Source organism: Triticum urartu, chromosome 5 (assembly GCF_003073215.2).
Source record: "Triticum urartu cultivar G1812 chromosome 5, Tu2.1, whole genome shotgun sequence".
NCBI lineage: Eukaryota > Viridiplantae > Streptophyta > Magnoliopsida > Poales > Poaceae > Triticum > Triticum urartu.
In genome coordinates, this window is record NC_053026.1 from 593,166,778 (window position 1) to 593,238,866 (window position 72,089).

The window sequence follows — 72,089 nt, forward strand, 5'->3', positions numbered from 1 at the left end:
CTTTATAATCACCCAGTTACGTTGTGACGTTTGGTAGCACCCAAAGTGTTCCTCCGGTAAACGGGAGTTGCATAATCTCATAGTCATAGGAACATGTATAAGTCATGAAGAAAGCAATAGCAACATACTAAACGATCGGGTGCTAAGTTAATGGAATGGGTCATGTCAATCAGATCATTCAACTAATGACGTGACCTCGTTAATCAAATAACAACTCATTGTTCATGGTCAGGAAACATAACCATCTTTGATTAACGAACTAGTCAAGTAGAGGCATACTAGTGACACTTTGTTTGTCTATGTATTCACACATGTATTATGTTTCCGGTTAATACAATTCTAGCATGAATAATAAACATTTATCATGATTACAAGGAAATAAATAATAACTTTATTATTGCCTCTAGGGCATATTTCCTTCAGTCTCCCACTTGCACTAGAGTCAATAATCTAGATTACACAGTAATGATTCTAACACCCATGGAGCCTTGGTGCTGATCATGTTTTGCTCATGGAAGAGGCTTAGTAAACGGGTCTACAACATTCATATCCGTATGTATCTTGCAAACTCTATGTCTCCCACCTGGACTAGATCCCGGATGGAATTGAAGCGTCTCTTGATGTGCTTGGTCCTCTTGTGAAATCTGGATTCCTTTGCCAAGGCAATTGCACCAGTATTGTCACAAAAGATTTTCATTGGACCCGATGCACTAGGTATGACACCTACATCGGATATGAACTCCTTCATCCAGACTCCTTCGTTCGCTGCTTCCGAAGCAGCTATGTACTCCGCTTCACATGTAGATCCCGCTACGACGCTTTGTTTAGAACTGCACCAACTGACAGCTCAACCGTTTAATGTAAACACGTATCCGGTTTGCGATTTAGAATCGTCCGGATCAGTGTCAAAGCTTGCATCAACGTAACCTTTTACGGTGAGCTCTTTGTCACCTCCATATACGAGAAACATATCCTTAGTCCTTTTCAGGTATTTCAGGATGTTCTTGACCGCTGTCCAGTGATCCACTCCTGGATTACTTTGGTACCTCCCTGCTAAACTATAGCAAGGCACACATCAGGTCTGGTACACAGCATTGCATACATGATAGATCCTATGGCTGATGCATAGGAACATCTTTCATATTCTCTCTATCTTCTGCAGTGGTCGGGCATTGAGTCTTACTCAACTTCACACCTTGTAACACAGGCAAGAACCCTTTCTTTGCTTGATCCATTTTGAACTTCTTCAAACTTTGTCAAGGTATGTGCTTTGTGAAAGTCCAATTAAGCGTTTGATCTATCTCTATAGATCTTAATGCCTAATATGTAAGCAGCTTCACCGAGGTCTTTCATTGAAAAACTCTTATTCAAGTATCCCTTTATGCTATCCAGAAATTCTATATCATTTCCAATTAGTATGTCATCCACATATAATATCAGAAATGCTACAGAGCTCCCACTCACTTTCTTGTAAATACAGGCTTCTCCAAAAGTCTGTATAAAACCAAATGCTTTGATCACACTATCAAAACGTTTATTCCAACTCCGAGAGGCTTGCACCAGTCCATAAATGGATCGCTGGAGCTTGCACACTTTGTTAGCTCCCTTTGGATCGACAAAACCTTCCGGTTGCATCATATACAACTCTTCTTCCAGAAATCCATTCAGGAATGCAATTTTGACATCCATCTGCCAAATTTCATAATCATAAAATGCGGCAATTGCTAACATGATTCGGACGGACTTAAGCATCGCTACGGGTGAGAAGGTCTCATCGTAGTCAATCCCTTGAACTTGCCGAAAACCTTTTGCGACAAGTCGAGCTTTGTAGATAGTAACATTACCATCAGCGTCAGTCTTCTTCTTGAAGATCCATTTATTCTCAATTGCTTGCCGATCATCGGGCAAGTCAACCAAAGTCCATACTTTGTTCTCATACATGGATCCCATCTCAGATTTCATGGCTTCAAGCCATTTTGCGGAATCTGGGCTCACCATCGCTTCTTCATAGTTCGTAGGTTCATCATGATCTAGTATCATGACTTCCAGAACAGGATTACCATACCACTCCGGTGCGGATCTTACTCTGGTTGATCTACGAGGTTCAGTAGTATGTTGATCTGAAGTTTCATGATCATTATCATTGGCTTCCTCATTAACGGGTGTAGGTGTCACTAAAACAGTTTTCTGTGATGAACTACTTTCCAGTAAGGGAGCAGGTACAGTTACCTCGTCAAGTTCTACTTTCCTCCCACTCACTTCTTTTGAGAGAAACTCCTTCTCTAGAAAGGATCCATTCTTGGCAACGAATGTCTTGCCTTCGGATCTGTGATAGAAGGTGTACCCAACAGTTTCCTTTGGGTATCCTATGAAGACACATTTCTCCTATTTGGGTTCGAGCTTATCAGGTTGAAGCTTTTTCACATAAGCATCGCAGCCCCAAACTTTAAGAAACGACAACTTTGGTTTCTTGCCAAACCACAGTTCATAAGGCGTCGTCTCAACGGATTTTGATGGTGCCCTATTTAACGTGAATGCGGCCGTCTCTAAAGCATAACCCCAAAACGATAGCGGTAAATCAGTAAGAGACATCATAGATCGCACCATATCTAGTAAAGTACGATTACCACGTTCGGACACACCATTACGCTGTGGTGTTCCGGGTGGCGTGAGTTGCGAAACTATTCCACAGTTTTTCAAATGAACACCAAACTCGTAACTCAAATATTCTCCTCCACGATCAGATCGTAGAAACTTTATTTTCTTGTTACGATGATTTTCCACTTCACTCTGAAATTCTTTGAACTTTTCAAATGTTTCAGACTTATGTTTCATTAAGTAGATATATCCATATCTGCTTAAGTCATCTGTGAAGGTGAGAAAATAACGATATCCGCCACGAGCCTCAATATTCATCGGACCACATACATCGGTATGTATGATTTCCAACAAATCTGTTGCTCTCTCCATAGTACCGGGGAACGGTGTTTTAGTCATCTTGCCCATGAGGCACGGTTCGCAAGTACCAAGTGATTCATAATCAAGTGGTTCCAAAAGTCCATCAGTATGGAGTTTCTTCATGCGCTTTACACCGATATGACCTAAAGGACAGTGCCACAAATAAGTTGCACTTTCATTATCAACTCTGCATCTTTTGGCTTCAACATTATGAATATGTGTATCACTACTTTCGAGATTCATCAAAAATAGACCACTCTTCAAAGGTGCATGACCATAAAAGATACTACTCATATAAATAGAACAACCATTATTCTCTGATTTAAATGAATAACCGTCTCGCATCAAACAAGATCCAGATATAATGTTCATGCTCAACGCTGGCACCAAATAACAATTATTTAGGTCTAATATTAATCCCGAAGGTAGATGTAGAGGTAGCGTGCCGACCGCGATCACATCGACTTTGGAACCGTTTCCCACGCGCATCGTCACCTCATCCTTTGCTAGTGTCCGCTTATTCTGTAGTCCCTGTTTCGAGTTGCAAATATTAGCAACAGAACCAGTATCAAATACCCAGGTGCTACTGTGAGCTCTAGTAAGGTACACATCAATAACATGTATATCACATATACCTTTGTTCACCTTGCCATCCTTCTTATCCGCCAAATACTTGGGGCAGTTCCGCTTCCAGTGACCAGTCTGCTTGCAGTAGAAGCACTCTGTTTCAGGCTTAGGTCCAGACTTGGGTTTCTTCTCCTGAGCAGCAACTTGTTTGTTGTTCTTCTTGAAGTTCCCTTTCTTCTTCCCTTTGCCCTTTTTCTTGAAACTAGTGGTCTTGTTAACCATCAACACTTGATGCTCCTTCTTGATTTCTACCTCCGCAGCTTTCAGCATCGCGAAGAGCTCGGGAATAGTTTTGTTCATCCCTTGCATATTATAGTTCATCACGAAGCTCTTGTAGCTTGGTGGCAGTGATTGGAGAATTATGTCAATGACGCAATCATCTGGAAGATTAACTCCCATCTAAATCAAGTGATTATTATACCCAGACATTTTGAGTATATGCTCACTGACAGAACTGTTCTCCTCCATCTTGCAGCTATAGAACTTATTGGAGACTTCATATCTCTCAATCCGGGCATTTGCTTGAAATATTAACTTCAACTCCTGGAACATCTCATATGCTCCATGACGTTCAAAACGTCGTTGAAGTCCCGATTCTAAGCCGTAAAGTATGGCACACTGAACTATCGAGTAGTCATCAGCTTTGCTCTGCCAGACGTTCATAACATCTGGTGTTGCTCCAGCAGCAGGCCTGGCACCCAGCGGTGCTTCCAGGACGTAATTCTTCTGAGCAGCAATGAGGATAATCCTCAAATTACGGACCCAGTCCGTGTAATTGCTACCATCATCTTTCAACTTTGCTTTCTCAAGGAACGCATTAAAATTCAACGGAACAACAGCACGAGCCATCTATCTACAATCAACATAAACAAGCAGGATACTATCAGGTACTAAGTTCATGATAAGTTTAAGTTCAATTAATCAAATTACTTAAGAACTCCCACTTAGATAGACATCCCTCTAATCCTCTAAGTGATCACGTGATCCAAATAAACTAAACCATAACCGATCATCACGTGAGATGGAGTAGTTTTCAATGGTGAACATCGTTATGTTGATCATATCTACTATATGATTCACGTTCGACCTTTCGGTCTCCGTGTTCCGAGGCCATATCTGCATATGCTAGGCTCGTCAAGTTTAATCTGAGTATTTTGCGTGTGTAAAACTGGCTTGCACCCGTTGTAGATGGACGTAGAGCTTATCACACCCGATCATCACGTGGTGTCTGGGCACGACGAACTTTGGCAACGGTGCATACTCAGGGAGAACACTTTCTTGATAATTTAGTGAGAGATCATCTTATAATGCTACCGTCAATCAAAGCAAGATAAGATGCATAAAAGGATAAACATCACATGCAATCAATATAAGTGATATGATATGGCCATCATCATCTTGTGCTTGTGATCTCCATCTTCGAAGCACCGTCATGATCACCATCGTCACCGGCGCGACACCTTGATCTCCATCACAGCATCGTTGTCGTCTCGCCAATCTTATGCTTTCACGACTATCACTACCGCTTAGTAATAAAGTAAAGCATTACATCGCGATTTCATTGCATACAATAAAGCGACATCCATATGGTCCTGCCAGTTGCCGATAACTCGGTTACAAAACATGATCATCTCATACAATAAAATTCAGCATCATGTCTTGACCATATCACATCACAACATGCCCTGCAAAAACAAGTTAGACGTCCTCTACTTTGTTGTTGCAAGTTTTACGTGGCTGCTACGGGCTTAAGTAAGAACCAATCTCACCTACGCATCAAAACCACAATGATAGTTTGTCAAATAGACTCTGTTTTAACCTTCGCAAGGACCGGGCGTAGCCACACTCGGTTCAGCTAAAGTTGGAGAGATAGTCGCCCGCAAGCCACCTGTGTGCAAAGCACGTCGGGGGAACCGGTCTCGCGTAAGCGTACGCGTAATGTTGGTAGGCAGTATGACTTATACCGCCGAACCAAAGTATGACATGCTGGTAGGCAGTATGACTTATATCGCCCACAACTCATTTGTGTTCTACTCGTGCATATAACATCAACATAAATAACCTAGGCTCTGATACCACTATTGGGTTTCGTAGTAATTTCAAAAAAATTCCTACGCACACGCAAGATCATGTGATGCATAGCAACGAGAGGGGAGAGTGTTGTCTACGTACCCACGCAGACCGACTGCGGAAGCGTTGACGCAACATAGAGGAAGTAGTCGTACGTCTTCACGATCCAACCGATCAAGCACCGAAACTACGGCACCTCCGAGTTCGAGCACACGTTCAGCTCGATGACGATCCCCGGACTCCGATCCAGCAAAGTGTCGGGGAAGAGTTCCGTCAGCACGACGGCATGGTGACGATCTTGATGTACTACAGCAGCAGGGCTTCGCCTAAACTCCGCTATAGTATTATCGAGGACTATGGTGGCTGGGGGCACCGCACACGGCTAAGGAATAGATCACGTGGATCAACTTGTGTGTTCTAGGATGCCTCTACCTCAGTATATAAAGGACCAAAGGGGGGAGGCTGGCCGGCCACAAGGGGCGCGCCAGGAGAGTCCTACTCCCTCCGGGAGTAGGATTCCCCCCCCCCCAATCCTAGTTGGAATAGGATTCCTCGGGGGGAGAGAGAGAGGGGGGCCGGCCACCTCTCCTAGTCCTAATAGGACTAGGGGAGGGGGAGGCGCACGGCCACCTTGGGCTGCTCCTTTCTCCTTTCCACTAAAGCCCACTAAGGCACATATAGCTCTCCGGGGGTTCCGGTAACCTCCCGGTACTCCGGTAAAATCCCGATTTCACCCGGAACACTTCCGATATCCAAACATAGGCTTCCAATATATCAATCTTTATGTCTCGACCATTTCGAGACTCCTCGTCATGTCCGTGATCACATCCGGGACTCCGAACTAACTTCGGTATATCAAAATGCATAAACTCATAATATAACTGTCATCGTAACCTTAAGCGTGCGGACCCTACGGGTTCGAGAACAATGTAGACATGACCGAGACATGTCTCCGGTCAATAACCAATAGCGGGACCTGGATGCCCATATTGGCTCCTACATATTCTACGAAGATCTTTATTGGTCAGACCGCATAACAACATACGTTGTTCCCTTTGTCATCGGTATGTTACTTGCCCGAGATTCGATTGTCGGTATCCAATACCTAGTTCAATCTCGTTACCAGCAAGTCTCTTTACTCGTTCCGTAATACATCATCCCGCAACTAACTCATTAGTTGCAATGCTTGCAAGGCTTAAGTGATGTGCATTACCGAGAGGGCCTAGAGATACCTCTCCGACAATTAGAGTGACAAATCCTAATCTCGAAATACGCCAACCCAACATGTACCTTTGGAGACACCTATAGAGCACCTTTATAATCACCCAGTTACGTTGTGACGTTTGGTAGCACACAAAGTGTTCCTCCGGCAAACGGGAGTTGCATAATCTCATAGTCATAGGAACATGTATAAGTCATGAAGAAAAGCAATAGCAACATACTAAACGATCGGGTGCTAAGCTAATGGAATGGGTCATGTCAATCAGATCATTCAACTAATGATGTGACCTCGTTAATCAAATAACAACTCATTGTTCATGGTCTGGAAACATAACCATCTTTGATTAACGAGCTAGTCAAGTAGAGGCATACTAGTGACACTTTGTTTGTCTATGTATTCACACATGTATTATGTTTCCGATTAATACAATTCTAGCATGAATAATAAACATTTATCATGATTATAAGGAAATAAATAATAACTTTATTATTGCCTCTAGGGCATATTTCCTTCAGACAGCCCCGCCGCACGGTCGGCTTAAAAAGGACGAGCGCCGTCGCTGACGCGTGGGTCCGTCGTCATAAATTAAGTTGACCGCGTGAGCAGCGGGTAGTTGGACGGCCGTCATGTGGGGACGCGACGGACAGCGGGAAGACGCGCGAAGCGTCCGTTCGGCGTCCGCGCCAACGAATTTGGTGCGTAAATTTGGGCCGCAAATGCGTCGGCGCGGACACGACGCGGACATGATTTGAGTTTGGGTCGGCGCGTTGGGCCGCCACTTTTGTCCGCCCCGATCCAAACGGACACAGACGAACGAAATGGATCGGCCCTTTGGAGTTGCTCATACCACCTTTTTATTAGCCGATTGATGGTGTAGTAATCCTTAATGATGATGACAAATAGGGAGGCACAGCACGCTGTTTGCTGTAGTAATACAGAAGCCTCTCGCCTGGTCTTGGTCCCGCTTTCGCGTAACCCCGAACCCAAACCGCTGCTAAAAAGCTAACCCCAAACACAAGCCGCGCCGATGGTCGGGCAATCAAGCATCACTAGCTACTGTTACAAAAGTTAACTCTACTACCAGTAGCACCACAAAAGCAAGCAGAGGCTCATCACCGGTTGGGATCCTGACAAAGCGACAAGGCATAGCATGGCAAGAGCAATTAGCAAGCGTTCTGAGCGGCTCTTTAATCTTCCATGCCCCCAAAAGCACGAAGGATAAGTGAGGATCAAGCAAAGCCCCCGGCCCTAGGCCGGTGGCATGGGCGTGCATGCACGCTCCTCCGCCCGCATCCACGGCGCTGTCAGTGTCGCGCACACTGTGCCTGTGCATGACTATCTATCTATCTATCCAGCGTGTGGTAGGAGTATCGATCATGAGCGATGAGTGCAACTTTTGACGCCATGCGCGTGTCGTGTGCGACGGTGTGAGCTGTGATGAGTGCATAGCCGTAGGGACGGACGACAGTGTAGTGTGGAGGTGTCTCCGTGGCCCGCCAACTGGTGTCCCTATCATGGTGAGTGCCCGAGTGGCGCTAGCTGCTTGATGCTGGATTTCTTGGGCGATTTCCAAATGCGCATGTACAATACATGTTTGATTCCAACATATTCAGGGCTATTGTTTTTCGAAACGGAGTATCAAGGGAAGTTTGAATACGACTGCCGATGACCAACCGTCCGACTCACAGCTCAAAGCATGTTGGCGCATACACGCACACAGAAAAACAACTTGAATTCCATATATGCTTTGATGTTATGTTGTGATTCAAATTCAAGCACAAAGATAAAGGCTGACTTCTGACGAGCGGAGGGGCCCGTCCTTGATCATCCCCGAGATATGATCGTGTGGCGACACTTACAGAAGAAGGTGTGATGTGGACTCCTGCACATGTTTACATAGCAGGCAAAGACCACGGTTTGACCACACCCAACGCTCTAGATGCATGGTCTGCCCTCCAAGTGATGTATGGAGCTAAGAATTCCACCCGACATTGTGCGACGTAACTGACAATATGCCACCGAGGAATTCCGCTTGTTAAGCTTTTCTTGTGGTACAATAAAACAGGTTTTATTATGCATCATTGTCTTTTTAATTATTGTAGAATTCAACATGTATGCTTTCCATGTATCTTTCATACAAAAGTCAGTGTGATGGCTCCTCCGGTGTGAATAATGCGCCCCAAGTATCTTTTCACATTCTTTTTTTCTTCTATTCCCACACGTTTGGAATTCTACTAACCAAAAGGCCCGTATCTTTTTCGTGTATGTTTTCATACAAAAGCAAGTGTGAATTATTTTGACATTCTAGCGTAAAAGATGACGGATTTAGAAAGAGACTAGAGTGGATGATGTTCCACTCGGTCAAGAAAACATATGGCATATACATGGAAGTTATCTTTTGGAGAGAATTTTCTAAACAAGCTAGGGTGGAGGCCACTTAACTAACATGATTCTTTTAGTTATCTTGTTTGTTTCTTCAATCCTAAACAATTGTATACTTACCTACATCAAGTATCATTACAGCTAACATCAATGCACCAGTATCACATACAAAAGATCTTATATAATGGTAATGTATGATACTTTTTGTCCCTGATGGTAGGCTTTTGCCCTAATGATGTAAAGACATTATTCATTAGCCACCTTTACCTTTTCCTTGTGATCATTATCACAGAATCAGGGGCATGCAAGAGCTTGTTCTGCCTTTACAACATAAACATGCATTTTTTTGTAATTTTCTCATATATTCAGGCCTCAGAAAATGCGCAATAACCTCCTGGGAACATAACTGCCTACATGGCAAAGGTCAAGATATGTCGAACATTGCCAAAGTGCCATGTCTCAATCAAAACCATTCGACGTCATCATTAAAACCTCTTGGAACGGGATGCTAGATCAAAGATGTACAATTCTACTAGTTAAGAGACTATTTTTCAGCTTTGGGGTTAGAGACCAGATATAGACTTTCAAAACAATCGAGAGATAAAAAACATATACTTTCCTCGGAAATTAAAGGAGGAAATTGAATGGTACATGGCTTTTGCCCTTTTGCTTTGTTGTACTAGCATTGTATTTTTTTCCCTGTAAGACAGTGACTGCCATATTACGACCCGCCATGAATTGTCTCTATTATTCGAAGGACCGACACACCCTTTTTCTTTTAAAGGACAGAGCTACACAATCTTCTTGTCACCCCCCAAATTAGCTCCATCCCACTAACGTTTTCTGGATGCAAAGCATCAGAAAATACCCAGCTGATGGACAAAATAATATATATTTCTCAGAAACACACGATGCTCCATATATTTATAGGGAAAGCAATAAGTAGCTATCTGTGAACATCAAATGCCTTTTTTTTTCCTTTTTGCTTTTCAGCATTGGAAATTCGAAAATTACACTTTCTTGTGAGATAGTGGCGGCCATACTATGATCCCCTCGACCCGCCATGAATTGTCTCTATTATTCGAAAGACCAACATATCTTTTCTTTTAAAGGACACAGCAACACAATCTTCTTGCCACCCCCTAAAATAACTCTATCCCACTAACGTTTTCTGGATGCAGGCATCGGAGATACCCAACCCAGCTCGGCTGTACACAGATTTGCATGCAAAGCAAGGCTGGGCATGCAGGGTGTAGGTGGCATCGTGCCAAATTTGCCAGCGCGTCAGAAAGCAAAGGGACAACCACGGGTCTGCATTATTCTACTACTACTACTAGTACACAGCACATTCCTACCTAGATTACACATGATGATGTACCATGAATCCGGAACTTTGCACGCTTTCTGGTGCTCAGGTAGGTTGACAGCAGAGCACTCTATGGTAGTGCAATTTACATTGCATTCATACTGTGGAAAACTTACAAGAGGGTACTGGATAATTACTTTCTTTTTTACTTCTTTTTATATTTTTTTCTCCTTTTGCAAATATTATTTTTGTATAATGAAAATCACCTTATAACTATTGTCCTACAGGTCAGGTTTCAAAAAAAAAAACTTACATCACCTAAGGGCATCTCCAAAGCGGATTCTCAAAGTCACCACATGCATGGTCCCCACCTACTATTTTTCTCTGTCCGGATACTTTGTGATTAGCATTGGATGACTCCCTCCCGCAATGTCCGCGGACCACGTTCGGACATAAAAATGGACATATACCAGAGACATTTGCGGGTCAACTTTGGAGTGCCCTAATAATGATTTTCTAGCTCCAGGTCTTTGTCTTCTCCATGCAGATTGCAGATCAACAAAAAGTCCCATGAGAAATTTTAGTTTCTATATATATAATTCATTCTAGTAATATAAGTAGGCCTTTTTGGACTTTCAGAATTTCTAAAATATCTTTTCCTTTAAATGCAAGTAATATGTGCATCCACCTCCCCTCCCGTTTCTATCAGACGGCCCTGCATCCTTTCAATTTCACTTGCCAATATGGTCATGCGAAGACATCGTCATGGTCGCATGCCCATTACTTTTTCCTTGTTTTAGACTTGTAAAATTCAAATTGAGCAGTATCAGCTTCACATGACAGATTCAATATTTGTGCATGGTAGTAGCTATCAGAGCTTTAAAGTGAACACCGACTGCATGAGAACGTTGAGAGCAACACATCTGAATGTGCAACCGATTTTTTTTAAAAAAGGAGGAGGACCCCCGGCCTCTGCATCTGGACGATGCATGCGGGAATGTGCAACCGATTGATGGTTGGCTATATCATCAGCAGAATATCACCTAAAAAAAGAGAAGGCATTCACGATTTTGACGGTGTCAAATTTTTTAGCAACCCATCACCACCAATGCCTATCATTTTGTTAGTAGGCTTGCCTGAGTAAATGAGATGCGCACGGAACATTTTTTTTCTTCATGAACAACAGAGTCTGTAGCTGTAGTGCCAAAAAATGAGCACATCCACCCCAACCTGTGCGGTCTGCACATCTAGCAACCTCAAAAAAAAGAGTCTGTAGCTGTAGTGAGGTGCTTAGTGTTCTACTCCACATGTATAGAGATGTTGCTTTAGTTCAAATGGGGTGGGTGCATATATATAAGGAGGGTCATACATATCTGATGAAAAACTATATTTGTAAAATTGCAAAACTAAATTTAATTTGAAGTTCCTACTCATGGAAATTTCTTTTCTAATGAAACCTGGAAAAAAGCTATAATGAAAACAGCCAAGTGATTAATTTTATTGTATATAATGTGAGTGGATCATCTAAACAACAAGAGTTGGTTTAAGAGGAGTAGGTACCTACCGCTGGCGGTTGTTTGTCAATATGTGATGGCTCGCACATTGATCACTGATAGGAACCTACTTTGATACTTTCCACGGAGTTAGAAAACATGATCGAAAAAGGGGTGTATCCCAACCATGGTGCGTTCATCGGTATCATTTTCTTACATATTGGGCTGGCCGGCTCAAGTGGACTGAGATCCAGTGACATGTTGTGGGCATGTCATCGATGAACAGTAGCATAACAAGTCCCTTATTTTCGACCGTGGGATAAAAAATGAATAGGACCCCCACCTACCGTGTATGAACAGTACTTCACTACAATGCCCGAATGAATAGGGACTTCCCACACTGCGTCTCTAAAGTACTTTGTGCTATAGTAGTAACTGATCTGGACTATCTACTTTTGATCCAACGGCCATTTTGTCCTGCTCAAGCAACCTTCAAGATGAGTCCAGTTTATGCAGATTTGGTAGTTTGCAAAAAAAAAAAATCCACTTAGTCATGGTGGAAAATCGAGGTGCAAATGCCGTAATTAGAGACGGCGATTTCAAATAATCTTGATGCAACTTCATGTTTTACAACAGATCTTTGATGTTCATCTTTGTTTCAATTTGCCTCATCAGATGTGATGCACTATTATGTTTAATTTACCAACTAAGTTGGGTCATCATTTACTTACTTATTGAATAAGTAAACAAGTTCAGCCTGATGTATTATGTTTATTAATTTACCTTCAAAAGGAACGCAACACTATTCTTTTCTGAATGTGATAAAAAGCAAGTTGGTTCAGATCATTAAAAAAAAGAGATGTAAAATTTGTGTGTGCCTTTGCGTGGAGAGGAAGCAGAGGGAGAAAGGAAAGAGGAGTGAGTACTTGGATCTCCAGGAGGTGAGTAAATGCGAGCTCGTGGGTGTGCAGTTAACAGGTGAGATGGGCGGGGCCCAGGCCCAGGAAAACCGTTGTCCTTCTCATTGATGTCAGTTACCTCACGTCACTTTTGGGCTCTGGGCCAGCGGTTTTGGTTTGTTGCTCCAAAAGAAAATTAAGCGCCAGTTTGATTTGTTTTTTCAATCCATTTCTTCACCTATTTATTCACTAGTAGAAAAAACCCAATATTATACGCCACATGTGGTATAAAATATTTTGTATGGTGGGACCGGCATCACTGGTTGCTTCACATGATCTAAAGTCAAATTTGGGGAGGCACTATTGTATGCAGTGGAATTCTAAGCTGCGCACACACACCCGATGACCCAATCATGGAGTGCATGTACAGAAAAAATACAATAATGTGATGATGTATAAGCAGTTGATGTGAGGGCAATAATTGAGAAAGCATGTGTCGACATGTAAGTATACACCATCTCTGATTAAAAAAAAAATTGGGTGACAATGGCAGGGCAATTCTCAAGTTGCCTTTGGTTTTTATTTGATTTATTTGGAGGCATCATCACCTACAAACACAAGTACTAGAGCCACCTTGCACCCACTGTACTATAATCAACCAAGTGGCCAAATATTTTTTTACAAAAAAAATTAAAATCTCTCTCTCTCTCTCGCTAGAAGAAGAAATTACAACTAATTAAATTTTGGTCTAGAAAAGAAAAGGAACATCAAGAGATGGGCGCAGGGCAGCCGTGCATGGAGTAAACACTGGCTGCATTCGCTGTAGCAGGGTACAGACTCGAGTCATTTTGCACTGCAGTGCATGTGAACCTGTCCTCCTCCCACAACTCCCAACATTTTTCAAAAAGCTGCTGCTGGTTTTCTCATGGCAAAGGCAGCAGACCTCAAGAGAGAGCAAAAACCCAAGAGGAGAAAGTACTCCACCACACACAAGAGAGGGCCAAAATCTTTTTGGAAGGTTGCAAGCAGCAAATTGGCATGAGAGACAATTGTCTCCACGCACGCACCTCAGGAATCTCCCGCCTCATCCTCCTCATTCAGCCCACCGATCCAGATATCATCCAACGCCAGTAAAAAAAGGATCAGAAACTCCCCCTGCTTTTTCCTTTGTTGCTGTCTCAAGTCTCAACAGCAATGTCCCTCCCAACCTTCGGCCAGTGCCAACTGAAACTGTACTGTAGTGGCACGCACGCAAGCGCGCAAGAAAAGAAAACCATGGGCAATGGCAGCAGTTACTACAATGGCAATGGCAATGGCAATGGCATGGCACCTGCTCCTCCTCCTCCTCCCTCCGTCTTCCGCCGTGAGCGTGAGTTGGCTGGCTGACAGTGAGCGCTGCGTGTCGTGCTGCGTTGTTGTCTGGTAGGGCTGCCCCCATTGATTTGATCCCCCCGGACCTTTTGTCTCCTTCCTTTCCTTTCCCTTCCCTTCCCCCTCACCACTGCCGCTCGCCTACTACTACCACTTGTTCTCACTTCTTGGCCGCTGCTTCTGCTTGCTTCCTCGCTCCTCCCACCTCGTCCCTCCCCTCGCCTCCCTCCTCTGGCCGCTAGCTAGCTAGATACTGCAGTGGTTGCTGCTTGGCTTTGGCTTTGGTTGCTTGCTGGTGCTCTCCCCACTCCAGCTTGCTCCCCTCTCCACACCCCCCTCGGCGGCTTCTGCGGTGAAGGTGCGAGCTCCGGGCATGCCCCCCCGAGCTTGATTGCGGTCGACGGGGGTGAAGGTGGAAGCTTGCTGCCGGATCGATTGGGGCGCTTGCTTTCCGGGCGGTGCCGCTTTCGGCAGTAAAGGCGGGGGGATCTTGCGCCCACCTGCCGCCGGATCGACAAATCCCCCGCGGCAGCAATCCGTGTGGCTGCGGGCAGGAGGGTGCCGCGCGCCGCCGCTCCCCCTGTCCGGCATTGCGGGGAGCTCCGCCGAGCTCTGAGCGGGGGCCGCACGCACGCAAGGTGTTTGGTGAAAAGCGCGGCGCGGGCGAGCCATGAGGGACTTCCCGTCCTGCTTCGGGGAGAGCGGCGTCCAGATCGCGGACGCCGCGTCCTCCTCCAGCAGCGCCGGCAAGGGCGCGGCGCAGAACCTGGTCACCTGCCTCTACCAGACGCAGCTCGCCGGCCGGCCCTGCGTCGTCTCCGTCACCTGGAGCAAGAGCCTCATGGGGCAGGGCCTCAGCGTCGCCGTCGACGGCCTCTCCGGCCAGAGCCTCTGCAAGGCGGACATCAAGCCCTGGCTCTTCTCCAAGAAGAAGGGCTCCAAGAGCCTCGACGTCGACGGCGGCAAGGTCGACATCTTCTGGGACCTCTCCGCCGCCAGGTTCGGCGCCGGGCCGGAGCCGCTGGAGAGCTTCTACGTTGCGCTGGTCTCCGACCTCGAGCTCGCGCTCCTGCTCGGCGACATGAAGAAGGACGCCTACCGCAAGACCGGCGCCAACCGGCCGGCGCTCAACGCCGCCTTCGTCGCCAGGAAGGAGCACATCTACGGCAAGAAGATTTACTCCGCCAAGGCGCAGTTCTGCGACAATGGCCAGTTCCACGACCTGGTGATAGAGTGCGACACCGTCGGCCTCAAGGACCCGTGCCTTGAGATACGCATCGACAAGAAGCCGGTGATGCAGGTGAAGAGGCTGGCATGGAAGTTCAGGGGAAACCAGACGATCCTCGTCGACGGCCTGCCGGTGGAGGTGTTCTGGGACGTCCACAGCTGGCTCTTCGGGCCGACGACGGCGAGCAACGCGGTGTTCATGTTCCAGACATGCCAGGCGCCCGAGAAGTCGATGCCGTGGTCGTACTCGCAGATTTTTAGGGAGTCCCAGCTGCAGGGCCTCGGCTTCTCGCTCATCCTACATGCATGGAAGATTGAGTAGGTGCTTGCAGATCATAAGTTGCTTCTGCGGCCGCCTCCTTTCCAGTGCTAACAAGATGTTCCATTCAGTGTCTGTCTGTTTTTCCGAGTGCTATGGGAAACTCCAATATATGTTCTTTCAATTTATTTTATTCCTTTTCGGTTTCGCCATCTTCATAAACGATGTGTTCGAATTGTCTGGCAAGTTCCAGTGATATTCCAGTCTGTTTTTGTCATCTCTTCCCCTCCCCTGTGTTTTGTTCCTTAAGTGAGATCGGTTCCAATGCTCCAAGTAGTTGAACTATGGCAATGTTCTAAGAAAGAATGCTGTCATGTGTGTATACTGAAAGTTCAGATTTATAATTTTTGTGTATGGTAACAGTATTGTCTGATGATTGTTCCCCAATTTGTTCCCTGATGATCAGTAACAAATATTATCACAATGTAACTTTGGTCCATGTGCAAAAGTGGAGGTTTTAAGGAATCAAGACACATGGATTGCTTGAGCATCAAGTCTGTTACATTGATGACAGTCCTTTTTGTGCTTATCTGTAGATATCTGAATATGCCCATCTTTTGCAGGAGACAGATCATCCTACTGAGGATCATGGAGCTCAGATGATAAAACTTACTGAAGATCACCATATTCTGTGCAATTTGGTTGGTACTACCATTTTTATAGATCTCCCAAAATGATCATCTTGTGACTTCCTTTCTGTGGTTTCTTGGTGCTCTCTTGCAGTACTTTTCTTATTTCTTTTAGTCATCTGCATTGTGTGGCTAGCCAGTAAGGTGGGTGCAGCTCTACTTTTTATTTTCCCTAAGTGAGGAGGTTGCATTGACATCGCCACATCGGCTATGATGATCAATAGAATTAAGCAGCCTTTCCGCTTGCTGGACCACTTCAGCTGTGTTTTGAGATATTAAATAGCGTATTATCCCGAATCATACACAGTACATTCAAATCAGAGAGCCTGATTTTTCTCTCTCTCTTTCTGATAAGGACACCACTTTATATCTTCTTTTCCTGTTTGCATTTTGTAATTATCCTTATTGCATTTAATTCACTTGATGCTTCCGTTCCAACAGAAATTTTAGGTTCATCAATCGCTTTATACACGTTTTTTTAAACGTCAGTCAAAATCATGGGCCTCTGAAACGGGCTGAGTACTATTAAACCAGGCTAGACATGAATTAACTATGCTGTAGGTTGGCATTTGGTTTTCATTGGTTTGTTTATATGGATATTGTAAAGATACTCCTTTGGGGTTTGTTGTATCTCTCTCTACTCTGTGTGCATAGATAGACTTGAGTGGAACATTGTGTGGTTAACATAGATTGGGCTGCAAAGCTTCCTTCTTTTTGGTTACCTTGTTTCATCTGTCTGGATCAACCTCAAACTTATCAATTCAGTCTTTTAAATTGCAATAGAGGCTTCATAACCAGATTTATTTAACGTGCACTGAGACCATTCCATATGGACAGTTTTTGGTGGCTAAACGACTTGCTGACGATTCGCTTCTTTTGGACACAGTGTGCTGTTTGCTAGTTCCTGTCGATACATTTGGGGATTTATTGTAGCTACAATTTGGTTAGTTTCAAATATATTTGAAGCTTTATAAAAGCTTGCATTTGTAGTGAATGCAGACAGAGTATATGGCCTCCCTGAATGGTGAATATGGCTCTGCTTGACTTTGCATGTGTGTGTGTAATGAATCATTATTTCATTGCAAGCATATGACATTCGGAAAAAAAATGTGATTCGCTCTGCCACAGATTGCAGTGTGTTTTACATCCTGGGAATGCATGGTTTTATGCTCTGGCTTCGCCCTGTTTTGCATCATGACGTCTATAAGCACCTGTTTTACTAGATGAAGTGAATCAATTCTTCATTTGGAGGACACTGAGCAAGACACATAATTGCAACCACAATTCGTGTTCAAAATGGTGTGCATAAACAGGTAAAGGCAACTGGCAAAGACAGAGTTATAGTCTCTGCTGGTACTGATGTCCTTCTTTCGACTATTTGGAAAACAAAAATAATTCATTCCCTGCAGATCCCACTAATGTTATGTTTTCTTGGTTCTCTCTGCTGGACTCATGGTCTGCTGTAGAATGAGTGGAAAGTGCTTTGCTCTAAACTTATGGTTCCATTTTCTTAGTTACCACACAGGCCATGAGAAGTTATCATTTTTTTCCTGACATTAGTATTTGCACATTTTTGTGGTAGTACGAAGGTTATCTCTAGGGACTACGATAAACCATCTACTGTATAACCGATGAAACGCACATTAGTGTATTCTTATTGTTTACATGCCTCAATCAACGCTTAATTCTGCTGATTTTGTTCTTGCTACAGATAAAATTTTAGTTAATGAGTTCTGCCATAGATATGCAACCTGTTTGCTCTTTGTAGTTGTTCAAGTAAGAAATATAATGCCCCGGAATTGTTCCTTCAGTTTTCTTTTGATACTGAGTATTAGCACAAGATGTGATTGTTATAAGTCGTCTAATCATTGTTCCTGTAACCTCGTAACTTTGCAGATATGCCGAGCACTTGCTTATATACATAATTGTGTTGTCATCTGCCACCATGATATCAAACCACAGAACATTCTAGTGAGATTTTTAACCTCCTTTTCTATGCTTAATATGTTGTGCTGTTGTGTTTTACATATCTTCCATCAAATCCTGCAGAATTGTTTGGCTAGTTGGGCTTTCTTTACATCTGGAAGAACATTTACTATCAAATTTGAATAACCACTACTCCAAGGAGTAATACATTTTTGCTAACCTAGTAAGCTTTCCACTGTAGGTTAACCCACATAACACGAGCTCAAAATCTAAATCTGCGATTTTGGCAGTGCAAAAGTCTTGGTAAGTTATCTTCTATAATAAGGTAGAAATTTAAATGTTCGAGTACTACTGATTTCGAAAAGAACATGCTAAACTTTCTTGATAAGAACAAAAAAAAGGGTGTGCACTTATGCCAGTAACCTACCCAGAAATGATGATTTCTAAATTGTTTTCAAAGTAATGCTTTGCATATATCTCCTACATTTACTCAAGATATTACCGAGCACCAGAACTATATTTGGTGCAACTGAATGTACTACTGCCATTATTTTGTTGTGGTTTTGTTCACTGCAGACTGAATATCTGCTCTGTCATGGCAGAACTGCTTCCCCCATAGATTTTTTCATTCATGCATATAGTCTTTTACTCCCTGCGTCTCAAAATAAGTGTTGCTGATTTAGTAGAACATTAGTACAAAGTTGTACTAAATCAACGACATTTATTTTGGGATGGAAGGAGTATTTTACTCTCTAGCTTGTTCTCATAGTATTCATCCATCCATGCAGCCTCTTTTTCCTGGGGGGAAGTGGAGTTGATCAACCGGTTGTGATTACCAAGGTGAAATCTTGCAGTATGACATTTGGTAACTGTTTTCTCCTGCGACCTGCATTCTTTACAATGATATGTTCGGTCATAATGCGTCGCAGGTCTTGGGGTACTCCAACCAGGGAAGAGATCAAGTGCATGAATCCAACCCACACGGAGTTCAAGTTCCCACAGATTAAGGCTCGCCCGTGTCACAAGGTAATGTGTGCATATTTTACCTGTCATGCAAAATTGCCCGGTCTGCACAATTGCTGTTCTAGTTGGCGTGTACTTTCGGGACAGGGAGAGTTTTAACATTGGCACCAAAATAAGCATTCCTCAGATACTTAACAAAAAAGAAAATAAATTACAACGGACAAAAATGGAAAGCTGATGCAATGAGAAAAAAGGGCCAGGCGAGAAAGATGTTTCTCAGATGGGCCGGGCTCTGCCTGTGTTTCCAGCAGGCAGCAGCCCAACCTCACGGGCCAGCACCCAAAAAGCTCCCACCGAGGGGGAGCTGCGTGGCTGCACTCCTAACATTAGTCCCACCTCGCCAGTTTAAGGGGAGCGGAACCAGCTTATAAGCTGAGGCGCGGTAGGAGGTAGCACGACCTTACTTGAACAGGATCTGTTCTATAGGCTCGTACCGTTGCATCCTTTACCAATAAGGAGGCAAGCACTTCAGTCTGGTTGATGTATTCTGACCTCTGGGCCAGAGCGTGATTAACGGCCAGGATTACCCTGATGGGGCAATCTGATGGCTGTAGAGGATCGTTCCTGCCTGGCTCTCACGCCTGTGCAGGGTGGCCCAGAGGTTGTCTGACAGACTTCAACATCTTTTTTGCCCTTGTGCTCGTTTTTTAAGTCTCTTTTTCAGTCACTCATTCTACATTCAGTATTTGCAATCACTCATTCTACATTCTACATTCTCCCCCCGTTCACTTTTATAGATAAAGAAGACCAAAAATGAAGAATAATAAGAATACTGATGAAAAGACTGACTGATGATAACTAAGGTAATGAACAAAGAGAGAACAATGAATTAAGGAAAAAAAAGTGAGATGGCTAAAAAAGGAGAGTGAAATCTGAACAAAAGACTGGACTAAACAGTTACCAGCTTTATGCACATATGCTAACTCCATTTTATCAAGAATTTTCGTAAAGTATGACATGTTTTTTTTGGTGGTTGGTTCGCTTCTTTTGGACACAATGTGCTGTTTGTTAGTCCCTGTCCATTCATTTGGGGATTTATTGTAGCTACAATTTCGTCAGTTGCAAATATATTTGAAGCTTTATAAAAGCTTGCATTTGTAGTGAATGCAGACAGGGTATATGCCCTCCCTGAATAGTGAATATGGCTCTGCTTGATTTTGCGTGTGTGTGTAATGAATCATTATTTCGTTGCAAGCATATGTGCTTCGCAAAAAGAAAGTATGCGACTCACTCTGCCGCAGATTTGCAGTGTATTTTATGCTCTGGCTTCGCCCTTTTTGACATCATGACGTCTATAAGCACCCTGTTTTACTAGATGAAGTGACTCAATTCTTCATTTGCAGGAGACCGAGCCAGATGTGGTTGCAGATTCTGGTGCTGAATATGGTCACATATTTGCAAGCACAATCCGTGGCCAAAATGGTCTGCCTAAACAGGTAAAGGCAACTGGCAAAGACAGAGTTATTGTTTCTGCCGGTACTGCTGGCCTTCTGTGGACTACTTGGAAAACAAGAAATCGATCTTGTTTCCAAGGTGTATTCCATGGAGATCCTACTTATGTTTTTTTGTGCTCTCTGCTGGATTTGTGGCCTGTCCTGTAAAAAAGAGGGGTGCAGGTGCCAAACATGCCGCATCAGGTGTCTAGGAAGCTTAACCAAGTAACACGCGAAATCCTCAGTCGTGAGTGAGATTTCCAAATTGTTTTGAAAGTAATGTTTTGCATATATGCAGGTCAAGTGAGAGCTGAATATCTCCTACATTTTCTCAAGATATTACATAGCACCAGAACAAATTTGGTGCAACTGAATATACCGCTGCCATTTGATTTGTTGTGGTTTTCTTCACGGCAGACTGAATATCTGCTGTGTCATGGCAGAGCTGCTTCTCGGACAGGTTCTGTTCATGCATGTAGTCTTTTATTTTATTCTCTAGCTTCATAATATTCATTCATCAATGCAGCCTCTTTTTCCTGGAGAAAGTGGAGTTGATCAGCCGGTTGAGCTTATCAAGGTGAAATCTTGTATGACATTTGAAACTGTTTTCTCCCTCGACCTGCATCCTTTACAATGACATTTGTTCAGTCATAAGTTAAAAAAGAAGACATTTGTTCAGTCATAATAGTGGGTCGCAGGTCTTGGGTACTCCAACAAGGGAAGAGATCAAGTGCATGAATACAAACTACACGAAGTTCAAGTTCTCCCGAACTAAGACTCGTCCGTGGCACAAGGTAATGTGCATGTATTGTGTTTGTCATGCAAAATTGCCTGGTCTGCACAATTGCTGTTCTAGTTGGCGCATACTTTCGGAACAGGGAGAGCTTTACCGTTGACTAGGGTGCTGATAAACTGCGAGAAAATTCTCGAAACAGGCTTTCGCCCCACTTTATATATAAAACAACAACACGGTACAATACATGGCCGAACGATACAATGTGGTGAGAAGGCCCTCTTACAAAGCAGATAGAAAGATATAACAAGAAGCCTATAGCTAGCCTAACGCCTCACCTAGGACCGACCGACGACATCAAAACTCCATGGCAACACCCCCAGGAGGGTGACGGCGCAATGCGTTGGCGCTGCCGAGTCTGAGTACAAACAAGGGTTTTCACCCGGAGGCCTGGCACATGAACAAGACCCACGACTACGTCTTCAAGAAGATAACGACACCGGCGGGCGCCGCCGGTGCTGGCGCCAAGTGCGAAGCTTTCGTTCAGGAACTCGCCAATCTCACTAGGAGGTGCCCTGGTCACCACCACAACGAGAGTCAGGCCAACCCCACCAGATTTGGGCACCAACAGAGGAGGCTAGAGCCTTCTGCCACCCTTGCCGCCCACACGGCCAAGAGGTGAAGGCATCACTGCCACCATGGAGCCTGCCGGAAAGCCCACCGTGGATCCCGCCAACCGGGGCCGCTGCCCCGACATCCTCAGACAACTCAACACCGACGCCAAAACACGTGTCCGCCACCCCAACCAAGCCACGAGCCTCCACCTCGACATGGACAGAGAGGGCCCGGAGCACGCGCAGGAGAGCAACCAGCCCTAGCAGAAGGACCAAGTTCAACCGCTGCTCCGGCGGCCAACCGCGTCACTTGCCAATTGCCAACTACTCCCTCCGTTTCAAATTACTCGTCACAGAAATGAATGTATCTAAAACTAAAATACATCTAGATACATCCATTTCTGCGACAAGTAATTTGAAACGGAGGGAGTAGTACTACCGGGAGAGGAGGGCGTCTTCCCATTAGAAATGGACACTCTAGATCCAGACAGGGGGGGGGGCATGGCAACCGGCACCTCCGGCTGCCAAGCACCCAATTCCATCGGATCCCCGTGACTCGCTCCGCGCCCTTTGCACCACCGCTCCAATCTACAACAACCTGTCGCCACGCGCCTGCAGTCGAAGATCGTCACCGCTACCCGATGTCACCGGGCAGGCACCCCCACCCCCACCCCCACCCTGGAGGGAGCATGGAGGAGGCCGCCGACCTTGAGAAAATCAAGGCTCATCAATTTAGAGTTTCTCAGTTTTTTTAGTAGACGAGTTTCTCAGATAATCCGGCCAAAAAAAGCATTCCTCAAATACTTTTGACAAAAAGGAAAATAAGTTACAACGAATGATGCAACGAAAAGGAAACGAAAAAGCCACACGAGATAGATGTTTCTCAGATGGGCCAGACTCTGTGTATCCAGCAGGCAGGAGCCCAACCTCACGGGCCAGCAGCCCAGCACCCACGAGTCAGCCCTTCTAAGCTCCCATCGAGGGCGTTGCTGCGCAGCTGCACGCTTAACATTAGTCCCACCTCGCCAGTTTGCGGGGAGCGGAACCAGCTTATAAGCCGAGGCGCGGCACAAGGTAGCACGACCTTACTTGAACAGGATCTGTTCTATAGGCTCGTACCGCTGCATCCTTTACCAATAAGGAGGCAAGCACTTCAGTCTGGTTGATGTATTCTGACCTCTGGGCCAGAGAGTGATTAACGGCCAGGATTCTCTGATGGGGCAATCCGACGGCTATAGAGGATCGTTCCTGTCAGGCTCACACCTGTGCAGGGGGTGGCCCAGAGGTTGTCTGACAGACTACAAATCTTTTTTTTTTCACTTCTTTTTTTAGACTGCAGTTGTCTCTGTAATAATCTGCAGAACGAGCTGCACTTGACTTCCTGGAACACGACGTCTGCCGGCACGAGCTGCAGCTTGAGCGCGCATCTGACCTGGAACTTGCACCTCGAACAACCCCCATCGCGTTCTCCTTCCTGAACTCGGCCACACTGGCGTCGCCTATCAAAAAATGAACACGGATGGAACTGAAGAGTAACCAAATATATACAGAGGGAACGATAACTGAAGATTGAGGGATGAAACTCATGAAAGACAAACATAACTGGCAAGTTTTTTCCTTTTCGGTTTGTCATCTTCATAAACGATGTGTTTGAATTGTCTGGCAAGTTCGTTCCAGTGATATTCCAGTCTGTTTTTGTCATCTCTTCCCCTCCCCTGTGTTTGTGCCTTAAGTGAGATCGGTTCTAATGCTCCAAGTAGAGGATCGTTCCTGCCAGGCTCACACCTGTGCAGGGGGTGGCCCAGAGGTTGTCTGACAGACTACAAATCTTTTTTTTTTCACTTCTTTTTTTAGACTGCAGTTGTCTCTGTAATAATCTGCAGAACGAGCTGCACTTGACTTCCTGGAACACGACGTCTGCCGGCACGAGCTGCAGCTTGAGCGCGCATCTGACCTGGAACTTGCACCTCGAACAACCCCCATCGCGTTCTCCTTCCTGAACTCGGCCACACTGGCGTCGCCTATCAAAAAATGAACACGGATGGAACTGAAGAGTAACCAAATATATACAGAGGGAACGATAACTGAAGATTGAGGGATGAAACTCATGAAAGACAAACATAACTGGCAAGTTTTTTCCTTTTCGGTTTGTCATCTTCATAAACGATGTGTTTGAATTGTCTGGCAAGTTCCAGTGATATTCCAGTCTGTTTTTGTCATCTCTTCCCCTCCTCTGTGTTTGTGCCTTAAGTGAGATCGGTTCTAATGCTCCAAGTAGTTGAACTATGGCAATGCTCTAAGAAAGAATGCTGTCTGGTATTTGTTTATGGTAACAGTATTGTCTAATGATGGCTCTTCCCCTTTGTTCCATTATGATCAGTAACAAATATTATCACAATGTAACTTTGGTCCATGTGCGAAAGTGGAGGTTTTAAGGTCTGTTACATTGATGACAATCCTTTTGTGCTTACCTCTAGTTATCTGAATAGGCCCATCTTTTGCAGGAGACAGATGATCCATCTGAGGATCATGGAGTTCAAATGCTAAAACCTAAGTTAGTGCAAAGTTGAGTCATCTATTTTGGAACGGAGGGAACTGAAGATTACCGTATTGTGTGCAATTTGGTTGGTACCATTTTTATAGATCTCCGAAAATGATCATCTTGTGACTTCCTTTGTGTGGTTTCTTGGTGCTCTCCTGCAGTATTTTTCTTATTCTTTTAGTCATCTGCATTGTGTTACTAGCCAGTAAGGTGGGTGCAGCTCTACTTTTCCTTTTCTAATTAAGGAGGTTGCATTGACATCGCCACATCGGCGATGATGATCGATGGTATCAAGCAGCCTTTCCGCTTGCTGGACCACTTCAGCTGTAATGTTTGACATGTTAAAATAGCATATTATCCTGAATCATACACAGTACATTCAAATCAGAGAGCCTGATTTCTCTCTCTCTCGCTGATAAGGACACCACTTTATATCTTCTTTTCCTGTTTGCGTTTTGTAATTATCCTTATTGCATTTAATTCACTTGATGCTTCCATTCCAACAGAAAATTTTAGGTTCATCAATCGCTTGATACAGGATATTTTTTTGAAACTTCAGTCAAAATCATGGGCCTCTGAAACAGGCCGAGTACTATTAAACCAGACTAGACTAGACATGAATTAACTATACTGTAGGTTGGCATTTGCTTATCATTGATTTGTTGTATATGGATATTATAAAGAGAAAAAAACTCTTTGGGGTTTTCTGTGTTGCTCTCTACTCTGTGTGCAGTCAAGAACCTAGACAAACTTGAGTGGAGCATTGTGTGGGTTAACATAAATTGGGCTGCAAAACTGCCTTCTTTTTGGCTACCTTGCTTCATCTGTCTGAATCAAGCTTAAGCTTATCGATTTCAGTCTTTTAAATTAAAATAGAGCCTTCATTACCAGATCTACTTAACCTGCACTGGACCATTCCACATTGACAATTTTTGGTGGTCAAGTAACTTGCTGTTGGTTCGCTTCTTTTGGGCCCAACGTGCTGTTTGTCAGTCCCTGTCGATTCATTTGGGCATTTATTGTAGCTAAGATTTGGTTAGTTGCAAAAATATTTGAAGCTTTATAGAAGCTTTCATTTGTAGTGAATGCAGACAGTATATGCCTCCCTGGATATGGCCCTGCTTGAATTTTAATATTTGTAATGAATCATTATTTCGTTGCAAGCATATGTGATTCGCAAAAAAACAAAAACTAGGTTTGCAGCGAGTTTTACATCTTGGGAATGCATGGTTTTATGCTCTGGCTTCGCGCTGTTATGGCTCATATATATTCACAGAAAGCCTAGGGGAAATTGTTGATCAACTTTGCACCTCGTTTCTAGATGAAGTAACTCAATTCTTCATTTGCTGGACACTGAGCCAGATGTGGTTGCAGATTCTGGTGCCGAAGCTGCTACCACAATCTGTCGCCGAAATGGTCTGCCCAAACAAGTATAGGCTGTGAAGCAAAATTTGCTGATATCGTGGTAATGAAATAGTCAGTCAGTTACATCGCTGAACATGTGGTTGGAACTGGTTCTTCTGGGTTGTTTTTCAGGTAGACTTCTGAGTTCTGACATTTGCGTTGTCTGAACTGGTCTATGCCCAACTGATTGTCGAAGGCATATAACCTGTTATTGTCAACTCTTCAGGCCAAATGTCGAGAAACGTGTTCCCATAAAAAAAGGTTCTTCAAAACAAGCGATACAAAAACAGGGAATTGGAAATTAGGCATATGCTTGATCATCCTAATATTGTTGGTCTTAAGCATTACTTCCTTTTAACCACCGAAAGGGATGAGTTTTATCACATTCTTGTCCTTGAGTTTGTTCCAGAGACAGTAAACCGGATGCTAGACAGTACAAAAGAAGGAATCACTCAAAGAGTGCCCCTCACTTATGTCAAACTATACACGTATTATGTCTGACATGACTTGGCAGTTATTTTTTTGAGCGATGTTATGCTTTGCACAATTGTCCTCCATCTTTAATGTTTTACAAAAACTTTTTAATAATCTTTGCACTAGGCATACTTGTTACCAAAATTATCTACATGCTGTCATGTGGAGATCGTGGTACATAATTTTCTTGGTTACTAAATACGGAGTACATTTGTATATGATATATTCCCTGCTTAGTTGCATCACATTTTTGTCCTCATTCCCGCTCTACTCTAAACTTATGTTCCAATAGTTGAATACTGTATTGGGACCTATCTACAAGTCTCAGATTAGTTATTCACATTGATGCTTTCACTAAAAATCTAAAATAAATTCTGAGAAATTCAAACATACAACTGATCCAGCCTGTACGTTCTACTTTGTTTGGATATATGTTCTATAGTACTCCCTCCGATCCAAGCGTCAATTAATTTGGATCGGAGGGAGTACAACTTTCTTCTTGTATGTTTAGTTAATCATAAGGTCCCATTTTCTTACTACCTCCGTCCCTAAATAGATGGCATATAAATTCAATCAAAAAGTCAATACTTTCTAAGTTAGACCAAGTATATATACAAAAATATGACGATAGACAATACCTAATCAATATGAACATATCCACCATTAGATATATCTTCATAATCTATTTATTCAGTATTGTAATAGTTGACATTTTCTTCTATATATTTGGTCAACTTAGAAAGAATTGACTTTTTGACTGAATTTATATGCCATCATTTGGGGACAGAGGGAGTAGTATATATTCACACAGGTAAATCATTTTTTTCCGAGATAAGTATTTGCACATTTTTGTGGTAGTGCGGACAACGATAGACCATCTGCTGTATGCTTCAGCTAATTCTTAATTCTGCTGATTTTGTTCTTACTACAGATAAAAATTTAGTTAATGAGTTGTGCCATACATCTGTAATCTGTTTGGTCTTTGTAGTTGTTTAAGTCAGAAATATAAGGCCTCGACCATGCAACAGAATTCTTCCTTCAGTTATTTTTTGATATGATTGTTATAAGTCGTCGTCTAATCCTTGTTCCTGTAATCTCGTAACTTTGCAGATATGCCAAGCATCTGCTTATATATACATAATTGTGCTGGCATTTGCTTATATTTTCTTCCTGGGGAAAGTGGAGTTGATCAGCTGGTTGAGATTATCAAGGTGAAATCTTGTACTCCGGTACTATGACATTCGGAACTGTTTTCTCCTGCGAACTGCATTCTTTAGAATGACATGTTCAGTCATAGTGCCTTGCAGGTCTTGGGGTACTCCAACAAGGGAAGAGATCAAGTGCATGAATCCAAACTACACGGAGTTCAAGTTCCCGTAAATTAAGGCTCGTGGTACAAGGTAATGTGTCATGCACAATTGCTGTTCTAATTTATTTTTATTTTTTGAAAGCAATTGCTTTCTAGTTGGCACATACTTTTGGAACAGCGAGAGCTTTAACACTGAGAAGTGTGCTGATAAACTGTGAGAAGTTAAGGCTCGTCAAACAATTTAGAATTTCTCAGATATCCCCACCAAGAAAATCATTCCTCAGATGGGCCGGGCTTGTGTACTCAGCAGGCATCGGCCCAACCTCACGGGCCAGCACAGCACACCCACCCACGAGACCTTCTAAAAGCTCCCAGGGGGTGCTGTTGCGCAGCTGCACGCCTAACATTAGTCCCACCTCGCCAGTTTACAGGTAGTGGAACCAGGTTATAAGGCGAGGCGCTGCAGAAGGTAGCACGACCTTACTTGAACAGGATCTGTTCTATAGGCTCGTACCGCTGCATCCTTTACCAATAAGGAGGCAAGCACTTCAGTCTGGTTGATGCATTCTGCCCTCTGGGCCAGAGCGTGATTAACGGCCAGGATTCCCTGATGGGGCAATCCGACGGCTGTAGAGGATCGTTCCTGCCTGGCTCACACCTGTGCAGGGTGGCCCAGAGGTTGTCTGACAGACTACACATTCTTTTTTTTTTGCCTTGTGCTCGTTTTAGCCAGTATCTTTTTTCAGTATCTCATTCTATTACATTCAGTCTCCTATACATTGTCTACGTTTCCATTTTCGGACAGTTTTAACCACATATTCTATTTGCAATCACACATCTCAAATTATCTATGACATGAGTATATAGCTCATAATATAACGGTGGCAAGAAAAACTGAAGAACTAATGGCTGGATGACAAGAAAATCTGAAGAACTAATTTTGTGTGTGTGTGTCTGTGTGGTGTGTGTCTGTGTGTAATGATTCATTATTTCGTTGCAAGCATGTCTGATTTGCCAAAAGAAAAGAAAAACTATTGGTTCACTCTACCATAGATTTGCAGTGACTTCTACGTTTCCATTTTCGGACAGTTTTAACCACATATTCTATTTGCAATCACACATCTCAAATTATCTATGACATGAGTATATAGCTCATAATATAACGGTGGCAAGAAAAACTGAAGAACTAATGGCTGGATGACAAGAAAATCTGAAGAACTAATTTTGTGTGTGTGTGTCTGTGTGTAATGATTCATTATTTCGTTGCAAGCATGTCTGATTTGCCAAAAGAAAAGAAAAACTATTGGTTCACTCTACCATAGATTTGCAGTGACTTTTACATCCTGGGAATGGATGGTTTTCTGATCTGGCTTCGCCCTGTTATGGCTCATTATTCACACAAAAGCCTAGGCAAAATTGTTGATCAAGTTTGTACCTTGTTTCTAGATGAAGTGACTCAATTCTTCATTTCCTGGACACTGAGCCAGATAAGGTTGCAGATTCTGGTGCTGAAGCTGGTCACATAATTGCAACCACAATCCTTGGCCGAAATGGTCTGCCTAAACACTAAACAGGTAAACGCAATGCTACATTAATCTCTAAAATCTACATTGTGGCTGTGAAGCAAAATTTGCTGATATGGCGGTTAATGAAATAGTCTGTCAGGGAAACTTCTGATGATAACTTCTGTCAGGGAAACTTCTTTTGGGGTTGTATTTCAGGGAACTGGTTCTTTTGGGGTTGCATTTCAGGGAGACTTCTGGCCTTTGTGTTTTCTAAACTGGCCTCTATGCTCAACTGATTGTCGAAGGCATATAACCTGTTATTGTCAACTCTTCAGGCCAAACGTCAGGAAACGGGAGAAGTTGTTGCCATAAAAAAGATTCTTCAAGATAACTGGTACAAAAACAGGGAATTGTAAATTATGTATATGCTTGACCATCCTGACATTGTCGGTCTTAAGCAGTACCTTTTTTAACCACTAAAGGGGATGGGCTTTATCTTAATCTTGTCCTTGAGTTAGTTCCAGAGCCAGTAAACCGGATGAAAAGACAGTACAACAGAATGAATCAAAGAGTGCCCCTCATTTATGTCAAACTATAGACTTATCAGGTCTGATATGACTTGGCAGTCCTTTTTCTGAACGAGATGTTATGCTTTACAGTTACACAATTGTCCTCCATCTCCACTTTTTTACAAAAAACTATTCTACTGTTAATCTTTGCACTAGGCATACATGTTACCAAAATTATCTACATGCTGTCATGTGGAGCTCATGCTACAGAATTTCCTTGGTTACTAAATACATCAGTATATGATATGTTCCCTATTTAGTTGCAGCACTTTTTTGTCCTCAGGCCTGCTCTAAACTTATGTTCCAATAGTTGAGTACTGTATTGGGACCTTTCTACAAGTTTCAGATTAGTGGCTTCACTAACAATCTAAAATGAATTCTGAGACATTCAAGCATACAGCTGAGCTAGTCTGTCAGTTCTACTGTCTTTGGATTTATTTTCTAGTGCAACTTTCTTCTTGTATGTTTAGTTAATTGTAAGGTTCTCTTTTCTTAGTATATATCAGTATATCACGCAGGCGATGAGATGCTATCATTTTTTTCTGAGATAAGTATGTGCACATTTTTGTGGAAGTATGAAGGTTTATCTCTAGGGACTACGATAATATAACTGATGAATTGCACATTAGTGCATCCTTATTATTTGTATGCTTCAACTAATGCGTGATTCTGCTGATTTTTTTCTTGCTACAGATGAAATTTTAGTTAGGGAATTCTCCATACATTTGTAATCTGTCTGCTCTTTGTAGTTGTTCAAGTCAGAAATGTAATGTCCTGGCCATGCAGCAGAGTTGTTCGTTCAGTTTCCTTTTGATACCGAGTATTAGCACAATATGTGATTGTTATAAGTCGTCTAACCATTGTTCCTGTAATATAATAATTGTGTTGGCATCTGCCACCGTGATATTTTTGAGGGAAACAGCAGGATTCTGGACTCTGCTGCATATTTTTATTAATTTTCAAATAAATGGTACAAATAGGAATTCTTAAAAAGAAAATAAAGAGCTATACAGGGAAAAAATCGAAGGAAACTACAAGAAATAAACAAGAGATACAACAAAATACAGCAGGTACAAGGTGTGTAGATCATCTGAATGCTGCCACCCAGTGAGCCACGCCACTGTACTCCTTCCTCTGAGCTCTGTAAGTAGGCCATTTCATCTCCTCCTTGAAACACCGTCTGCAATTATACATATTTGGAGGAATTTGGTTGAAGATGAAATCATTTCTGGTAGTCCAGATTGCTCAGGAAATCAATAAAATAAAAACCCGCAAAAAATAAAAGGTAGGTTGATCAAATGCTTGAGTTGCTCAACTTCCTCCTGAACATCTGACTGGGCTGATGTCCAAGAAGGACAAATATATTGCCAGCACATTTTAGCAAATGGGCATAGGAAAAACAAGTGATCTCTTGTTTCCAGCATTTGCCTGTTACACATAACACAGGTATAATCCTGTAAAAAGAAGCTCTTTCTCTGTAGCATGGCCCTAGTATTCTGTCTGAGTGTCTGTTATTCACCAGAAGCCGCCACCGTGATATTAAACCATAGAACGTTGTCGTGAGATTTTTAACCTCCTTTTCTATGCTTAGTATGTTGTCCCAAACATATGTTTCCTCAAATTCCGCTTGGTTGTTTGGCTAGTTGAGCTTTCTTTAGATCAGGAAAAACATTCTCAAATCAAATTTGAATAACCACTAGTACATTCTGTACTAACCTAGTAAGCTTTCCACTGTTGGTTAACCCACATATCAAAATCTGTGATTTTGGCAGTGCAAAAGCCTTGGTAAGTTATCTTCTATAATTAGGTAGAAATTTAAATGCACGAGTCCTGCTGATTGCGAAAATAACATGCGAAACATTCTTGGTAAGAACAAAAAGAAAAGGTGCGCACTAATGCTAGTGAGAATTCAGTTGATCAGCTGGTTGAGATTATCAAGGTGAAATCTTGTACAGTACGTACGACATTTGGAACTGTTTTCTCCTGCGACCTGCATTCTTTACAATGACATGTTCAGTCATAGTGCGATCGCAGGTCTTGGGGGTACTCCAACAAGGGAAGAGACCAAGTGCATGAATCCAAACCACACGGAGTTCAAGTTCCCACAGATTAAGGCTCGTCCGTGTCACAAGGTAATGTGTGCATATTATATTTACCTGTCATGCAAAATTGCCTGGTCTGCACAATTGTTGTTCTAGTTGGCGCGTACTTTCGGGACATGGAGAGTTTTAACATTGACTAGCGTGCTGATAATTTGTGAGAAATAATAAGTGACAAGTGGATACTGTAACATTTGAGAACAACTTCTGAACTGTTACTAGTAACAAAAATGGAAAGCTGATGCAACGAAAAAGGAAACAAAAAAGCCATACTTTTTTTTGAGGTAGGAAAGAAAAGCCATACGAGACTGATGTTTCTCAGATGGGCCGGGCTCTGTCTATCTAACAGGCAGCAGCCCACCAACCTCACGGGCCAGCACTTACCAGTCCTAAAAGCTCCCACCGAGGGGGCGTTGGCGCTGCTGTGCAGCAGCATGCCTAACATTAGTCCCACCTCGCCAGTTTACAGGGAGCAGAACCAGCTTATAAGCCGAGGCGCAGCAGCAGGTAGCACGACCTTACTTGAACAGGATCTGTTCTATAGGCTCGTACCGCTGCATCCTTTACCAATAAGGAGGCAAGCACTTCAGTCTGGTTGATGCATTCTGACCTCTGGGCCAGAGCGTGATTAACGGCCAGGATTTCCCTGATGGGGCAATCCGACGGCTGTAGAGGATCGTCCCTGCCTGGCTCACACCTGTGCAGGGTGGCCCAGAGGTTGTCTGACAGACTACAAATATTTTTTCCCTTCTGTTTTTTAAGCCAGACTCTTTTTTTCAAAATAACTGAAGAAGTGATAGTTACTGTAGCAGCATCAACAAGATAAAAATGATCTACTGTCCACGCGATGAACAAGATGAAATGGGCCGGCAAAAACCACCACTAGTCACAATATGTTACTGTAGCTTGCTTCTAGCTGGCTTTCTACCAATTTTTTCCCTTCTGTTTTTTAAGCCAGACTCTTTTTTTCAAAATAACTGAAGAAGTGATAGTTACTGTAGCAGCATCAACAAGATAAAAATGATCTACTGTCCACGCGATGAACAAGATGAAATGGGCCGGCAAAAACCACCACTAGTCACAATATGTTACTGTAGCTTGCTTCTAGCTGGCTTTCTACCAATTTTTTCCCTTCTGTTTTTTAAGCCAGACTCTTTTTTTCAAAATAACTGAAGAAGTGATAGTTACTGTAGCAGCATCAACAAGATAAAAATGATCTACTGTCCACGCGATGAACAAGATGAAATGGGCCGGCAAAAACCACCACTAGTCACAATATGTTACTGTAGCTTGCTTCTAGCTGGCTTTCTACCAATTTTTTCCCTTCTGTTTTTTAAGCCAGACTCTTTTTTTCAAAATAACTGAAGAAGTGATAGTTACTGTAGCAGCATCAACAAGATAAAAATGATCTACTGTCCACGCGATGAACAAGATGAAATGGGCCGGCAAAAACCACCACTAGTCACAATATGTTACTGTAGCTTGCTTCTAGCTGGCTTTCTACCAATTTTTTCCCTTCTGTTTTTTAAGCCAGACTCTTTTTTTCAAAATAACTGAAGAAGTGATAGTTACTGTAGCAGCATCAACAAGATAAAAATGATCTACTGTCCACGCGATGAACAAGATGAAATGGGCCGGCAAAAACCACCACTAGTCACAATATGTTACTGTAGCTTGCTTCTAGCTGGCTTTCTACCAATTTTTTTTACTTGATAATCAGGGGCTCTCCCACCGGCTCCATTTTATATAAAAATGATCCCAGTTCAGTTTTTTTTGTAGCAGCAGAAAGTAAAACAGGAAACTTTCACTCAACTCTGGTCTAAGAAGTAAGAACAGCACTGTCCAGATACTGCACTCGTACAGCCCATATTTTCAGCAGTTATGACTGTACTAAGCAGCAGGAATCAAACACACGGAGGGAACAGATTACAACACTCAGGCCTGATCACATCACATGAATGCTATCATCGAGCTCTGGATGCAGCTTTAGGAACTGTACCAAAAATTCATGTCTGCCTCAATTAAAATGGACCCATCTTAGGCAAAGGCAGGAGCAGGGTACATGGCGAACCTTGCAAGAATCTGGAACTGAGTCACAAAGCCGAACAGAGGAGCAAGGTTCTGAAACAAAGCTCCCTGAACCGAACGGAGGGCCAAGCACACGGCTGACTGGGGAAACCAAGCCATGGTGCCCGTCGACTGGGTGGCGCGCATCGGCGCCTCCAGCCGCGGCGACTACCGGCGGATGAGACGAGGCGCTGAGCGAATGGGGGCAAAGGCGGGGCTCGCCGTACCTGCCTCGCCGGCGACTCACCACTCGCTCTTGGCAGGGCCAATGGGGGAGCCCCCGCCGTGCTCCTCTCCATCCCCTCCATTTCCTGCCTCGTTCCCTCGCCGGCAGCTCGCCTCCCCGCCCTCGTCCCGCTGCGCTGTGACAATGATGAACTGACACGTGCCTCCGCATATAGGAAAAAAAAAGCGTGGGCGCCCTGGAAACTGGGCGGGCCGGGCTTCAAACCCGGTAAAAAACGTCGCCCAAAGCCCACATGAGCGACAGGCCCGACGGACAAACCCACGAGAACATCGCTCTTTGACTCAAAAGAAAAAAAAAACGAGAACATCGGTCTGAGATTTCAATCCGCCGCCGCCGGAGCAATGGCGCTCGGCACCTGCGTCCTCCCTTCGTTCTCTCCCCAGGCTGCCGTCCTCCGCCGTACGTCCACCGTAGCCAGCGCAGCTGCAGCCTCCCGGATCGGCGGCTTCCTCTCCAGCAAGCCCTACGCGCTGCCGCCCTGGGCGTCGGGCCTTTCCCACGCCCCGTCCCACACCTTCTCCCTCGGCCACTTCCCGACCCCGATCCACCGGTGGAACCTGCCCGACCTGCCCAAGGGCACGGAGGTGTAGATCAAGCGGGACGACCTCGCCGGCATGCAGCTGAGCGGCAACAAGGCGCGGAAGCTCGAGTTCCTCGTGGCGGACGCCGCCGCGCGGGGCGCCGACTGCGTCGTCACCGCCGGCGGCATCCAGAGCAACCACTGCCGGGCCACCGCCGTGGCCGCCAAGTACGCCGGCCTCGACTCCTATCTGATACTCTGCACCCCCAAGCTCCTCGTGGACCGGGACCCCGGCCTGGTCGGCAACCTGCTCGTCGAGAGGCTGCTGGGCGCGCACATCGACCTGGTCTCGCAGAGAGAATTTTTGAAGTTTGGGAGCGTGGCTCTCACCGAACTGCTGAAGAAGAGGCTCCTGGAAGAGGGGCGGCGGCCGTACGTGATCCCTGCCGGCGGATCGAACGCACTGGGGAATTGGGGATACATCGAAGCAGTAAGGGAGATTGAGGAACAAATTCAGTCATCTGATGGTGGTCTTCAGTTTGATGACATTGTTGTCGCGTGCGGCAGCGGCGGAACCGTCGCCGGCCTCGCTTTGGGATCGCAGCTGAGTAGCCTGAAGGCCAAAGTCCACGCCTTCTCTGTCTGCTATGGCCCTAAATACTTCTATGACTGTGTTCAAGGTCTGATCGATGGGCTTCAGTCTGGTCTGGACTCACATGATATAGTCAGCATTGAAGATGCCAAGGGCTTGGGTTATGCCAAGAGCACGGGTGATGAACTTAGATTTGTGAAGGATGTCGCTGCGGCGACAGGCATCGTGCTCGATCCGGTCTACACCGGGAAGGCGGCTTACGATATGCTGAAGGACATGTCAGATAATCAAGCCAAGTGGGAAGGGCGAAAGGTCCTGTTTGTTCACACCGGTGGTCTCCTTGGGTTGTATGATAAGGTGGATCAGTTGTCGTCTTTGGCCGGTGGCTGGCGCAGAATGGACCTTGAAGAACCTGTGCTCCATGCAAATCTCAACTAGGACTGGCTGTTTATCTTTTTTGACTAGTGTTCCTGATTTTGTGCACCCACGACCACGAGGCCACGGCCATAGCATTTGAATACTACTCCCACCGTTCCAAATTACTCGTCGTGGTTTTAGTTCAAATTTGAACTAAAACCACGACGAGTAATTTGGAACGGAGGGGATACTTTACGGGAATTCATTTGTGTGTTTTTCTGCCAGGATGACTTGATCTGCAGTGCTAGCGGTTAACAAATCAATACTGAGGTTGAGTTTCGTGGTATTAAAAGTTTCTCTAATTCTTAGAGAATATGGAATAGTACCTTTAATAATAGACTTTCAAATAATTTGTTCTGTTCCTTTGTGTCATGCATTTGAAAATTTTGTCTTATCATTTATGGCAAAGCTTATCATCAATTGTAAAATTATGATTCTAAAACTTGTCTATTCTGGGGTTATCTTAAAGGAAATTGATTAAATCTATTCATATATCTTAAAGGAAATTGATTAAATGTATTCATATAACACTGGACGAGCACTTGGAGCATGGGCAAGATGTTTGCTGGAGACCCTCCAAATCAGGTAACTGTACATCTCAAAGTGCCTACAGAATCTTCTTACATTAACCAAAAATAAATGATACTATCACTGAGATGAACTTTAATCAGATTAGCCTCGGCTTTGTTAAACAAGTTTGGAAAAATGAAAATGTTCTTGCTAGTGTTCAGACTTTTGTTTGGAGACCACTTACTAAATCTTTGGCTGTTGCATGGGAGAATTTTAAAAAGTTTCTCCCAACTGCGATAGATTTGGAGATCTTGAAACAGACGAACACTAATTCTTCAACTGCCCTTACTCCAGAGCTATTTGGTTTCACTCTATCCATCCTTTTGAACTGAGGCCCACTCTGATGATAATTTCACATGTGCTAGTTTTATTCATACTATCTTTTCTCAAGCACCTGAGTCTTCTGTAATTGATTATGACCTCTATCTTCTCTGGCACATTTGGAAAGCTAGAAATGATCCAAGTTTTAAGGGGGAAAACACCACTATCCATTCTGTTCTGCACACTGCTAATGCGCATGTCGCTCTCACGCTCTAGCCCTTTGTGCAGAGACCTCCCTCCCCTGCCAGTCTAATGTTTTGCTGGTACCATCTATATTTAATGGAGCAGATCGACTGACAGACGGTGAACATCATCCGGCAGCAACTTGCTTCTATTTCTCAATCTCATGCTGCAGGTCTTGAAATTTACATTTGTGCCAACACGCCATGCATCTCTGCATGTATCAAAGTGCAAGCTCTGCTTCTCTGTAGCTGATGCAGAAGCTCATGCTTTACTTGTAGCCACACATATGTTCGATCAGCTTCAAATCAATAACTGCACCCTGTTATCTGATAATATAGCTGTTGTTCAAGCAATCGATGCGACATATTCCTAATGCCATCGGTTGAATGGAAACTCAGGCCAACCATCTCTTCGATCAGACAAGTGGGTCATGCCATTAGTGCAGGATTCCTTCACATATCTAGAGATTGAAATAATCAAGGATGTAACATGTTTATCTAATCAATGAATACCCCTGAGGTGTCTTCCTTAAAAAAACATGTGTGCTTAGAAACATGCTAATTTTACACATATAATTTGCTGTCCCAAATAAAGATACTTTGTACTGAATGTTGGGTCGAGCTCGTGAGCGTAACACATCATTAAGAGGGATTTACTGCATTTTAGTATTGATTAAGCGAATTTTATATTAAATTCTCACATAAGGAGAGGCTTGCAGTAGCGAAAAGGTTTGGTGACTAGACATAATATATCTATCTAAAAATAAAATGTTAGTTTAAGCTTAGCACATAGTTAATTAATCTTAAGTGACTTCCATACTATGCTAAACAATACTATGTGTGAATCGTGATACTCCTAAAAGTAGGCAAGATAATGTTTCATACTTGTAATCTTGCGCCACCCAAAAGCAGCAACCATTTACTTGTACTGAAAGCTAAGAATATTGAACCACCATGATATACCAAGACCAGCCACCAGTTTTCTAGTGTATTCAGGTGAACTCTTGCACTACAAGTTTAACAGATTTAGTTCATGGGCTACTATTCTAGAAGAAAAATTAAAAAGTCCATGTGCAGTCCTCATCAGTATATAATATAGTACTACGATGGTGATGGCGCTGAAATGCAGTTATCGCCGCGGGGATTTCAGAATTGGCAGCACTCACTCACATTATTCTTTTTCATGTTTCATACTTGTAAAGTGTGTGTATGTGTGTGAACTGCAATTCTCCTAGAAGTAGGTGAAATCATGTTTCATACTTGTAAAATTGCACCGCCCAAAATCAGCAACCGTATATATACTTGTACTAAAAGCTATGAATATTGAACTGCCATGCTATTCCAAAACCAGCTACCATTATTCAAGTGCGCTCTTGCACTGCAAGTGTAGCTGCCGTTACTAAAAACTAAGAATAGTTGATTCAGCTACTATTCCAGGAGAAAAAGAAGGTTCATCTGCAGTCCTCCACCAGTATAGATTATGTAATGATAGCGATGATGCCGAAATGCAGATTTTTGTTTTGTTTTTTGCTGTGGAGATTTCAGAATTGGCAGCACTCACTCACATGATTCTTTTTCATGGTTAGGTTTGGGGCCGGCCACGGCCTTGTCGAAAGGGGGAGGAGGTAGGAAGAGTAAGAAGAGGAAAGGGACAAGATACCAGAACAAAATGGCTGAAAAGCACCATGATTGGGTTGCAAGGAAGGAAGCCCAAGACATGTGGCAGGGGTGGAGGGGAAGAAGGGTACAGTGCACTGAACTTCACCTCGTGCCAAAAAGCAGGGCCTGATTGATGGTTACTTCCTCTCTAACCTAGACCCCTTTTTGTTTCCTCTCCCCTGCATACATACATCCCTGCCTTGCAGCCTCTGCTCTGCTCCCTCATTTCACCCCACCCCACCCCATGAGGCCATAACCCTCGGGCTCTATCATCAAGGCTTCCTGCCTTCCTCATGGGGTGGCTCCGCTCCCTCTTCTCCCCCCTGAGGAAGATCATTGTCCGCGCACATTCGGCGCGCAAATACCGTAAGATCGACCGACTTCTCGTCTTGTTTGCTTTGTTGTGGAAATCTTGATTTCTTCTGTTGTAGCATTGTGGACGGTTGGGGGGAATGGGGCTCTGTTTTTCTCTTCCTTGTGCCATTGTTGTTTGCTAGGCACTGACATTGTTGTGCTTGTTGGCAGGGAGGGGGATGAGGATCCTGTACAAGGACGTCAAGTCCTGCGAGGACGAAGATGTGCACGTCCTGTGGTCCATCCTGGTCGACTCGCACCGCCACCCGGCCATGGTGAAGCTGAAGCTCTAGGACGGCCATGGCGGCGGCACGCGGTTTTCGCCGTCGAGCCGGCGGCCATCATCTTTCGTGTGGAACTGCACAGTTTCAATGGCAATGCCGTCCGGGAAAAGACGAGCAGATACTTTCCTTGTGTGTGTGCGTGTGTGACACCGGTCTGATGTGTGCATCTAGTGACTTTGTGGGTGAGGTTGAGACGTCGCCTTTGCTTTGATGTGAGTGTGAGGTTGAGCTGATGTATCTGTATATAGAAAGCTCTGGGTGCCTTACCTAATGGTATTGAGTTTGGTTTCTTTTCCATTGTTTTTTGCTCAGTCATAATTTCTCGGTTGACTTGTGTGCTTGTTGTGTGTTTGCGCTTTCAATTGTTTGTGGATATTTGTATTATATTGTTGTGTATGGGTTTGTATAGCAGAGACATTGATGTCAAGATTGTAAAATAATGCGGTGGTTCTACCCATTTTTATAATTTATTTAATAGCTACCAAACTAATCGACCGACACATCTTGCATAATCTAAGAACAGAATAAAAGCGTTAAAGGATTTTAAAAGCTGGTTCATGGCAAAAAGAAAGTAATTTAAAAGACAAGTTTGAGAACTTCCATGGCACATCGGAATTTATCTCCTTTTAGAGCTAAAATCATATACATTATTGTAAAGGACACCAATACGGCTCGATGCACGTTGTCACGTTCACCGTTACATCAGCATAGACGACATCTGACGCACACGCACATTTTTGCACGGCGGACTAACGGCCTATCACGCGCTATGATCAGCTCACTCACGTTTGCACTTTACCTACGCCTCGTTATAAATTCATCAATCTATGATGAATACTAAGAGCATAAATCTTTTTTTTAAAGAGCATAATCCATCCTCTCTTCACCCGCAAAAAAAATCCATCATTTCTTAAAAAAGAGCATATTTTACATAAATGAACCTTCTATAATCCAAAGAGGCCTTAAAGAAAAACAAGAACTTCTTTAGTCAAAAGAATTATTATTTTTAGAGCAACCATAATGTTCACAGGGACACAAGCTATGTTCTGTGGGAAGGCGAGCCACATATTTCGTTCACACTCTAAGCTACAAGCAACTTTGACTAAATTATAAGCCTCGAAATTACATGACCTAGGGGGCGGAGCCAATGACATTCATATCAACATTTGTAAAGTAATGCACTGAATCTTAACCATTTTTTAATTTAACACTGTAGCTAGCTAACAAATCGACCTACACATCCTGCATAATCTGAGAAGTAACATAATAAAAGTGTTAAAAGGAATTTAAAAGCCAGTTTGCAAAAACAAAAAATGCAATTTGAGCAGACATGAGAACCTCCACGTCACATCTGATTTTCCACCCCGTTAGAGCCCAAATCATGTACATTATTATAAATGACACCAACACGTCGCGACCCACACGCACATTAGCACACACACCATCTACATGGTGCACGCGCAGTTTTGCACGGCAGACCAACGACCCGTCACGCACTATGACCAGCTCACTCACTTGCGCTTTGCCTTTACCGTGTTGTAAATTCATTAACCTATGATAAAAACTAAGAGCATAAACCCGTTCTTCAAACAAATAGCATAAATCCATTCTTTTGAAGAAAAGAGCATATCTCACGCAAATGGGTTTTCTATAATCTAAAGAGGCATTAAAGGGAAAAACAACAACTCTTTTTAGCTGAAAAAACAATTATTATAGCAACCGAGAAGCTTTATTGCACAGAGGGATACAAGCGATGTTCGGAGGGGAGGCTAGCCAGATATTTCGCCCACACTCGGAAGCTACAAGCAGCTCTGCCTGAATCATGAGTTTCAAAGTTAAGCGATGTGGATGCCAACACTAGTAAAACAATGCAGTGGTTCTTACCCATTTTTTTTCAATTTAATAGCTGGCTAACTAATTGACCTACACGTCCCGCATAATATGAGGAGTATAACAGAACAAAAGTGTTAAAGGATTTTAAAAGCCAGTCCGCAAACAAGAAAAGAAGTGATTTAGAAAGATAAGATTGAGAACTTCCAAGACACGTTGGAATTTTGCGCCGAGATCATATATATTACTGTAAAGAACAACACCAACGCGGTGCGGCGCGATCTGTGTTGAGTAAATAGGCAATTTTTCGATTAAATTAATCCATGAGTAAATCACTAGCATGGCATTGACTAAGTTGATGACGTAGTGACTCTGATCTAAACATGCACGTACTAAGCAAACAGTAGACAAATCTACACGTACTGCTAGTACTGCTAATATGAAAATAATCAGGAGCGGGATAAACGAGTTATACCCTCCAGTAGGCCACGCAGAGGCCGCGGCTTTGGTGGCAGCAGCGGCGTCCTTGGCGGCCTTCTTGTCGGCTTCAGCTTTCTCGGCGGCGGCACGGTCGGTGTCGGTGGACATGGTGATGATGAAGGCGACGCGGACGTAGAGGAAGTAGACGATCGGAAGCGAGCAGTCGCGTAATCGCTGCCCAAAAACCTATTCGCCCCTCACCCCGTACAGGAACCAGAAGGGCGTGGTTTCGGAGACCTGCTCTCCCGTCGACCGTGTACGCGGCGGACGGGATGGAGTCACCGGCGGCAGCAGCAGCGAAGGAACGACGGTGGGCGTGCGCGTGAGCAGATGTGATCTGTTCGTGGCGGCTAGGGTTAGGAGACACCGCATACTTATAGGCGCAGCCGCGTGGAGAGACGTGGGCTCGACCCACGTCCGAGTCCGTGACAGCCCACGATCCGACGTCTAAGATCGTGGCCCAGCTGTCAGAAAACTCCCCGTTAGTGACTGGCAAAAATAAGCGCGTAGGTGTGAGCTCGGCTCGGCTCAATCTCGCAACCCGCGGCGCGTCGTGACAAGGCGTGGCGTGGCGTGGCGAGGCGGGCGGCGGAGGAGGAGTGCGCGAGGGCCTCTTCTCTTCTCAAGCTCCAATAGCATGTAGAAGAGAAACCCTTATAAACCACTCCAACTCTCCTTCCACTTCCGGGGTGGGACTAAACTTCCCACTACACCTAGTGCCATATAACCCACATGGGCCCTTAGAGATTTTTCAGAAATTGCAATATGGGCCTAGAGCCCATCTCAGATTTCAGCAATCCCCCACCAGATCTCGAGGGGCCATTGTGTCCTCTGTTCCAATTGCTGTTTCGATATACCAGTGTTTCAGTGAAGACCTGTTAAGGTTGAACTTCACCTAGAACAAGTGGCTACACTCCTTCACAACTGAACAATGGACTATGCCTTGAATCGTCAGTTTAGCATAAAGAAGTTTCACTACATGTCTTACTAGTACTAGGCTGCCGAAGGCTGACCCCTCGGGTGGAGCATTAGGCACCCCAGGCTTTACACTTTATGCTTCCGGCTCGTATGTTGTGTGGAATTGTGAGCGGATAACAATTTCACACAGGAAACAGCTATGACCATGATTACGCCAAGCTATTTAGGTGAGACTATAGAATACTCAAGCTTTGGAACACATTAAGACCGTAGTCATCCTACCATACAGTATCGAGAGTATTGCATCTCCAACGGAGTGGGTTAGTATAGTTACTCTCCTTAGCTCACCACTGGCTTGTTTTCCCAGGTCCTAGTTCACGGGATCTCCGATCACATAGGTTGGGTTACCACCATGGCAACTCATGTGGGTCTCATACCCATCTCCCTCGATGCATTATCTATCACAACACGTGATAGCCCTTTTGTAAAGGGATCTGTCAGATTCTTAGCCGTATGGACATAGTCCAACGCTATCACTCCGGAGTTTCTTAATTTTCTGACAGCTTTTAATCTCATTCTTATGTGTTTGGTGGACTTCATGTTGTCCTTTGAACTCTTCACCTTGGTGATGACAGTCTGATTGTCACAGTTCATAAGGATAGCCGGAACCGGTTTATCGACCAATGGCAAGTCCATCAAAAGATCTCAAAGCCATCTTGCTTCAACACTAGATGTGTCTAATGCCGTTAATTCTGCTTCCATTGTCGATCTCGTTAAGATCGTTTGCTTGCAAGACTTCCAGGAAACAGCGCCACCTCCAAGAGTAAACATATACCCAGTTGTGGCCTTCATCTCATCAGCATCAGAGATCCAATTCGCATCACTATACCCTTCAAGTACCGATGGGTATCCGGTATAGTGAAGTTCATAGTTCATAATACCTTTCAGATAGCGCATAACTCTCTCAACAGCATGCCAATGTACATCACCCGGTTTGGAAACAAACCAGCTCAGTTTGCTCACAGCAAACGCGATGTCAGGCCTCGTTGCGCTCGCTAGGTACATTAGTGAACCAATGATTTGAGAGTATCTCAATTGATCTTTAGCCATGCCTTTGGACTTTCGAATCAATACGCTAGGATCATATGGTGTTTGAGATGGTGTGCAGTCCGAATATCCAAAACGACTCAACACCTTCTCAACGTAATGGGATTGCAGAAGTGTGATCCCACCCTCATTATCTCTCAGTAGCTTGATGTTCAAGATAACATCAGCCACACCAAGGTCTTTCATCTCAAAGTTCTGAGATAGAAACGATTTGACCTCCTCAATGCCTTTGAGGTTTGTTCCGAATATCAGTATGTCATCAACATACAAGCACAGTATAACTCCTTCGCCCCCACCATGGCGATAGTATACACATTTGTCAGCCTCATTAACAACGAAACCAACAGATGTCAGAGTTGTATTAAACTTATCATGCCATTGCTTAGGTGCTTGTTTCAGGCCATATAAAGATTTTATCAACCTACACACCTTTCTTTCCTGACCATCTATCACAAAGCCATCAGGCTGTTGCATGTAGATTTCCTCCTTTAGCTCTCCATTTAGAAAAGCCGTCTTAACATCCATCTGATGGACGAGAAGACCATGTGAGGCCGCCAACGAGAGTAATACTCGAATGGTGGTCAGTCTAGCCACAGGTGAATAAGTATCAAAGAAATCTTCCTCTTCTTGCTGGTCATAGCCCTTGGCCACAAGCCTAGCCTTGTACTTTTCAATTGTACCATCGGGCCTAAGCTTCTTTTTGAACACCCACTTACATCCCAGTGGTTTGCAACCATAGGGACGGTCAGTGATCTCCCATGTCCCGTTAGCCATGATGGAATCCATCTCGCTACGGACCGCATCCTTCCAGTAGTCAGCTTCTGGAGAGGCATACGCTTCTGAAATAGAAGTGGGAGTATCATCCACGAGGTACACGAAGAAATCATCACCAAAGGTCTTTGCAGTCCTTTGTCTCTTGCCCCTACCAAGGGTTTCCTCGTCATCCTCCTCAGGATTTTCATCATGTGTTTGTTCATAATATTCCATAGGGATGGCAGGTTCAGGAGTCTCCTCAGATTCCTGTCTAGAAGTGCTTTGCATATCTCTCATAGGAAAAATATCCTTAAAGAATGTAGCATCCTTAGACTCCATAATTGTACCGACCTTCTGGTCAGGTACCTCAGATTTCACTACTAGAAATCTATAACCAACGTTGTTCTTAGCGTAGCCCAAATTAATGCAGTCCACAGTCTTGGGTCCAAGCTTACGCTTTTTGGGGATCGGCACGTTGACTTTCGCCAAACAGCCCCAAGTGCGCAAGTACGAGAGTGTCGTCCTTCTCTTTGCCCATTTCTCATAGGGAGTGATCTCATTATCCTTTGTCGGAACTTTATTCAGGACATGACATGCCGTCAATATAGCCTCCCCCCATCATGCCTTGGATAAACCCGATGTATCTAACATGGCGTTAACCAAATCAGTTAGAGTACGGTTTTTCCGCTCGGCAACCCCGTTTGACTGGGATGAATAGGGAGGCGTCCTCTCATGAATAATGCCGTGTTCCGCACAGAAGGAATCAAACTCACTCGAGAAGTACTCTCCACCACGATCTGACCGGACTCGTTTAATTTTCTTTTCAAGTTGATTTTCAACTTCTGCCTTATAGATTTTAAAGTAGTGTAGAGCCTCATCTTTAGTATTTAACAGATACACATAGCAATATCTAGTGGAATCATCTATCAATGTCATGAAGTATCTCTTTCCACTTTTAGTCAACACACCATTCATCTCGCAAAGATCAGAATGTATGAGTTCTAATGGTGCCAGGTGTCTCTCCTCCGCGGCCTTATGAGGCTTGCGAGGTTGCTTAGCTTGCACACATGAAAGGCACTTAGAACCTTTGGCTAAAGTGAAACTCGGGATTAAATCCAACTTGGCTAGCCGCGTCATAACACCAAAACTAATGTGACAAAGACGTGAATGCCAAACTTCAGATTCATTAACATTCGAATGAATATGGTTCACGACTTTATTACAAAAATCTGCGAGGGAAAGGCGGAACATCCCTCCGCTCTCATAACCTTTTCCAACAAAGAGTCCATATTTTGTAACAACTAATTTATTAGACTCGAAAACCAACTTAAACCCTTCTCTACATAGAAGGGAGCCACTAACAAGGTTCTTCTTGATGGCGGGGACATGCTGCACGTTCTTCAGCTGCACGATCCTTCCCGAAGTAAACTTCAGATCGACCGTGCCAACACCATGAACAGAAGCACTCGCGCCATTCCCCATCAATACGGACCCGTGACCTGTGACCTGGTAAGAAGTGAACAATGAAATGTCAGCACACACATGAACACCTACACCTGTGTCCACCCACCAATCATTGGGTTGAAACACTGAAAAAACAGTAAATAAATTACCGTACCCAGATGCACCATTCTCATTGTTGCCCACAATCATGTTGACAGACTTGGAGTCCTCTCCTGACTTCTTGTACTTGTTTGGGCACTTGTTGGCCCAATGTTCAACCGAACCACAAGTAAAGCAGCCCTCGTCCTTCTTGTTCTTCTTGAAGGTCTTCTTACCCTTCTTCTTAAAGTCGGTATTGTGTTGGACACCGTTCTTTCCCTTGGACTTGTGGGAGTTGAAGTTCTTATGGTTCACCATGTTGGCAACAGAAGTCCCTTCGGCCCCTTTTCCGTGCGAGTCTTTTGCCCTCGAATTCTACTCAACACTCAGATGGCCAATGACATCCTCCACAGAGAATTCACGCCTCTGATGTTTCAGAGTGGTGGCAAAGTTCCTCCAGGAATTAGGGAGCTTAGCGATTATGCAGCCCGCGACAAACTTGCCCGGTAACTCGCACTTGAGAAGCTCAAGTTCCTTAACAATGCATATTATCTCATGAGCCTGCTCCAATACAGGACGGTTTTCAACCATCTTGTAATCGTGGAACTGCTCTATAATATACATCTCGCTCCCTGCATCGGCGGCCCCGAATTTAGATTCGAGCGCCTCCCACAAGTCCTTGGCGACATGCACATGTAAATATGCGTCGACCAGTTTATCTCCGATCACGCTAAGAACCGCTTCGAGAAACACAACGGTAGCCTCCTTGAACGCCTTCTCCTGTTCAGGAGCAATCGTTCCCGTGGAGACACTGGTGACCCAGAACACGTTCATAGCCGTGATCCATAACGTGGTCTTAGTCTGCCAACGCTTGAAGTATGTACCGGTAAACTTATCCGGTTTCAGTGCAGCGGCAAAGCCACTTGCCGAGAAATTCCTACACATAATAGGTTTTTGGATTGTTGAGTAAATAGGCAATTTTTCGATTAAATTAATCCATGAGTAAATCACTAGCATGGCATTGACTAAGTTGATGACGTACTGACTCTGATCTAAACATGCACGTACTAAGCAAACAGTAGACAAATCTACACGTACTGCTAGTACTGCTAATATGAAAATAATCAGGAGCGGGATAAACGAGTTATACCCTCCAGTAGGCCACGCAGAGGCCGCGGCTTTGGTGGCAGCAGCGGCGTCCTTGGCGGCCTTCTTGTCGGCTTCAGCTTTCTCGGCGGCGGCACGGTCGGTGTCGGTGGACATGGTGATGATGAAGGCGACGCGGACGTAGAGGAAGTAGACGATCGGAAGCGAGCAGTCGCGTAATCGCTGCCCAAAAACCTATTCGCCCCTCACCCCGTACAGGAACCAGAAGGGCGTGGTTTCGGAGACCTGCTCTCCCGTCGACCGTGTACGCGGCGGACGGGATGGAGTCACCGGCGGCAGCAGCAGCGAAGGAACGACGGTGGGCGGCTAGGGTTAGGAGACACCGCATACTTATAGGCGCAGCCGCGTGGAGAGACGTGGGCTCGACCCACGTCCGAGTCCGTGACAGCCCACGATCCGACGTCTCAGATCGTGGCCCAGCTGTCAGAAAACTCTCCGTTAGTGACTGGCAAAAATAAGCGCGTAGGTGTGAGCTCGGCTCGGCTCAATCCCGCAACCCGCGGCGCGTCGTGACAAGGCGAGGCGTGGTGTGGCGAGGCGGGCGGCGGAGGAGGAGTGCGCGAGGGCCTCTTCTCTTCTCAAGCTCCAATAGCATGTAGAAGAGAAACCCTTATAAACCACTCCAACTCTCCTTCCACTTCCGGGGTGGGACTAAACTTCCCAATACACCTAGTGCCATATAACCCACATGGGCCCTTAGAGATTTTTCAGAAATTGCAATATGGGCCTAGAGCCCATCTCAGATTTCAGCAATCTGCACGCGCATTGTCACGTTGCCGTCACATCAGCACACACACACACGACATCTTCACGGCGCACACGCAGTTTTGTAAGTGCTACGTCTTGAGCTTGCGTTGGTTTTCCCCGAAGAGGAAGGGATGATGCAGCAAAGTAGCGTAAGTATTTCCCTCAGTTTTTGAGAACCAAGGTATCAATCCAGTAGGAGCCCACGCTCAAGTCCCTCGTATCTGCACAAAGCGATAGCTACTCGCAACCAACGCGATTAGGGGTTGTCAAGCCCTTCACGGTCACTTACGAGAGTGAGATCTGATAGATACAATATTTTTGGTATTTTTGATATAAGGATGCAAAGTAAAAAGTAAAAGCAAAGTAAATAGCAAAACAATATAAAAGTGATGGAGATTGACATGATGAGAATAGACCCGGGGGCCATAGGTTTCACTACTGGCTTCTCTCAAGAGCATAAGTATTCTACGGTGGGTGAACAAATTACTGTTGAGCAATTGATAGAATTGTGCATAATTATGAGAATAACTAGGCATGATCATGTATATAGGCATCACGTCCGTGACAAGTAGATCGAAACGATTCTGCATCTACTACTATTACTCCACTCATCGACCGCTATCCAGCATGCATCTAGAGTATTAAGTTAAAAATAGAGTAACGCCTTAAGCAAGATGACATGATGTAGAGAGATAAATTCATGCAATATGAAATAAACCCCATCTTGTTATCCTTGATGGCAACGATACAATACGTGCCTTGCTGCCCCTTCTGTCACTGGGTAAGGACACCGCAAGATCGAACCCAAAGCTAAGCACTTCTCCCATGGCAAGAACTACCAATCTAGTTGGCCAAACCAAACGGATAATTCGAAGAGAGTTGCAAAGATAACCAATCATGCATAAAAGAATTCAGAGAAGATTCAAATATTATTCATAGATAGACTTGATCATAAACCCACAATTCATCGGTCTCAACAAACACACCGCAAAAAGAAGATTACATCGAATAGATCTCCACAAGAGAGGGGGAGAACTTTGTATTAAGATTCAAAGAGAGAGAAGAAGCCATCTAGCTACTAACTATGGACCCGAAGGTCTGAGGTAAACTACTCACACTTCATCGGAGGGGCTAGGATGATGTAGAAGCCCTCCGTGATGACGGCCCTCTTCCGGCGGAGCTCCGGAACAGGCTCCAAGATGGGATCTCGTGGATACAGAAAGTTGCGGCGGTGGAATTAGGGTTTTGGCTCCTGTTCTGATCGTTTGGGGGTACGTGTGTATATATAGGAGGAAGGAGTATGTCGGTGGAGCACCGAGGGGCCCACGAGGCAGGGGGCGCGCCCTAGGGGGGGCGCCCCCACCCTCGTGACCACCTCTTTGATCCCTCGCAGTAGGGTCCAAGTCTCCTGGATCACGTTCGGTGAGAAAATCACGTTTCCGAAGATTTTATTCCGTTTGGAGTCCGTTTGATATTATGTTTATCCGAAACACTGAAATAGGCAAAAAAATAGCAATTCTGGACTGGGCCTCCGGTTAATAGGTTAGTCCCAAAAATAATATAAAAGTGGAAAATAAAGCCCAATATAGTCCAAAACAGTAGATAATATAGCATGGAGCAATCAAAAATTATAGATACGTTGGAGACGTATCAGGCATCCCCAAGCTTAATTCCTGCTCGTCCTCGAGTAGGTAAATGATAAAAAGAGAATTTTTGATGCAGAGTGCTACTTGGCATAATTTCAATGCAAATCTTCTTAATTGTGGTATGAATATTCAGATTAGAAAGATTCAAGACAAAAGTTTATATTGACATAGAAAATAATAATACTTCAAGCATACTAACAAAGCAATTATTGTTGGAAATATGCCCTAGAGGCAATAATAAAATGATTATTATTATATTTCCTTGTTCATGATAATTGTCTATTATTCATGCTATAATTGTGTTATCCGGAAAGCATAATACATGTGTGAATACATAGACCATAACATGTCCCTAGTGAGCCTCTAATTAACTAGCTCGTTGATCAATAGATAGTCATGGTTTCCTGACTATGGACATTGGATGGCATTGATAACGGGATCACATCATTAGGAGAATGATGTGATGGACAAGACCCAATCCTAAGCATAGCACAAGATCGTGTAGTTCGTTTGCTAGAGCTTTTCCAATGTCAAGTATCATTTCCTTAGACCATGAGATCGTGTGACTCCCGGATGCCATAGGAGTGCTTTGGGTGTACTAAACATCACAACGTAACTGGGTGACTATATAGGTATACTACAGGTATCCCCGAAAGTATCTGTTGGGTTGACACGGATCGAGACTGGGATTTGTCACTCCGTATGATGGAGAGGTATCTCTGGGCCCACTTGGTAATGCATCATCATAATGAGCTCAATGTGACCAAGTGTTTGGTCACGGGATCATGCATTACGGTACGAGTAAAGTGACTTGCCGGTAACGAGATTGAACGAGGTATTGGGATACCGACGATCGAATCTCGGGCAAGTAACGTACCGATTGACAAAGGGAATTGAATACGAGATTGATTGAATCCTCGACATCGTGGTTTATCCGATGAGATCATCGTGGAACATGTGGGAGCCAACATGGGTATCCAGATCCCGCTGTTGGTTATTGACCGGAGAGTCGTCTCGTTCATGTCTGCGTGTCTCCCGAACCCGTAGGGTCTACACACTTAAGGTTCGGTGACACTAGGGTTTTTGAGATATTAGTATGCGGTAACCCGAAAGTTGTTCGGAGTCCCGGATGAGATCCCGGACGTCACGAGGAGTTCCGAAATGGTCCGGAGGTAAAGATTTATATATAGGAAGTCCAGTTTCGGCCATCGGGAAAGTTTCGGGGGTAATCAGTATTATACCGGGACCACCGGAAGGGTCCCGGGGGTCCATCGGGTGGGGCCACCTATCCCGGAGGGCCCCATGGGCTGAAGTGGGAGGGGAACCAGCCCCTGGTGGGCTGGTGCGCCCCCCATGGGCCTCCCCCTGCGCCTAGGGTTGGAAACCCTAGGGGTGGGGGGCGCCCCACCTGACTTGGGGGGCAAGTCCCCCCCCTTGGCCACCGCCCCCCTTGGAGATGGGATCTCCTAGGGCCGGCGCCCCCCTAAGGGGCCCTATATATAGTGGGGCGAGGGAGGGCAGCCACACCAAAGCCCTTGGCGCCTCCCTCCCCCCTCGTAACACCTCTCTCTCTCGTTGGAGCTTGGCGAAGCCCTGCCGAGATCACCGCTGCTTCCACCACCACGCCGTCGTGCTGCTGGATGTCCATCAACCTCTCCTTCCCTTGCTGGATCAAGAAGGAGGAGACGTCTTCCCCAACCATACGTGTGTTGAACGCGGAGGTGTCGTCCGTTCGGCACTTGGTCATCGGTGATTTGGATCACGACGAGTACAACTCCATCAACCCCGTTCCCTTGAACGCTTCCGCTCGCGATCTACAAGGGTATGTAGATGCACTTCCCTTTTGCCTCGTTGCTAGATGACTCCATAGATTGATCTTGGTGATGCGTAGAAAATTTAAAAATTCTGCTACGTTCCCCAACAGTGGCATCATGAGCTAGGTCTATGCGTAGTTTCTATGCACGAGTAGAACACAAGTTGTTGTGGGCGTCGATTTTGTCAATTTGCTTGCCGTTACTAGTCTTATCTTGATTCGGCGGCATCGTGGTATGAAGCGGCCTGGACCGACCTTACACGTACGCTTACGTGAGACTGGTTCCACCGACTGGCATGCACTAGTTGCATAAGGTGGCTAGCGGGTGTCTGTCTCTCTCACTTTAGTCGGATCGGATTCGATGAAAAGGGTCCTTATGAAGGGTAAATAGAAATTGGCATATCACATTGTGGTTTTGGCATAGGTAAGAAACGTTCTTGCTAGAAACCTATAGCAGCCACGTAAAAAACTTGCAACAACAATTAGAGGACGTCTAACTTGTTTTTGCAGCATATGCCGTGTGATGTGATATGGCCAAAAGGATGTGATGAATGATATATGTGATGTATGAGATTGATCATGTTCTTGTAATAGGAATCACGACTTGCATGTCGATGAGTATGACAACCGGCAGGAGCCATAGGAGTTGTCTTAATTTATTTATGACCTGCATGTCAACTTATACGTCATGTAATTACTTTACTTTATTGCTAAACCATTAGCCATAGTAGTAGAAGTAATAGATGACGAGACAACTTCATGAAGACACGATGATGGAGATCATGGTGTCATGCCGGTGACGATGATGATCATGGCGCCCCGAAGATGGAGATCAAAAGGAGCAAAATGATATTGGCCATATCATGTCACTATTTGATTGCATGTGATGTTTATCATGTTTTACATCTTATTTGCTTAGAACGACGGTAGCTTAAATAAGATGATCCCTCACAATAATTTCAAGAAAGTGTTCTCCCTAACTGTGCACCGTTGCGAAGGTTCGTTGTTTCGAAGCACCACGTGATGATCGGGTGTGATAGATTCTGACGTTCGAATACAACGGGTGTAAGCCAGATTTACACACGCAATACACTTAGGTTGACTTGACGAGCCTAGCATGTACAGACATGGCCTCGGAACACAGAAGACCGAAAGGTCGAACGTGAGTCGTATAGAAGATACGATCAACATGAAGATGTTCACCGATGATGACTAGTCCGTCTCACGTGATGATCGGACACGGCCTAGTTGACTCGGATCATGTATCACTTAGATGACTAGAGGGATGTCTATCTGAGTGGGAGTTCATTAAATAATTTGATTAGATGAACTTAATTATCATGAACTTAGTCTAAAAACCTTTGCAAAATGTCTTGTAGATCAAATGGCCAACGCTCATGTCAACCTCAACTTCAACGCGTTCCTAGAGAAAACCAAGCTGAAAGCTGATGGCAGCAACTATACGGACTGGGTCCGGAACCTGAGAATCATCCTCATAGCTGCCAGGAAAGCATATGTCCTAGAAGCACCGCTAGGTGAAGCACCCATCCCAGAGAACCAAGACGTTATGAACGCTTGGCAGTCGCGTGCTGATGATTACTCCCTCGTTCATTGCGGCATGCTTTACAGCTTAGAACCGGGGCTCCAAAAGCGTTTTGAGCAACACGGAGCATATGAGATGTTCGAAGAGCTGAAAATGGTTTTCCAAGCTCATGCCCGGGTCGAAAGATATGAAGTCTCCGACAAGTTCTACAGTTGTAAGATGGAGGAAAATAGTTCTGTCAGTGAGCACATACTCAAAATGTCTGGGTTGCACAACCGCTTGTCCCAGCTGGACATTAACCTCCCGGACGAAGCGGTCATTGACAGAATCCTTCAGTCGCTCCCACCTAGCTACAAGAGCTTTGTGATGAACTACAATATGCAGGGGATGGTGAAAACATTCCTGAAGTATTTTCAATGCTGAAATCAGCGGAGGTGGAAATCAAAAAGGAACATCAAGTGTTGATGGTCAATAAAACCACTAGTTTCAAGAAAGGCAAGGGTAAGAAGAACTTCAAGAAGGACGGCAAGGGAGTTGCTGCGGCCGGTAAATCAGTTGCCGGGAAGAAGTCAAAGAATGGACCCAAACCTGAGACTAAGTGCTTTTATTGCAAGGGAAAGGGACACTGGAAGCGGAACTGCCCCAAATACTAAGCGGACAAGAAGGCCGGCAACACTAAAGGTATATGCGATATACATGTAATTGATGTGTACCTTACCAGTACTCGTAGTAGCTCCTGGGTATTTGATACTGGTGCAGTTGCTCATATTTGTAACTCAAAACAGGAGCTGCGGAATAAGCGGAGACTGGCGAAGGACGAGGTGACGATGCGCGTTCGGAATGGTTCCAAGGTCGATGTGATCGCCGTCGGCACGCTACCTCTACATTTACCTACGGGATTAGTTTTAAACCTCAATAATTGTTATTTAGTGCCAGCTTTGAGCATGAACATTGTATCTGGATCTCGTTTAATACAAGATGGCTACTCATTTAAATCCGAGAATAATGGTTGTTCTATTTATATGAGAGATATGTTTTATGGTCATGCCCCGCTGGTCAACGGTTTATTCTTAATGAATCTCGAACGTGATGTTACACATATTCATAGTGTGAATACCAAAAGATGTAAAATTGATAATGATAGTCCCACATATCTGTGGCACTGCCGCCTTGGTCACATCGGTGTCAAACGCATGAAGAAGCTCCATACAGATGGACTTTTGGAGTCTCTTGATTTCGAATCATTTGACACGTGCGGACCATGCCTCATGGGTAAAATGACCAAAACTCCGTTCTCCGGAACAATGGAGCGAGCAACCAACTTATTGGAAATTATACATACTGATGTGTGTGGTCCAATGAGCATTGAGGCTCGCGGTGGCTATCGTTATGTTCTCACTCTCACTGATGACTTAAGTAGATATGGATATGTCTATTTGATGAAACACAAGTCTGAGACCTTTGAAAAGTTCAAGGAATTTCAGAATGAGGTAGAGAATCAACGTGACCGAAAGATAAAATTCTTACGATCAGATCGTGGGGGAGAATATTTAAGTCACGAATTTGGTATGCACTTAAGGAAATGTGGAATCGTTTCACAACTCACGCCGCCTGGAACACCTCAGCGTAACGGTGTGTCCGAACGTCGTAATCGCACTCTATTGGATATGGTGTGATCTATGATGTCACTCACTGATTTACCGCTATCATTTTGGGGATACGCTCTAGAGACAGCTACATTCACTTTAAATAGGGCACTGTCTAAATCCGTTGAGACGACACCGTATGAATTATGGTTTGGGAAGAAACCTAAGCTGCCGTTTCTAAAAGTTTGGGGATGCGATGCTTTTGTCAAGAAACTTCAACCTGAAAAGCTCGAACCCAAGTCGGAAAAAATGTGTCTTCATAGGATACCCTAAGGAAACCATTGGGTATACCTTTTACCTCAGATCCGAAGGCAAGATCTTTGTTGCCAAGAACGGGTCCTTTCTGGAGGAAGAGTTTCTCTCGAGAGAAGTAAGTGGGAGGAAAGTAGAACTCGATGAAGTACTGCCTCTTGAACCGGAAAGTAGCGCAACTCAGGAAGATGTTCCTATGGTGCCTGCACCGACTAGAGAGGAAGTTAATGATAATGGTCAAGGTACTTCGGATCAAGTTTCTACTGAACTTCGAAGGTCCACAAGGACACGTTCCACACCAGAATGGTATGGCACCCCTGTCCTGGAAATCATGTTGTTAGACAACGGTGAACCTTCGAACTATGAAGAAGCAATGGCGGGCCCAGATTCCAACAAATGGCTTGAAGCCATGCAATTCGAGATAGGATCCATGTATGAAAACAAAGTATGGACTTTGACAGACTTGCCCGATGATCGGTGAGCGATAGAGAATAAATGGATCTTTAAGAAGAAGACGGACGCGGATGGTAATATTACCATCTATAAGGCTCGACTTGTCGCTAAGGGTTATCGACAAGTTCAAGGGGTTGACTACGATGAGCCATTCTCACCCGTAGCGAAGCTGAAGTCCGTCCGAATCATGTTAGCAATTGCCACATACTATGATTATGAGATATGGCAAATGGACGTCAAAACGGTATTCCTTAACGGCTTCCTTAAGGAAGAATTGTATATGATGCAGCCGGAAGGTTTTGTCGATCCTAAGAATGCTAACAAGGTATGCAAGCTCCAGCGCTCCATCTATGGGCTGGTGCAAGCATCTCGGAGTTGGAACATTTGCTTTAATGAAATGATCAAAGCGTTTGGGTTTATGCAGACTTATGGAGAAGCTTGCGTTTACAAGAAAGTGAGTGGGAGCTCTGTAGCATTTCTCATATTATATGTGGATGACATACTTTTGATGGGAAATGATATGGAACATTTGGACAGTATTAAGGCCTACTTGAATAAGTGTTTTTCAATGAAGGACCTTGGAGAAGCTGCTTACATATTAGGCATCAAGATCTATAGAGATAGATCGAGACGCCTCATAGGTCTTTCACAAAGCACATGCCTTGATAAGATATTGAAGAAGTTCAATATGGATCAATTCAAGAAGGGGTTCTTGCATGTGTTGCAAGGTGTGAAATTGAGCTCAGCTCAATGTCCGACCACGGCAGAAGATAGAGAAAAGATGAGTGTCGTCCCCTATGCCTCAGCCATAGGGTCTATCATGTATGCCATGCTGTGTACCAGACCTGATGTAAACCTTGCCGTATGTTTGGTAGGAAGGTACCAAAGTAATCCCGGCATGGAAAACTGGACAGCGGTCAAGAACATCCTGAAGTACCCAAAAAGGACTAAGGATATGTTTCTCATATATGGAGGTGACGAGGAGCTCGTCGTAAAGGGTTACGTCGACGCTAGCTTCGACACAGATCTGGATGACTCTAAGTCACAAACCGGATACGTGTATATTTTGAATGGTGGGGTAGTAAGCTAGTGCAGTTGCAAGCAAAGCATCGTGGCGGGATCTACATGTGAAGCGGAGTACATGGCAGCCTCGGAGGCAGCGCATGAAGCAATCTGGATGAAGGAGTTCATCACCGACCTAGGAGTCATACCCAATGCGTCGGGGCCGATCACTCTCTTCTGTGACAACACTAGAGCTATTGCCCTTGCCAAGGAGCCCAGGTTTCACAAGAAGACCAGGCACATCAAGCGTCGCTTCAACTCCATTCGTGAAAATGTTCAGGATGGAGACATAGATATTTGCAAAGTACATACGGATCTGAATGTCATAGATCCGTTGACTAAACCTCTTCCGCGAGCAAAACATGATCAACACCAGATCTCTATGGGTGTTCGATTCATCACAATGTAACTAGATTATTGACTCTAGTGCAAGTGGGAGACTGTTGGAAATATGCCCTAGAGGCAATAATAAAATGATTATTATTATTATATTTCCTTATTCATGATAATTTTCTATTATTCATGCTATAATTGTGTTATCCGGAAATCATAATACATGTGTGAATACATAGACCATAACATGTCCCTAGCGAGACTCTAATTAACTAGCTTGTTGATCAATAGATAGTCATGGTTTCCTGACTATGGACATTGGATGTCATTGATAACGGGATCACATCATTAGGAGAATGATGTGATGGACAAGACCCAATCCTAAGCATAGCTCAAAGATCGTGTAGTTCGTTTGCTAGAGCTTTTCCAATGTCAAGTATCATTTCCTTAGACCATGAGATCGTGTGACTCCCGGATGCCGTAGGAGTGCTTTGGGTGTACCAAACATCACAACGTAACTAGGTGACTATAAAGGTATACTACAGGTATCCCCGAAAGTATCTGTTGGGTTGACACGGATCGAGACTGGGATTTGTCACTCCGTGTGACGGAGAGGTATCTCTGGGCCCACTCGGTAATGCATCATCATAATGAGCTCAATGTGACCAAGTGTTTGGTCACGGGATCATGCATTACGGTACGAGTAAAGTGACTTGCCGGTAACGAGATTGAACGAGGTATTGGGATACCGACGATCGAATCTCGGGCAAGTAACATACCGATTGACAAAGGGAATTGAATACGGGATTGATTGAATCCTCGACATCGTGGTTCATCCGATGAGATCATCATGGAACATGTGGGAGCCAACATGGGTATCCAGATCCCGCTGTTGGTTATTGACAGGAGAGTCGTCTCGGTCATGTCTGCGTGTCTCCCGAACCCGTAGGGTCTACACACTTAAGGTTTGGTGACGCTAGGGTTTTTGAGATATTAGTATGCAGTAACCCAAAAGTTGTTCGGAGTCCTGAATGAGATCCCGGACATCACGAGGAGTTCCAGAATGGTCCGGAGGTAAAGATTTATATATAGGAAGTCTAGTTTTGGCCATCGAGAAAGTTTCGGGGGTAATCGGTATTGTACTGGGACCACCGGAAGGGTCCCGGGGGTCCACCGGGTGGGGCCACCTATCCCAGAGGGCCCCATGGGCTGAAGTGGGAGGGGAACCAGCCCCTGGTGGGCTGGTGCGCCCTCCATGGGCCTCCCCCTGCGCCTAGGGTTGGAAACCCTAGGGGTGGGGGGCGCCCCACCTGACTTGGGGGGCAAGTCCCCCCCTTGGCCGCCGCCCCTCCTTGGAGATGGGATCTCCTAGGGCTGGCGCCTCCCTAGGGGCCCTATAAATAGTGGGGGGAGGGAGGGCAGCCACACCAAAGCCCTTGGCGCCTCCCTCTCCCCTCGTAACACCTCTCTCTCTCTCTCTCTCTCGTTGGAGCTTGGCGAAGCCCTGCCAAGATCACCGCTGCTTCCACCACCACGCCGTCGTGCTGCTGGATCTCCATCAACCTCTCCTTTCCTTGCTGGATCAAGAAGGAGGAGACGTCTTCCCCAACCGTACGTGTGTTGAACGCGGAGGTGCCGTCCGTTCGGCACTTGGTCATCGGTGATTTGGATCACGACGAGTATGACTCCATCAACCCCGTTCCCTTGAACGCTTCCTCTCGCGATCTACAAGGGTATGTAGATGCACTCCCCTTTCCCTAGTTGCTAGATGACTCCATAGATTGATCTTGGTGATGCGTAGAAAATTTAAAATTTCTGCTACGTTCCCCAACAATTATGTCTTCTCAAAATAACATGGCCAAAGAAAGTTATCCCTACAAAATCATATAGTCTGGCTATGCTCCATCTTCCCCACACAAAGTATTTAAATCATGCACAACCCCGATGACAAGCCAAGCAATTGTTTCATACTCTAACTTTTTCAAAACTTTTTCAATCTTCACGTAATACATGAGCGTGAGCCATGGATATAGCACTATAGGTGGAATAGAATGGTGGTTGTGGAGAAGACAAAAAAGGAGAAGATAGTCTCACATCAACTAGGCGTATCAACGGGCTATGGAGATGCCCATCAATAGATATCAATGTGAGTGAGTAGGGATTGCCATGCAACAGATGCACTAGAGCTATAAATGTATGAAAGCTCAACAAAAGAAACTAGTGGGTGTGCATCCAACTTGCTTGCTCACGAATACCTAGGGCAATTTGAGGAAGCCCATCATTGGAATATACAAGCCAAGTTCTATAACGTAAAATTCCCACTAGTATATGAAAGTGACAACATATGAGACTCTCTATATGAAGAACATGGTGCTACTTTGAAGCACAATATATGAGACTTGCTATATCATGGTGCTACTTTGAAGCACAAGTGTGGAAAAAAAGGATAGTAGCATTGCCCCTTTTTTTTGGGGCCTTCTTTTTTTTCTTTGGCCTTTCTCTTTTTTGGGGGGACAATGCTCTATTGAATGATGATCATCACACTTCTATTTATTTACAACTCAATGATTACAACTCAATACTAAAACAAAGTATGACTCTATATGAATGCCTCCGGCGGTGTACCGGGATATGCAATGAATCACGAGTGACAAGTATGAAAGAATTATGAACGGTGGCTTTGCCACAAATACTATGTCAACTACATGATCATGCTAAGCAATATGACAATGATGGATGTGTCATGATGAACTAGATGGTGGAAAGTTGCATGGCAATATATCTCGGAATGGCTATGGAAATGCCATAATAGGTAGGTATGGTGGCTGTTTTGAGGAAGGTATATGGTAGGTGTATGATACCGGTGAAAGGTGCGCGATATTAGAGAGGCTATCAAGGGTGGAAGGGTGAGAGTGCGTATAATCCATGGACTCAACATTAGTCATAAAGAACTCATATACTTATTGCAAAAATTTAGAAGTTATCAAAGCAAAGTATTACGCGCATGCTCCTAGGGGGATAGATTGGTAGGAAAATACCATCGCTCGTCCCCGACCGCCACTCATAAGGAAGACAATCAATAAATAAATCATGCTCCGACTTCATCACATAACGGTTCACCATACGTGCATGCTACGGGAATCACAAACTTCAACACAAGTATTCTTTAAATTCACAACTACTCAACTAGCATGACTTTAATATTATCACCTCCATATCTCAAAACAATTATCATGCTTCAATCTTTTCTTAGTATTCAACACACTCAAAAGAAAGTTTCACAAATCTTGAATACCAAGCATATTATTATCAGGCAAATTACCATGCTATTAAGAGACTCTCAAATTAATTTAAGTGAAGCATGAGAGATCAATAGTTTCTTTAAAACGAATGCACCACCGTGCTCTAAAAGATCTAAGTGAAGCACATAGAGCAAAATTATAACGCTCAAATGATATAAGTAAAGCACATAGAGATAAGTGAAGCACATAGAGCAAAATTATCTAGCTCAAAAGATATAAGTGAAGCACATAGAGTATTCTATCAAATTTTAATTCATGTATGTCTCTCTCAAAAGGTGTGTACAGAAAGGATGATTGTGGCATACTAACAAACAAAGACACAAATAATACAAGACGCTCCAAACAAAACACATATCATGTTGGTGAATAAAAATATAGCTCCAAGTAAATTACCGATGGAAGTGGACGAAAAGAGGGGATGCCTTCCGGGGCATCCCCAAGCTTTGACTTTTTGGTGTCCTTGGATTATCTTGGGGGTGCCATGGGCATCCCCAAGCTTAGGCTCTTGTGAAGGAAATATGCCCTAGAGGCAATAATAAAGTTATTATTTATTTCCTTATTTCATGATAAATGTTTATTATTCATGCTAGAATTGTATTAACCGGAAACATAATACATGTGTGAATACATAGACAAACAGAGTGTCACTAGTATGCCTCTACTTGACTAGCTCATTAACCAAAGATGGTTATGTTTCCTAACCATGGACAAAGAGTTGTTATTTGATTAACGGGATCACATCATTAGGTGAATGATCTGATTGACATGACCCATTCCATTAGCTTAGCACCCGATCGTTTAGTATGTTGCTATTGCTTTCTTCATGACTTATACATGTTCCTATGACTATGAGATTATGCAACTCCTGTTTGCCGGAGGAACACTTTGTGTGCTACCAAATGTCACAACGTAACTGGGTGATTATAAAGGTGCTCTACAGGTGTCTCCAAAGGTACATGTTGGGTTGGCGTATTTCGAGATTAGGATTTGTCACTCCGATTGTCGGAGAGGTATCTCTGGGCCCTCTCGGTAATGCACATCACTTAAGCCTTGCAAGCATTGCAACTAATGAGTTAGTTGCGGGATGATGTATTACGGAACGAGTAAAGAGACTTGCCGGTAACGAGATTGAACTAGGTATTGGATACCGACGATCGAATCTCGGGCAAGTAACATACCGATGACAAAGGGAACAACGTATGTTGTTATGCGGTCTGACCGATAAAGATCTTCGTAGAATATGTAGGAGCCAATATGGGCATCCAGGTCCCGCTATTGGTTATTGACCAGAGATGTGTCTCGGTCATGTCTACATTGATTCTCGAACCGTAGGGTCCGCACGCTTAAGGTTTCGATGACAGTTATATTATGAGTTTATGAGTTTTGATGTACCGAAGGAGTTCAGAGTCCCGGATGAGATCGGGGACATGACGAGGAGTCTCGAAATGGTCGATACGTAAATATCGATATATTGGACGACTATATTCGGACTTCGGAAAGGTTCCGAGTGATTCGGGTATTTTTCGGAGTACCGGAGAGTTACGGGAATTCGCCGGGAGAAGTATTGGGCCTTATTGGGCCATACGGGAAAGAGAGAGGGGCTGCCTAGGGCAGGCCGCGCGCCCCCCCAAGGCCTAGTCCGAATTGGACTAGGGGGAGGGGCTGCACCCCTTCCTTGTTTCCTACTCCTACTACATGGAAGGACTCCTAGTTGGACTAGGAAAGGGGGAATCCTACTCCCGGTGGGAGTAGGACTCCCCTAGGGCGCGCCATAGAGAGGGCCGGCCCTCCCCTCCTCCACTCCTTTATATACGGGGGCAGGGGGCACCCCATAGACACACAAGTTGATCTTCGTGATCGTTCCTTAGCCGTGTGCGGTGCCCCCCTCCACCATATTCCACCTCGGTCATATTGTAGCAGTGCTTAGGCGAAGCCCTGCGACGGTAGAACATCAAGATCGTCACCACGCCGTCGTGCTGACGGAACTCCTCCCCGACGCTTTGCTGGATCGAAGCCCGGGGATCGTCATCGAGCTGAACGTGTTCCAAGAACTCGGAGGTGCCGGAGTAACGGTGCTTGGATCGGTCGAACCGTGAAGACGTACGACTACATCAACCACGTTGTGCTAACGCTTCCGTTGTCGATCTACAAGGGTATGTAGATCACACTCTCCCATCTTGTTGCTATACATCACCATGATCTTGCGTGTGCGTAGGAAATTTTTGAAATTACTATGTTACCCAACATCTTGCCACTCCTTGTTCCATAATCTATCAAAAGAATTCACCCAAAACTTTAAAACTTCACAACACAAAACTCAAGATAGAAAACTCGTGAGCTCCGTTAGCGAAAGAAAACAAAAGACCACTTCAAGGTACTGTAATGAACTCATTATTTATTTATATTGGTGTTAAAACTACTGTATTCCAACTTCTCTATGGATTATAAACTATTTTACTAGCCATAGATTCATCAAAATAAGCAAACAACACACGAAAAATAGAATCTGTCAAAAACAGAACAGTCTGTAGTAATCTGTAGCTAGCGCAATATCTGGAACCCCAAAAATTCTAAAATAAATTGCTGGACGTGAGGAATTTATCTATTAATCATATTCAAAAATAATTAACTAAATAGCATTTTTCAAATAAAAATGACAGCAGTTCTCGTGAGCGCTAAAGTTTCTGTTTTTTACAGCAAGTTCAACAAGACTTTCCCCAAGTCTTCCCAACGGTTCTACTTGGCACAAACACTAATTAAACACAAAAAATACAACCAAAACAGAGGCTAAATAATTTATTTATTACTAAACAGGAGAAAAAAGTAAGGGATAAAAATAAAATTGGGTTGCCTCCCAACAAGCGTTTTTCTTTAAAGCCTTCTTAGCTAGGCATTGATAATTTTAATGATGCTCACATGAAAGACAAGAATTGAAGCACAAAGAGGGCATCATAAAACATGTGACAAACACATCTAAGTCTAACATACTTCCTATGCATAGGCATCTTTAGGCAAACAAATTTTCAAGCCAAGCAAAAACTAGCATATGCAAGGATGCAGAAAGAAACAATAGCAATCTCAACATAACGAGAGGTAATTTAGTAACATGAAGATTTCTACAACCATATTTTCCTCTCTCATAGTAATTACATGTAGGATCATAAGCAAATTCAACAAAATAGCTATCACATACAATATTTTCAACATGATCCACATGCATGCAAAGTTGACACTCTTCCAAAATAGTGGGATTAACATTAACTAAAGTCATGACTTCTCCAAACCCACTTTTATCAAGATTTTCATAAGATTGAACATTCTCCAAATATGTGGGATCTAAAGTTGACACTCTTCCGAACCCACTTTCAATAATATTGCAAACACTATTATCAATCTCATATTCATCATGGGGTTTAAATAAATTTTCAAGATCATAAGAAGAATCACCCCAATCATAATCATTGCAACAAGTAGTAGACATAGCAAAACTAGCATCCCCAAGCTTAGGGTTTTGAATCTTATTAGCACAATTGACATCAAGAGAATTTATAATAAAAGCATTGCAATCATGCTTTTTATTCAAAGATCTATCATGAGTCACTTCATAAAGCACTTCATCACGATTTTCAGATTTACGAATTTTAGGCAAAAGCTTATAAAGATAATCTAGTGCATCCAAATCACTAGGAATTGGTTCATCATAATTGGATCCCTTAAAAAGATTGGCAAGCGGATGAGGATCCATAGATCTTAAGTTTTCTATTTAGTAATAAATAAACAACTATTCCAACCATACGAGCAAACAAGAAACGGGCAAAAAAGAGGCAAACAGAGAGGGAGGATAGAGAGAGAGGGCGAATAAAACGGCAAGGGTGAATTGGGGGGAGAGGAAAACGAGAGGCAAATGGCAAATAATGTAATGCGACAGATAGGGATTGTGATGGGTACTTGGTATATTGACTTTTTGCGTAGACTCCCCGGCAACAGTGCCAGAAATCCTTCTTGCTACGTCTTGAGCTTGCGTTGGTTTTCCCCGAAGAGGAAGGGATGATGTAGCAGAGTAGCGTAAGTATTTCCCTCAGTTTTTGAGAACCAAGGTATCAATCCAGTAGGAGCCCACGCTCAAGTCCCTCGTACCTGCACAAAGCGATAGCTACTCGCAACCAACACGATTAGGGGTTGTCAAGCCCTTCACGATCACTTACGAGAGTGAGATCTGATAGATACAATATTTTTGGTATTTTTTATATAAGGATGCAAAGTAAAAAGTAAAAGCAAAGTAAATAGCAAAACAATATAAAAGTGATGGAGATTGATATGATGAGAATAGACCCGGGGGCCATAGGTTTCACTACTGGCTTCTCTCAAGAGCATAAGTATTCTACGGTGGGTGAACAAATTACTGTTGAGCAATTGATAGAATTGTGCATAATTATGAGAATATCTAGGCATGATCATGTATATAGGCATCACGTCCGTGACAATAGATCGAAACGATTCTGCATCTACTACTATTACTCCACTCATCGACCGCTATCCAGCATGCATCTAGAGCATTAAGTTAAAAACAGAGTAACGCCTTAAGCAAGATGACATGATGTAGAGAGATAAATTCATGCAATATGAAATAAACCCCATCTTGTTATCCTCAATGGCAACAATACAATACGTGCCTTGCTGCCCCTTCTGTCACTGGGTAAGGACACCGCAAGATCGAACCCAAAGCTAAGCACTTCTCCCATGGAAAGAACTACCAATCTAGTTGGCCAAACCAAACGGATAATTCGAAGAGAGTTGCAAAGATAACCAATCATGCATAAAAGAATTCAGAGAAGATTCAAATATTATTCATAGATAGACTAGATCATAAACCCACAATTCATTGGTCTTAACAAACACACCTCAAAAAGAAGATTACATCAAATAGATCTCCACAAGAGAGGGGGAGAACTTTGTATTGAGATTCAAAGAGAGAGAAGAAGCCGTCTAGCTACTAACTGTGGACCCGAAGGTCTGAGGTAAACTACTCACACTTCATCGGAGGGGCTAGGATGATGTAGAAGCCCTCCGTGATGACGACCCTCTTCCGGCGGAGCTCCGGAACAGGCCCCAAGATGGGATCTCGTGGATACAGAAAGTTGCGGCGGTGGAATTAGGGTTTTGGCTCCTGTTCTGATCGTTTGGGGGTATGTGTGTGTATATAGGAGGAAGGAGTACGTTGGTGGAGCACCGAGGGGCCCACGAGGCAGGGGCGCGCCCCCTAGGGGGGCGCCCCCCACCCTCGTGACCACCCCTTTGATCCCTTGCAGTAGGGTCCAAGTCTCCTCGATCACGTTCGGTGAGAAAATCACGTTTCCGAAGATTTTATTCCGTTTGGACTCCGTTTGATATTATGTTTATCCGAAACACTGAAATAGGCAAAAAATAGCAATTCTGGGCTGGGCCTCCGGTTAATAGGTTAGTCCCAAAAATAATATAAAAGTGGGAAATAAAGCCCAATATAGTCCAAAACAGTAGACAATATAGCATGGAGCAATCAAAAATTATTGATACGTTGGAGACGTATCAGTAAGCCCAACGTGTTAGAATACAAGTTGTATAGGGATAGGAAAGTGGTTTAACTTGTATCCCTGTCTATCTCTTCTTCTCTCCCGTATCTTCTGTAAACCTCCCGAGAGGATCATGATCGATCTTTCAACTTGTACATCAAGGCATTGGCCATATATATACTGTTGGAAATATGCCCTAGAGGCAATAATAAAATGGTTATTATTATATTTCTTTGTTCATGATAATTGTCTATTGTTCATGCTATAATTGTATTATCCGGAAATCGTAATACATGTGTGAATACATAGACCACAACACGTCCCTAGTGAGCCTCTAGTTGACTAGCTCATTGATCAAAAGATAGTCATGGTTTCCTGACTATGGACATTGGATGTCATTGATAACGGGATCACATCATTAGGAGAATGATGTGATGGACAAGACCCAATCCTAAGCATAGCTCAAAGATCGTGTAGTTCGTTTGCTGTAGCTTTTCTGAATGTCAAGTATCATTTCCTTAGACCATGAGATTGTGCAACTCCCGGATACCGTAGGAGTGCCTTGGGTGTGCCAAACGTCACAACGTAACTGGGTGACTATAAAGGTACATTACAGGTATCTCCGAAAGTGTCTGTTGGGTTGGCACGAATCGAGACTGGGATTTGTCACTCCGTATGATGGAGAGGTATCTCTGGGCCCACTCGGTAATGCATCATCATAATGAGATCAATGTGATCAAGTGGTTGATCACGGGATCATGCATTACGGTACGAGTAAAGTGACTTGTCGGTAATGAGACTGAACAAGGTATTGGGATACCGACGATCGAGTCTCGGGCAAGTAACGTACCGATTGACAAAGGGAATTGTATACAGATTGATTGAATCCTCGGCATCGTGGTTCATCCGATGAGATCACCGAGGAGCATGTGGGAGCCAACATGGGTATCCAGATCCCGCTGTTGGTTATTGACCGGAGAGTCATCTCGGTCATGTCTGTATGTCTCCCGAACCCGTAGGGTCTACACACTTAAGGTTTGGTGACGCTAGGGTTGTTAGGAAGACTTGTATGTGATTACCGAATGTTGTTCGGAGTCCCGGATGAGATCCCGGACGTCACGAGGAGTTCCGGAATGGTCCGGAGGTGAAGATTTATATGTAGGAAGTTGTCATACGGTCACCGGAAAGGTTCGGGGGCATATCGGTATTGTACCGGGGCCACTGAAAGGGTTCCGGGGGTCCACCGGGAGGGGCCACCTCTCTCGGAGGGCCTAATGGGCTGTAGAGGAAAGGGAACCAGCCCTACATGGGCTGGCCGCATCCCCCCCTTGGGCCCATGCGCCTAGGGTTGGGGGGGAAACCCTAAAGGGGGCGCCCCCCTTGCTTGGGGGGAAAGCCCCCTCCCCTTGGCCGCCGCCCCCCTCTAGGTCTCATCTAGAGGGGGCCGGCCCCCTTCCTCCTTCCCCTATAAATAGAGGGGCAAGGGGAGGGCTGCACACAACATCTAAGGCGCAGCCCCTCCTCTTCCCAACACCTCTCCTCCTCCGTAAGAGCTTGGCGAAGCCCTGCCGGAGTACTGCAGCTTCACCACCACCACGCCGTCGTGCTGCTGTTGGAGCCCTCTTCCTCAACCTCTCCCTCCTCCTTGCTGAATCAAGGCGCGGGAGACGTCCTCGCTCCGTACGTGTGTTGAACGCGGAGGTGCCGTCCGTTCGGCGCTAAGATCTTCGGTGATTTGGATCACGACGAGTACGACTCCATCAACCCCGTTCTCTTGAACGCTTCCGCTCATGATCTACAAGGGTATGTAGATGCACTCCTCTCTCCCTCATTGCTAGATGACTCCATAGATTGATCTTGGTGATGCGTAGAAAATTTTAAAATTCTGCTACGTTCCCCAACAGTGGCATCATGAGCTAGGTCTATGCGTAGTTACTATGCACGAGTAGAACACAAAGCACTTGGGTCAGATGATGCAACAAATTATAGAAGCATTGTAGGTGCATTATAGTACTTGACTCTTACACGTCCTGATATTTCATATTCTGTTAACAAAGTATGTCAATACTTGCATGCTCCTACTACTTCTCATTGGACAACAGTCAAAAGGATTTTGAGGTATCTCAAGTTTACAGAGGGACTTGGTCTTCAGATTGTCAAGTCTTCATCTATGCTTGTGTCAGCCTACTCTGATGCAGATTGGGCAGGGTATGCTGATGATAGAAGGTCAACAAGTGGTTTTGCTGTATTTCTAGGAACAAATCTTGTGTCATGGAGTGCAAGAAAACATGCAACAGTCTCAAGGTCAAGCACTAAGGCTGAGTATAAAGCTTTGGCTAATGCAACGGCTGAAGTAATGTGGATTCAGACATTGTTACATGAACTTGGAATTAAAGTTCCACAGGTTGCAAGATTATGGTGTGATAATATTGATGCAACCTATCTTTCAGCTAATCCTGTTTTTCATGCACGGACAAAACATATTGAAGTTGATTTTCACTTTGTCAAAGAAAGAGTGACACGCAAACTGCTTGATATAAGGTTTATTCCAACAAGTGATCAACTTGCTGATGGATTCACAAAGCCTCTGACAATGAGGAGGTTATATGATTTCAAGTACAATCTCAACCTTGGCAAACAGGGTTTAGATTGAGGGGGAGTGTTAGAATACAAATTGTATAGGGATAGGAAAGTGGTTTAACTTGTATCCATGTCTATCTCTTCTTCTCTCCTGTATCTTCTGTAAACCTCCTGAGAGGATCATGATCGATCTCTCAACTTGTACATCAAGGCATTGGCCATATATATACATCGCGGCCCGAGACAAAGGGTTCTACGCTTCCTCATACAACGGCCCGTCACGCGCTATGACCAGCTCGCGCACGTTTGCGCCTTACCTTTGCCGTGTTGTAAATTCATTATTTGATAAAATCTAAGAGCATAAATCAACTCTTATAAAAAGCATAAATCCATTCTTTTGAAGAAGAGAGCATATCTCACATGAATGTTTTTTTTTCTTCTGTAATCCAAAGAGGCTCTGAAGGAAACCACAACCCTTATTCCGGCCCATTTCACTCTCTCTCTCTCTCTCAGTCTCTCTCCTACGACCCCGGCCCAAGAGGGAAACCACAACCACCCCACCTCCCCTCTTCCTCCTCCTCCCCAAATCACAAACACCGAAGAAGAGAGGAGACGAGAAAGGGGATCGCCGCCGCCGCCGCCGCCGTCGCCCAGGATGACGTCGATGCTGTCCGCGTTCTCGTCGTGGTTCGTGAACCCGCGCCGCAACCCGCTGGCCCGCATCCACATGCTCACCATCTCCAACCGCCTCAAGAACTACGGTAACCTCCGATCCGATCCGATACTTCGTCGTCTCAATCGTACTGTAGATCTGATCTCCGCGCGAGACCTGGTGATCTGAATGCGTGCGTGCGTGATTGCTCCAGGCCTGAGGTACGACGACCTGTATGACCCCTACTTCGATCTGGACATCAAGGAGGCGCTCTGCAGGCTGCCCCGGGAGGTGGTCGACGCCCGCCACCAGCGTCTCAAGCGCGCCATGGACCTCTCCATGAAGCACCAGTACCTCCCCGACGACGTCCGGGTCCGTCCCTCTCCCTGCCCCCTCCCGCCCCGCCCTCTAATCTGCGCGGATCTTTCTCGATTCGCGTGCCCACGTGCCTCCGGTTTGTGGGATGTGGATATGGCGTACGATTTACCTGATCGATCCTGGCCTTCTCGAGGGCCTGTGCGGTAGCTGCGATTTCTCTTTGTGTTATGGCTGATGAGAAATTGGATCTTTTGCCCCACTTTACTTCTCCATAAGATCATTTGCCCCCCCCCCCCCTGAGAGGCTACCGGGGGGGGCCCGGGGCCCCTGTCATTGAGACAATCACAGGGCAAATCATCCAATCCCCCGGCTGATGGTTGCGCGTCTAGCGAAATGAATGGGGAAAGTGAGGTGCATAGTGCATTTCGGTTGCGTATGTGGTCTAGATGAATCTACTGGGATGGTGTCTCGGATGCTCCATTCGGTTCATCCACGCTGCATTGCAATTCGCACTATTGTTTGTTGCCTAAGAAACCGGTGAATTAGATGCTGGAGATTTCAATAGTTTGGAGGAGAGAAGTTGTACCCAGCAATTATGGAATTCATATCTGAGTGAGAAATGGTCATGGTTTAGGTTTGAATAGAATTTGAAATGTCACATGAGAATAAAGGATTAGGTTTGATAATAAAGCATAAAATTGTTGAAATCTATTATATTATACTAGCGAGTCAGATTATTGTTCACAATTTTTGCACGGTTTAATTAGTCCTGTGGTCTTATGGTGTCATTTTTCAGTATGTAGTTTGAATCGCTATTTATGATGCATCGATTGTTTCGAGGTTTATATGTATTTTGGTGTACAAAGTTCTTTCTCTGGATGCATTTTGCTTAGATGGGTTTGAATGAATACCCAGCCTGTTGATTTATTCTTCAGTGCTGAAGATGTTATAGATTATTTCCCCCCTGAAGATCCATTAACTCATATGACCTGTGAAGTGCTGATGTGTGAGAAACAGGTCATTATGAACTAACCATTCTTTCAGGTTCAGTAATCAGCTGTTGATTACCATTACACTAGCTATTATCAAACATATGTAATAAACACAGGTCTTCTGAAACCTTTATTTTTTCTGTACAGGCACTACAGACACCATTCAAAAGCTATTTGAGCGACATGCTGGCTCTGGTAAGTGCATTTGCTGATGCTTGCCTTTTGTATTTTCATGTATTAATAACTTACGATATTCTGTATGCTGCTTTGAAATATTTACCCACTTCAAGTACAAGTGTGCTACATTTCGGTCATGCTGTAGACTTCAGCCTTGCACTTTTCTGCATCACCGTGTTTATGCAACATGTATAGATTAGCTTCAACTGCCAATCCGTTAATAGTGTTTGGTACTATGAGCCGGACGGAGAATGGACCTTCTGATACAAACTCATTTGTCTGATTTGACGAATGGAGTGGGTTGATCCATCATCCCAAAACCATTGGATGGCCCCATGATTGGGCAATCCATCATAGGATGAGGTGTGATGCCTCAAATTAAACACCCTATGTGTTTTATGTAAAGCAGTTTCATCAAGTTCCTCCCTAAACCATGCTATCTTGTAGTTTTCTTATCCTTTACATCTTTGACCCTGAATATTAATCTCGCTCCTTACTTTTCTTGGCCATTTTGCATTTAGAGCATGTTTTGTGAGATGAGTAGTTGAGTACAAGATGGTACAAGCATACAGCCATAAAATTTGTGAATTCATGATCTATGTATGTAAGGTGGGACTGATGTATATAGCATCCCAACACCTCTGCCAACTTAGTTTGGCAGTTCCTAGAACTAATTATTATTTCTACATACAAGTATTTCTCCAAACAAGACTGGTGTTAACCTAAATAATTCCTGGGCTTCAAGCCGGTGTTTTGATATTATCCTGTGAAGCTATTTACCATTTCAATACCATTAAGACCTGTTCCAAGTTGGCTAATGTTTTGATCTCACATTCTGTTGCAGGTGAAAAAGGAGGCAGCAGAGCGTAAAGCACTGGGAGCCCTTCCTCTCTACGAGAGAACCCTTCCTTGAAGACATTTTCCTTGATATGCGCCACAGCTTTTGCTCCTTGTAGCATCACAATGCATGAAATAAAATGCAGATTATGACACTGTTCCTCCTTCGGGTTTCATGTCCATTGCCTGTAGCAGTTTCTTGTGCCCCTTCCCAAATTAATTGCGACAGAATTTCTGTTGCTGTTGCTGATATAAAAGTTTATTTTGGTTGATGGAATTGTTGCTATAGAAGTCTGAACAACTCTGCTCTTGGTCTTTTTTCCATTGAGCAACGTTTTTGTTGCTTGCTTCTGGGTTTACGCTGCCCATTTCGACAGATCTGTGGTGCTAGTGATCTGCTATGTTCCGTGAATTGTTCTTCCGAGCTTGCCTACAGATGTTTCTTTCTCAAAGTTCTACAGTGCCGTAAACCAACTACAAATTGTCCTAGTAAGAACTTGAAAGAAAATCCAAATATGCATGCACAAGAGGGTGCATAAGGTATCATTGTTCATACTCCAACTAGCCCGTTACCTGTCCCCTGTCTTCTCACCCCCCATGTTGGGGTAAATCACCCTGTTGCAGTACGTTTTGTTTTGTTTTGTTTTTCAAGTTCTTCCTTCTCCGTTTCATCTCCATTGGGTCAAGCTTGCTCGTGAAGGATGCCGGTGCTCTTGCATGGCCCCCGCATGTGCTTTACGTCTTATACGCTGATGTCCTTTCCCTATTCAGGATCATGCTCTCATCAACACATGTAGCATGCACGTCAGGCCATGGTGCCCTAGCGAGGCTCCATTAACGTGGATCGCTGATCACCGGTGAGAGAGGGATCTGGGCCGTGGTTGCCGGAGATGGGCGTGGAGTCAACTGGCTGGAGGTTCGGGGGGAAGGAAGGCGATGGCCCATTGTGCCTTTCTCTTTTGGATCTCTTTTTCACTTGTTCTGAAATTTTAGAGATTCCTCCGTTCCTAAATATAAATATTTTTAGAGATTCTAGTATAGAC

General features: G+C 44.3%; 3 protein-coding genes, 4 non-coding genes and 2 pseudogenes across 7 annotated transcripts; all 9 read left to right on the forward strand.

The window, feature by feature from the left end:
• Positions 1-14,157: 14,157 nt before the first annotated feature.
• LOC125511048 lies at positions 14,158-16,007 on the forward strand. The gene has a single exon (XM_048676330.1). It carries the CDS (start codon positions 14,999-15,001, stop codon positions 15,875-15,877), a length of 879 nt encoding a protein of 292 aa, XP_048532287.1. The 5' UTR covers positions 14,158-14,998; the 3' UTR covers positions 15,878-16,007.
• Positions 16,008-16,391: 384 nt separating this feature from the next.
• On the forward strand, positions 16,392-30,991 carry LOC125507494 (annotated as a pseudogene).
• On the forward strand, positions 19,847-20,068 carry LOC125511896. Its single transcript, XR_007285167.1, has one exon. It is a non-coding gene; the product is annotated as a small nucleolar RNA U3 (small nucleolar RNA).
• Positions 23,312-23,532, forward strand: LOC125511903. The gene has a single exon (XR_007285173.1). It is a non-coding gene; the product is annotated as a small nucleolar RNA U3 (small nucleolar RNA).
• On the forward strand, positions 28,436-28,654 carry LOC125511901. Its single transcript, XR_007285171.1, has one exon. It is a non-coding gene; the product is annotated as a small nucleolar RNA U3 (small nucleolar RNA).
• Positions 30,992-32,646: 1,655 nt separating the features above from the next.
• On the forward strand, positions 32,647-32,866 carry LOC125511898. The gene has a single exon (XR_007285169.1). It is a non-coding gene; the product is annotated as a small nucleolar RNA U3 (small nucleolar RNA).
• Positions 32,867-34,606: 1,740 nt separating this feature from the next.
• Positions 34,607-38,768, forward strand: LOC125511049 (annotated as a pseudogene).
• A 134-nt stretch (positions 38,769-38,902) lies between these two features.
• Positions 38,903-39,642, forward strand: LOC125511050. Its single transcript, XM_048676331.1, has 2 exons — positions 38,903-39,075; positions 39,235-39,642. The coding sequence occupies exons 1-2, from the start codon at positions 39,003-39,005 to the stop codon at positions 39,354-39,356; spliced, it is 195 nt and encodes a 64-aa protein (XP_048532288.1). The 5' UTR covers positions 38,903-39,002; the 3' UTR covers positions 39,357-39,642.
• A 28,936-nt stretch (positions 39,643-68,578) lies between these two features.
• Positions 68,579-71,318, forward strand: LOC125511051 (cytochrome b-c1 complex subunit 7-like). Its single transcript, XM_048676332.1, has 4 exons — positions 68,579-68,831; positions 68,937-69,094; positions 70,180-70,227; positions 71,054-71,318. Exons 1-4 carry the CDS (start codon positions 68,726-68,728, stop codon positions 71,120-71,122), a joined length of 381 nt encoding a protein of 126 aa, XP_048532289.1. The 5' UTR covers positions 68,579-68,725; the 3' UTR covers positions 71,123-71,318.
• The last annotated feature ends 771 nt before the right edge of the window (positions 71,319-72,089 follow it).

What these genes read in the sequence shown, in the direction of transcription:
- LOC125511051 (XM_048676332.1), top strand. Translation starts at nt 68,726, where the DNA reads ATGACGTCGATGCTGTCCGCGTTCTCGTCGTGGTTCGTGAACCCGCGC. An exon ending in CAACCGCCTCAAGAACTACG is followed by an intron (nt 68,832 to 68,936) that starts GTAACCTCCGAT and finishes TGATTGCTCCAG; the next exon opens with GCCTGAGGTACGACGACCTG. An exon ending in TGAGCGACATGCTGGCTCTG is followed by an intron (nt 70,228 to 71,053) that starts GTAAGTGCATTT and finishes ATTCTGTTGCAG; the next exon opens with GTGAAAAAGGAGGCAGCAGA.
- LOC125511048 (XM_048676330.1), top strand. Translation starts at nt 14,999, where the DNA reads ATGAGGGACTTCCCGTCCTGCTTCGGGGAGAGCGGCGTCCAGATCGCG.
- LOC125511050 (XM_048676331.1), top strand. Translation starts at nt 39,003, where the DNA reads ATGGGGTGGCTCCGCTCCCTCTTCTCCCCCCTGAGGAAGATCATTGTC. An exon ending in ACATTCGGCGCGCAAATACC is followed by an intron (nt 39,076 to 39,234) that starts GTAAGATCGACC and finishes GCTTGTTGGCAG; the next exon opens with GGAGGGGGATGAGGATCCTG.